Genomic DNA, 72,089 nt, shown 5'->3' on the forward strand with positions numbered 1-72,089 from the left:
CGTAAGACGAGTCGATACGACGCCAACTCATTCAACCTCGAACGTAGCCCTTCGAGCATGAGGTGCATCTTTGACCCTTCAAAGTGCTACGCGAGAATGAACCAAGTGAGCTCGAGCAGGAGAGAGAGGTGAGCTCGAGTGGGAGAGAGAGGTGAGCTCGAGCGTGAACTAAGATAGCTCGATGTGCGCCCGCTGTATAAATGATCAGGTGGAGCAATATCGAGGCTTTTGCATGATGTATGTTGCGGCATCGAGCATGGAGGTTTTTCTTTTCTTCTCTCTCCTTTGCAAAGAACAGAGTTGAAGGACATGTGCCATCGCATGCGAAAATCATTCGCTCGAGCAAGATCCATGTCAAGGAGTTCGATGGACTTAGTAGATAGGCACACTGCTCGAGCAGGTTACTCGTAGAATGCCAAGCTTCCAAATAATAAGTTGTATAAGTGGGTGGGTCGAAGAATGACCATGTCTATAGTTAAAATTAATAAAACAACCTGAACATGTTGTTTAAGTGCAACATATTTATGTGTATATATGATTGCTCGAGTGAAGGAGAAAAACATAATAAGTTAATGAGAGTTTCTAGCTTCATAGTTTTAGTCACTCCGCTACCAACCAAGTACATAACAAGCAAAGGTTGACTTTTGCACCCATTATTTTATGTGACTCAGTAGTAGTACTTCAACATGCATCTTATCAAGCAATTTGCATTTAGGCGCCACTTTCAAAAATTTCTAACTCTTCGAACCCATAAAATCCATTCCTGTGCTATGACCACTTCGAGCAGAACCATGCAGGTCATACTCATGCTCCTCTTCAAGAGGATGGGAAGTCACATTGAGAGGAGGAAGAGTTATCATCTTGAGAGCTTTGAAAAATCAGTATACGAGAGGGTGAACGAAGTGAGCTCGAGCAAGAGTCGAGTGATGTTGTCAACATGAAACTAGTTAGCTCGAGCGGGAGGGGGTAGTGAGTAACTCGACCATGAGAGAGGGGTGAGTTGAGTAGCTCCACCAAGGGAGTTGAGTAGCTCGACCAAGGAAGGAACGCTAGTAGCTCGACCAAGGGAGTGAAGTGAGTAGCTCGACCAAGGGAGTGACGTGAGTGGCTCGACCAAGGGAGGAAGTGAATTGCTCGACCAAGGGAGCGAGTGAGTGCCTTGAAAATACCAGTTAGTACGAGGGAGTGCCCAAGAATATGTTTGTTCAAATGAAAAACATGAGAATTATTTGTCGTGCCGCTCGAGAACATCACCAATTGACCAAAGATATCTTCGTCTAATGGAGACCGAGCGATTCGCCTATGTGACTCCCCTTTCGTCCAATTCGCCCCACGCTTAACTCTTAATGTGGGACTTTCCTTCACATTGAGTGTTATGCGGAGTTGCTCCTTCAAGAATTGGTGAGCTCCAAGAGTTCGGGGGACATACATGAAATCTCCTCGAGATGACTTCGTTGAAGAGGGGGGGTATGGGACCTCCTTGAGGTGAGTAGGAGGCGGGCGAGACCAAGGAACTCGAGGGATGGTACTTTCTCGAGATGAATTGGGGGCTGGTGAGCCCCATGTACCTCAAGGGGCATCTTGGACCTCGCTCGAGATGTCTCAGGGGATAATGAGCTCCATGTATCTCGAGGGGCATTTCGGACCTCGCTCGAGATGTCTCAGGGGCCAATGAACCCCATGAATCTCGAGGGACATCTTGGACCACGCTCGAGGTGTTCAGGGTCTTGTGAGTCCTATGTACCTCGAGGGGCATCTTCGACCTCGCTCGAGATGTCTCAAGGGATAATGAGCTCCATGTATCTCGAGGGGCATTTCGGACTTCGCTCGAGATGTCTCAGGGGCCAATGAGCCCCATGTATCTCGAGGGGAGTCTTGGACCTCGCTCGAGATGTCTCAGGGGATAAAGAGGCACATGCTTCTCGAGAGGTGTCGGGACGCCGTAGCACTTGACGGGGGTCGACTCCAGTAGTAGCACTTCGAGGAAGTTGGAAGACCTCGCTCGAGGTTACCCAGGGGCCAATGAGCCCCAGGTAACTCGAGGAAGTTAAGTTACCTCGCTCGAGGTTGCCCAGGGGCTAATGAGCCCCAGGTAACTCGAGGAAGTTCAGAGACCTCGCTTCGAGGTTACCCAGGGGCTGATGAGCCCCAGGTAACTCGAGGAAGTTCTGAGACCTCGCCCGAGATTACCCAGGGGCCAATGAGCCCTAGGTAACTCGAGGAAGTTCAGAGGCCTTGCTCGAGGTTACCCAGGGGCTGATGAGCCCCAGGTAACTCGAGGAAGTTATGAGATCTCGCCCGAGGTTACCCAGGGGCCAATGACCCCTAGGTAACTCGAGGAAGTTCAGAGACCTCGCTCGAGGTTACCCAGGGGCTGATGAGTCACAGGTAACTCGAGGGAGTTCTGAGACCTCGCCCGAGGTTACCCAGGGGCCAATGAGCCCTAGGTAACTCGAGAAAGTTCAGAGACCTCGCACGAGGTTACCCAGGGGCTGATGAGCCCCAGGTAACTCGAGGAAGTTCTCAGACCTCGCCCGAGGTTACCCAGGGGCCAATGAGCTCTAAGTAACTCGGGGAAGGGACCTCGCTCGACGTTACCCAGGGGCCCCTGGTTCACTCGAGGGGTATGACACCGTAGGTCTTGACGGGTGTCGATCTCAGCGGCGTTGGTGGCCAATATCCCCCACTCGATCTAGGTGAGGTGCTTAAAGGTAGGTCTTTGGCCTCCATCTTGGCGTGAATTGCCTAGGGAGTTAGAGCTCCGGCGAGGAGAGGGTCTCATGGTGGCGCAACTGTACTCCAACACTGGGTTTAACTGGACTTCAAATAATCCCTAGGGGAGCGAGTCAGTATCTCAACCAAGGGAGCGAGTGAGTAGCTCAACCAAGGAAGTGAGGGAGTAGCTCAACCAAGGGAGCGAGTGAGTAGCTCAACAAAGGGAGCGAGGGAGTAGCTCAACCAAGGGAGCGAGTGAGTAGCTCAACCAAGGGAGCGAGGGAGTAGCTCAACCAAGGGAGCGAGGGAGTAGCTCAACCAAGGGAGCGAGAGAGGAGCTCAACCGAGGGAGCGAGGTGAGCAGCTCAACCGAGGGAGCGAGGTGAGCAGCTCAACCAAGGGAGCGAGGTGAGCAGCTCAACCAAGGGAGCGAGGAAGTAGCTTAACCAAGGGAGCGAGGGAGCAGCTCGACCAAGGGACCGAGTGAGTAGCTCGACCAAGGGAGCGAGGGAGTAGCTCAACCAAGGGAGCGAGGGAGTAGCTCAACCATGGGAGCAAGGGAGTAGCTCAACCAAGGGAGCGAGTGAGTAGCTCAACCAATGGAGCGAGTGGGTAGCTCAACCAAGGGAGCGAGGGAGTAGCCCAACCAAGGGAGCGAGTGAGTAGCTCAACTAAGGAAGCGAGGGTGTAGCTCAACCAAGGGAGCGAGGGAGTAGCTCAACCAAGGGAGCGAGGGAGTAGCTCAACCAAGGGAGCGAGAGAGGAGCTCAACCAAGGGAGCGAGGTGAGCAGCTCAACCAAGGGAGCGAGGAAGTAGCTCAACCAAGGGAGCGAGGGAGCAGCTCAACCAAGGGAGCGAGGGAGCAGCTCGACCAAGGGATCGAGTGAGTAGCTCAACCAAGGGAGCGAGGGAGTAGCCCAACCAAGGGAGCGAGGGAGTAGCCCAACCAAGGGAGCGAGGGAGTAGGTCAACCATGGGAGCAAGGGAGTAGCTCAACCAAGGGAGCGAGTGAGTAGCTCAACCAATGGAGCGAGTGGGTAGCTCAACCAAGGGAGCGAGGGAGTAGCCCAACCAAGGGAGTGAGTGAGTAGCTCAACTAAGGGAGCGAGGGTGTAGCTCAACCAAGGGAGCGAGGGAGTAGCTCAACCAAGGGAGCGAGGGAGTAGCTCAACCAAGGGAGCGAGAGAGGAGCTCAACCAAGGGAGCGAGGTGAGCAGCTCAACCAAGGGAGCGAGGAAGTAGCTCAACCAAGGGAGCGAGGGAGCAGCTCCACCAAGGGAGCGAGGGAGCAGCTCGACCAAGGGACCGAGTGAGTAGCTCGACCAAGGGAGCGAGGGAGCAGCTCGACCAAGGGACCGAGTGAGTAGCTCGACCAAGGGAGCGAGGGAGTAGCTCAACCAAGGGAGCGAGTGAGTAGCTCAACCAAGGGAGCGAGTGAGTAGCTCAACCAAGGGAGCAAGTGAGTAACTCAACCAAGGGAGCGAGGGAGCAGCTCAACTAAAGGAGCGAGGGAGTAGCTCAAATAAGGGAGCGAGGGAGTAGCTCAACCAAGGGAGCGAGTGAGTTGCTCAACCAAGGGAGCGAGGGAGTAGCTCAACCAAGGGAGCGAGGGAGTAGCTCAACCAGGGGAGCGAGAGAGTAGCTCAACCAAGGGAGCGAGTGAGTAGCTCAACCAAGGGAGCGAGGGAGTATCCCAACCAAGGGAGCGAGTGAGTAGCTCAACCAAGGGAGTGAGGGAGCGAGGGACCTCACTCGAGATATCTTAGGGGATAATGGACCTCATGTATCTCGAGAGGCATCTCGGAGCGGCTGCTATGTTTAGGTGAACTTTCTCGATCTCGACATGAAGCTAATAAGCCCTATGACTTTTTGAGGAGAGTCTTATTGCCTTGTTGGAAGAGCTTTTTTACTTATAATATATTTCTTCAAGTAAGATGAATACATGGTTCTTGACCTTAACGAGGAGTTGATGGCCTAGGGGTCGAGGAGCTGTCATATTGGAGGTCCTTACTCGACTCGAGCGGGGCTATCTCGAACTTTCATGAATGTTCGAAGGCTGTATGAGGACCTCAACAAACTCCATGAGTGTTCGAAGGCCTTCATGAGAGGACCTTTTCGAACTACATTTTTCCATGTTGGCTGACTTGATGAAGCGGTCGACTTCGGTCTTACATGAACGACGTGAGCACACTCAGGTAGTTTTGACCTTTTGTTTGACGATCCCCACAGATGGCACCAACCTGTTTCGGGTAAAAACTTGTAATATGATATTTTGGGAGCCGTCTCGAGTTGTGCCCCCCGTCCATTTCGAGCAGCCAGCAGGCCTCGTTTGGTCGGCCATAATCCTGTAAAATAAGGAAACCTACCCCCGGGGGTGCCCCAGGAACGCCCCTCCGACGCTCAAGTCAGTAAATAACTTTGTGGAGGGAGAAAGTAGTGAGAGAAGTTCTCAAGTGGTAGAGATTAGATACTTGAGTTATGGGGATACTTTCCCTATTTATAAGTTGTTCTAGATGAAAACTGCAATTTGTATTGCCAACAGGGGTATTTTCGTCCATTCAGTGATTTTGAGCCTAGTAAGGCTATAGGCTATTATATATGTCAGGTTTAATTCCCGGTGAGGTTTTTTTTTACCTTGTCACATGTTATTGGGTTCGCCATATTTTTGGGCCCAAACATATAACATTCTACTATGATTTTCCAATCTTTAAAACCTGAAAATGCATGCTTTGACAAAAAAAAAACCTATTCAAACATAATATGTAAACCTGAATTTTTATTTCTTTAGTACAAAAATTATACTCCTTCCGTTTCTTTGTAATCTACACACTTTCCTTTTTAGTTCGTTTCTTTTCAATCTACACACTGTTGCTTTTTCTATATTTGGTAACATATCACATCTACTTTCTCCATTTTTTTCACCCATGTCATTCACTTTTTAATATTTAACCTACTCTTTTGTTTCTCTCTCCACCTTTTCAGTTTCTCTCTCATACTTTGGTACTTCCTTCTTGGTTCTCCCCCAAAGTAAAGTGAGTAAATTAATATGAAACGGAGGGAGTATAAACTTAGATTCAGAATGAAATCATCAAACTAAAACTTTTAGGATTTTTTAACAAGAATAATACAAACTTTTTCCTGTTGTCTCGCAATAATACAAACTTTTGATTATTTTTAATGATACAAACTTTTGATCGAAATTCCCCCAGCAGGGAAATATCGTTTGTTAGCTTGTTCTAGGAGCTAACAAAATGAGGTTATTGAGGTGGGTTGGGGGTTGAGGGAGGAGGGAGAAAGAAGAAGATCATTTTGTAATTTTTTTTGACCTATTATACAAGTTACAAGTCAACTTGACCTACTGGAGGAATTTTGATGTAAAGTTTGTATTATCAAAAAGTAACCAAAAGTTTGTATTATTGCGAGAGAACGAGCAAAAGTTTGTATTATTATAGTTAAAAAATCCTATCTTTTAAACATAAACTTTATTAAAACAAATCTCAAAAACATAAACTTTACATTGAAAATAACTTGAGGAGGAAGAAAATAAAAGAAGGGACGCTTACTAGGATACGGAGCAACGACAAGAAGCGATCGGTGATAGGTCCGACGGGATGGCAACAGCCGCCGAGGAAAGGGGGTGAAGGCCGAAGGAGAGGAAGAAAGAAAAATAAAAGAAAGAGAGAAGGAATAGGCCAGTCGATGTGGGAAAAAGGAGGAGGGAGAAAGTAAAGTTGTGTGGAAAAAAGTGGGGTTTATGGGATTTTTATAATTTCGCCTTGTGACACGATCGTTGCACGTGCCAAATTAAGTACCTAACTTAGCCTAGTATAGGGTAAGAAAGGGTCGAATCCATAAGGAAGCAAGGATTAATCAAGAGTTGAATGCGATTTAGCGAGCTAAGCCTATTTTTGGGGGTTTTTGAGATTAGTAAACAACTAAGAAATTAGGAACTAAGAAACTAACAAATAGACTAAATGATTCGAATTAAACTATATTAAGAGGACACTAGGGATAGGGGATTCACGAGCTAACAGATAATTAACAAAATTGTCAAGCCAAGGGGATCTATTAGGGTCGATTAGGGGACTAAGTCACTCAAATGTTTCCTAATTACTCTCTTGAGCTAATTAGGAGGACTTAATTGACCGATTTTTCCTATTCTCATGGTAAAATCGATTAATCAAGCATTTTCACAACTCATAGTGATCCAAATAAGGTCCCAGGGAGTCAATCACCTATTCTCATGGTGAAGCCAACCTAAAATCTAGCTAAATGTCTATCTAAGGTTTCATTTCTCAATCCTTCACCTTAGATTTCCGCAACAAGCTCAAATGGGGATAAATCAAACAAACAAGGTAATCAAATTAGCTAGACAACACAATCTCACCCAAATCACACCCCCAAGCTTGACTTTCAAGGTCAACACATGATTAGCAAGATCATTCCCTTCCCCTAGCTACTAATCTACTCACTAGCCATGGAAAGGAAATAAAAAGCTTGAAGCAACAATGGTGAAGCAACAATGGTGAAAATCATATCTAATAAACTAATCATCAACTAATTACTACTAATCAATACTAAACTAGCCATGGAAAGGAATAAATAAAAAGCTTGAAGCAACAATGGTGGAGCAACAATGGTGAAAATCATATCTAATAAGATAATTATCAAATAATTACTACTAATCAATACTAAAGCAAGGTAAAACAAGTACAAAAGTAAATAAAGAGAAGAGATAGAAGAAATACTCAAAGATGTATGAAAATCAAATGCAAAACTCCATTGAAATAGCTTCAATAATCCACATTCAAAAGCTTAGATCTAGTTTCTCTCTCTAAAAACTCTCTCTAATTAGAACTAATTAGTTCAGAAATTAAAAGCTTAGTATTAGGATTATTAAAAAATTGGTTTTATACCCCGTAGAAATAAGGGCAAAATTGTAAAAGACGAAACAAAAAAATTAGGAAAATTGGACGACGGAGCGCCCGCTCCTTGCAACATGAAGCGCCCGCTCCCGGGCCGCTCCAAGCTACTGCCTTTGTTTCTTCACATATGGAGCGCCCACTCCTCTTCCTCAGGAGCGCCCGCTCCCCTGTTTGGAGCCTCTTCCTTGCTTATCTTAGCTTCAAAACACTCCAAGAAAATATTAGACGGGGGAGGGGGGATGCACATGCAAATGAAATGACCTATATGCAACCTAACAATATGCAAACGAACTAAAACTAAATGTTAAGTATGAGAATATGAGAAATGATGAAAAAGGGGAAGAAAAGGAAACTATATGGTCTAAAATGAATTTAAATGACCTAAACTAAATGAAAATAAGTGAACCTAAAGTCCACTTATCATCTTGTGGGTTTAGAAAAACGTTATTGGACTCAACTAGCTAGAGTTTAATGATAGATGAAATTAGTGTTTAGGAGTCTTTTTCCTAATCCAAAAGTTTTTGGGTTCCTCACACCCACTTAGAAATCTTTTTCCATATCCAAAAAGTGTTTTGATCTTTTCAAATATTTTTTGAAGCATGCCTCGACAAAATATTTTAACTTCTTTAAATCAGTAAAATAATTCATTTGACTTTAAAATAGCCAACCTATGAAGAAATAAATCATTTTAACACTAAAATATATTTGAATAAAAATAACTATTCATTAAAATATATTTATAAATTTCATAAATTTACGGGGGATTACATAACCATAATCATTGCTAAGCGTCTCATAATGCATCGTTAGGCCAACCTAAAATCTAGCTAAATGTCTATCTAAGGTTTCATTTCTCAATCCTTCACCTTAGATTTCCGCAACAAGCTCAAATGGGGATAAATCAAACAAACAATGTAATCAAATTAGCTAGACAACACAATCTCACCCAAATCACACTCCCAAGCTTGACTTTCAAGGTCAACACATGATTAGCAAGATCATTCCCTTCCCCTAGCTACTAATCTACTCACTAGCCATGGAAAGAAAATAAAAAGCTTGAAGCAACAATGGTGAAGCAACAATGGTGAAAATCATATCTAATAAACTATTTATCAACTAATTACTACTAATCAATACTAAACTAGCCATGGAAAGGAATAAATAAAAAGCTTGAAGCAACAATGGTGAAAATCATATCTAATAAGATAATCATCAAATAATTACTACTAATCAATACTAAAGCAAGGTAAAACAAGTACAAAAGTAAATAAAGAGAAAGAGATAGAAGAAATACTCAAAGATGGATGAAAATCAATTGCAAAACTCCATTGAAATAGCTTCAATAATCCACATTCAAAAGCTTAGATCTAGTTTCTCTCTCTAAGTTCTACTTCTCTCTCTAAAAACTCTCTCTAATTAGAACTAATTAGTTCAGAAATTAAAATCTTAGTATTAGGGTTATTAAAAAATTGGTTTTATACCCCGTAGAAATAAGGGCAAAATTGTAAAAGACGAAACAAAAAAAAATTAGGAAAATTGGACGACGGAGCGCCCGCTCCTTGCAACATGAAGCGCGCGCTCCCGACTTGGAGCACCCGCTCCTGGAACGCTCCCGGGCCGCTCCAAGCTACTGCCATTTTGCCTTTGTTTCTTCACATATGGAGCGCCCACTCCTCTTCCTCAGGAGCACCCGCTCCCCTGTTTGGAGCCTCTTCCTTGCTTATCTTAGTTTCAAAACACTCCAAGAAAATATTAGATGGGGGAGGGGGGATGCACATGCAAATGAAATGACCTATATGCAACCTAACAATATGCAAACGAACTAAAACTAAATGTTAAGTATGAGAATATGAGAAATGGTGAAAAAGGGGAAGAAAAGGAAACTATATGGTCTAAAATGAATTTGAATGACCTAAACTAAATGCAAATAAGTGAACCTAAAGTCCACTTATCATCTTGTGGGCTTAGAAAAAGGTTATTGGACTCAACTAGAGTTTAATGATAGATGAAATTAGTGTTTAGGAGTCTTTTTCCTAATCCAAAAGTTTTTGGGTTCCTCACACCCACTTAGAAATCTTTTTCCATATCCAAAAAGTGTTTTGATCTTTTCAAATATTTTTCAAAGCATGCCTTGACAAAATATTTTAACTTCTTTAAATCATTAAAATAATTCATTTGACTTTAAAATAGCCAACCTATGAAGAAATAAATCATTTTAACACTAAAATATATTTGAATAAAAATAACTATTCATTAAAATATATTTATAAATTTCATAAATTTACGGGGGATTACATAACCATAATCATTGATAAGCGTCTCATGCATCGTTAGAGCGTCTACGTTTGCATCTTCGCATCATTATTTTTGAATATTCTAATATTTAATAATCTTGATAATTAAATTTTAAACGACATTTCAACGATCAAATTTTTAATCCTAAAAATCTTTGATTTCAGATTTCAAAGGATAGATTTTATCAATGGATAAAAAAAACTTAAATTCAGGGTTTTCTCTCTCCATGATGAAAAGATGATTGCATAGGGATTAAGCTAGTCATTATATGCCACCGATGGATCGCTGGAAAAAACCTCAGCTGTCTTCGCAACATGCACAAGTTCAAAATAGCTAAACACATATCCACTAAAGTTTCGAATTCGAAAAATTTGCAAACCAATGTAATAGTAACCCAGGAGATGCCTGGTCGTACTTCCCCTCCGATTCAAGTTCCTATATATGCTATCAATGAGGCATTTAGAGCTCATAAATCTAGTTCATCGCCTGTGATAACTCCCACTGTGAGTACTACGTCGACACCTGAAGTCATCCCCAAATCTCTTGAGAAGCATTATGAGCATCCTGCTGGATATACTGCTCATGGGAAGAGTGGGAAGGTAAACTCGAAACCACAAACTGAGGAGCTCGATGTGATTGAGACAATACATGCACAAGTTGGGTGCGACAATGCTAGCACTCAAAAGGTGGGAGGAAATGGAGCAGTTAGGAGATTGGAGTGGTCACCTCCTCTGAAATGGGCTAATGTTGCGGTGGGTAAAAACTTACTACAAAGGGTGTTGCTTTGAAATTTGTTCCTCCATTGCTGATAGAAGGTAAGAGAATTGCTATACTTGATCAAGATGAGGTAGATAAGTTCTCCTATGCTTGGTCTACTGCAATTATCCTGTATGTTATTAGCCAAACTCCTTCCATAAGAGCTTTAACTCGTTATATAGAGTAACAATGGAATGAATCACGTGTCTAAGCCAAAAAAAATTCTACATGATAAGTGTTATTTCATTGTTAAATTTGCTTTTGTAGATGACATAAATGAAATTTTGTATGTTGATCCCCATATGATTAATAGTAGGCCTTGGTTCTTAAGGCTTGAACCTTAGACTTTGACTTCCAAAATGAAGTTTTAAGAGTGATTCCCCTCTGGATTAGGTTGTATAATCTTCCACTTAATTACTGAGGGCCTGAGTCTCTGAGTAGAATACAGAGTATGGTTGGAATCCTTCTTTTTGCGGATGAATGTACTACACAACAACAATGAGTTACTTTTGCTCGAATGTTGGTGGAGGTTTATGGCACTAAGGAACTCCCTAAGAGCATATGTATTGAGGATGCTTCAAGAAGAACCCTTGAAGACAAAGTGCATTATGAATGGGCTCCTACTTAATGTATCAAATGTGCTACTATAGGTCATGATTGTGCAAAGAAGAAGGGTACTTAAGTAAGCCAGGAGAAGGAGGGGGCTAAAGTTACTCATAAATGGGTGTCTAAGGTCACTCAACCCCAACCTAGTGATGTTAGAGTGACATTAGGAGTAGTTCACATTCAGTACCATGATAGGGTTATAAATCCAAGTTCTGATGAAGGGAATGTAGAGCCTATGGATGTAATTGATGTGCAGTTAGTTCATGATGCAAGGGATAAAAGGACTGATGCTCCTCCAATTCCAATGTGGAACATTGTTACTAGAGGGCAAAAGGGGAAGGATGCATGCAATGTTAATGAAAGGGGCTGAAGTTGTTACACATCTAGTGGATGACGTAGGGATAACACATTCACAGTTTTCCCAGGTTAATGATAGTGTGCACTTGGAATGTAAGAAGGTTGAACAACCCTACTAAACTAGGTGAATTAAAGAAGTTTATGAGTAAGCATAAAATTTCTCTTATGGCTTTATTAGAAACTAGAGCTAAAGCTCACAATAATGATAAATTTTGAAGAAGTTTGGAAATAGGTGGAATTAGGTGCATAATTATGAAGCTTCTGATACAAGGAGAATATGGATTTCTTGGAATCCTGCTGCTGTTACTCTTCAAATTATTCATAAATCTGCTCAAATTATCCAATGCTTTGCGGGGGATAAACAAGCTGGTAATCAATGGATGTTCTCTGTGGTATGGTTTGCACACTATGGAGGATACAAAGAATATATGGCTGCAACTGAGTACTTTTGACAAGAATATTACTAAACCTTGGTGTATAATGGGTGACTTTAATGCTGTCCTAGCTACTGATGATAGGATTAATGGGGTCCCTATCTCTCCTTATGAAACTCAAGACTTTCTGCACTTGCTTAACACCACTAATCTTAGTGAGTACAAGTCCAGTGGTCATTTTTTCTCTTGGTCTAACAAAGGCACTAGTGTTGCTAGAATTAGTAGCAAAAAAAAAAATAGATGTTTAGTTAATTCATATTGGTTAACTAAGATCCATAACCTGGTGATGGAGTACATGAATCTTGGGCTCTCAAATCACTCTCCTTTGCTACTTCAGTGCAATCGGAGGGTTGGAGGAAGAGGTAGACCTTTTAAGTTTTTCACTCACATGGTTGCCCATGCTCAATTTTCTTCTATAGTGATAGATCACTGGCACGCTAATATTGGCAGGTAATGTATAAGACTAAACTAAAGCTTTTACATAAAGCTGAATTTGCAAATATGAAGCTAGGATTGTATCTAGCTAGAACTGATCTTCAAAGAGCTCAGAGTCAACTTTAGAGAGTCTCTGACTCTCCTGTTCTAACCCAGGAATAAAGAGATTATTATCAGATTTTACATAAATTCATAAATATGGAGGAATCTGCTCTAAGACAGAAATCCAAGATTCTATGGTTAAAGCATGGGGATTCTAACTCCCAATTTTTCTTTCATGCTATGAAAGAAAGATTTCTTTAGAATAGCATTGATCTGCTATATACTGCTGTTGGTGCCTGGCTTACTACAACTGTCGATATTGAAGCTGAAGCGATAGGATTCTATCACAAGTTACTAGGGTCAGCTTCCCCTTCTCTCCCTGTTGTGGATTTTGGCATTATTAGAAATGGTGCTCAAGTGAAAGCTGATGATGCTGATATGGTTGTGAGACAAGTGACTTGGCATGAAATTGATGAAGCTCTGTGGGCTATTAAAGAAGATAAATCCCCAGCTATTGATGGTTTTAACAGTCATTTTTTGAAAAGGCCTGACAATTTATCAAAAATGATATTTGTAATGTAGTCACTAGTGGAAAAAACCTTATCTGTTACTTAGTAACAAATGTCGTTTTTGTAAAACCGCATCTGAAATCAACATTAAAAATGAGAGGGAAAGTTGGGACGACAATCTGATGCGGTCCACTTGTGGACCGCATTAGATTTTTGTTACTTTTCTCTCAATACCCTTGGCCCAGCATGCAATCTCTCAATACCCTTGGCCCAACACGCTGAATCGGCCTACACAGCTGAGCTCCTAACTCCCCTCGGCCCACGCACGCTGAGCTTCTAACTCCCCTCCTCATTTCTCTCTCTTTCTCTCTTTCTCTCTCTCTCTCCAGACGCTCCTCTCTCTCCACTCTCAACCCAGCACCCTCACGCTACGCCATCATCCTCACGCTCATGCCACGCCACCGCTCTAACCCCTTAATAATCGAAACAATCGAACCCTAAATAGTCGAATCCACAAGCGCCATCAAAGAAACTCGAAGAACGAAGCGCCATTAAAGAAGATCCAAGGAGGAAGCTCCAATAAAGAAAATCGAAGGAAACGTGAAGTGAATTTAGATCTGAAACTAGTGATTTTTCGTTTAGTCTCTCTAATTTTTTGTTTAGTTTCTCTATTTTTTTCATTTAATTTCTCTAATTTTTTCGTTTCATTTTTTTTTCATATATATTCTCGTTTTTTTAGTATTTTTGTTCAGTTTATTTTCATTTCATTTTTTTTCATTTATATTCTTGTTTTTTAATATCTTCGTTCAATTTATTTTTGTTTAATTTCATTTATATTATGTTTTTCTTATGTTAAGTTTGTTTAAGTTCGTTTATATTCTCGTTTTTAGTATTAGTTTTTATTCTAATATATTGTCGTTTTTATTACGTTATTTATTTTATTTGTAATTTTTTCTTTCGTTTTTATTATATTACTAATTTTATTTGTAATATATTTTTGGTTTTATTTTATTATTAGCTGTATTCGTAATTTACTTTCGTTTTATTTGTATTTTTGTAATTTATTATGTTATTGTTTTTGTAAAATTGTTGTTGTTTATTGTTGTGAAATTGTTGTTGTGTTATTGTTGTAAAATTGTTGTTGTTGGAGTATGGGGTGAGAATGAGGTGACAACTGAAAATGAAACTTGGTAGTGCAGACCTGCAAAATGCAGGTCTACACTTTTTTTTGACATTACTCGACACTATCTGATGCGGTTTTGATGTAAAACTGCATCAGTATATTATTTACGGATGCGGTTTTACCTTAAAACCACATCAGTTAATATGGTTTACGGATTTAGTTTTACCTTAAAACTACATCAGTATATAATTTATTGATGCGATTTTTGACCGCATAAGTTAATATTTTGGATCTTCTGCGAGTGTACCTGATGCGGATCAAAACCGCAACGATATGTTTGATTTTGACCGCATCAAATGAGTATTTTTCCTCTAGTGAGTGATGCAATTCTTTGATTCTGGTATTATGATGATTGATATTAATTGTACCCTTGTCACTCTTGTGCCTAAAATCCATAATCCTTCTCTTGTGAAAGAGTTTAGGCATATGCCCCTGAACAATATCTTGAATAAAATCGTTGCTAAGATCTTGACTACAAGGATGCACTCCATGATTGGTAGAATTATTGACCTTGCTCAAGCAGGGTTCATTCCCAAGAGAACTATTTCAGATAACATACTGCTTGCCACTGAACTCATCAAGGGTTACACAACTAAGAATATCTCGCTTAGATGCATGTTGAAGATTGATTTGAAGAAGGCATATGACTCTATTGGATGGTCCTTCCTAGAGACTGTTATAAGTGAGTTAGGCTTCCCTACTCAGTTTGTCAAATGGGTTATGGCATGTGTCACTTCTGTCACCTTTTCTATTCTAAGTAATGGTGCTCCCTGTAAACCTTTTGTTGCTCAAAAAGGTTTGAGACAAGGAGACCCTATGTCTCCCTTTCTTTTTGCTATCGGAATGGAATATCTTTCTCGTTGATTGGGACAGTTGAAGGCTCATGGAGAGTTTAACTTTCACCCTAGGTGTAAAAAGCTATGTCCTACCCACTTGATGCTTGCTGATGACTTGTTGATTTTTACTAGAGATGACACTAGATCCTTACATCTTATATTTGATGCTTTTAACAAATTCTCCCAAGTATTACGAAGCTCGACCTGCTTTCGCATTAACTCACTATTTGGTGATTTGGTTCATAGCAGCCTAAGGAGTTCTTTTTACACGCTACGCTATCCTCGATGACGATATCGTCATCGGAGATGAGCGGATGGCTGAGCGTTATCGCGAGCTAATGCTTGGGGACTACTATTTGATGTATATCCTATGAGTTGTTTTAACCTAACTATGAAATTTTTAATCAGTTTATTTAATTATTGGTTATGGTTGATATTAAGGTTATAAAGTTCATTAATAGGAGAACTTATGGTTATTTTCTATCCTTCTACACTTGTATGATTCGAGTGCTACTCCAATCTACAACATTTGGTATCAAAGCTACAACATCCTACCTTCAACCCACCATCTACACCACCATAAACACAAAAAAACCTAAAAAAAAATATTCCAGTCGAATCAACCACTTTCTAGTGCATTTTGTTTCTATTCGTTCTTACAGTTGTGGGCGAGTTTTCAAGTAATTCTTGATCCTAGACTGGACTACTCCAAGTTTAGTTTATTTTCCTACAATTTCACAAAATTTGAAGATGGTTTGCTATTGATTCGAAGCAGATGTTTCGAGTTGGTTCCAAACCGCTTGAATCTGGCGCAGCTTGAGCAAATATTAAACTGCCACTTACTGGGTTCGAATTTTTTCTTGAAATTTTTACTGTATTCTGATAACATACAGAGCTAGTCCCTGTAAAAATTTCATAATTTTTAGAGCTGTTTTGACTTGGCTAGTGACGTCCTAACTTACGTCTACATCTCGTTGTTTTTAGAACTCCCAATGTTGATTAACCTTTGTTATTGTCACACGATTCATGGAGACTTGGAGGCTTATCATTTTGACTATTTTGATGGTTTATTCTGCCCTAGTGAATATAAAGAATGGATAAATGGTATTGATAGTTTCTACAGTCTGTTTGAATTTGTGGAGCGAGAGTTTGTACAAACGGTTGTATGTTCTTTCTATGGTGATGCTTTATCATGGTGGGAACATTTACAGCATGAAAAGACGGTTAACAATTGGTCTCAGTTGAGCTTGTGAAAGAATTTTCACAAAAATCCTATTATGAAGATTGTCCTTGTCCAGAGTGTTGTTTAGAATATGCTTTACGCCACGTAAAGGTTATGTTCTCAAATGACGATCAAATGTCGCACCTTTGTGAGTTTCAACGGAGCACCATCATCTCTTCTTATGGGGACAACTTTGATGCTGTTACAAGTTTGTCTCTTGGTCCTTCCATGCTACGAAACCAGATTCGAGGACGAATCTTTTTCAAAGGAGGAGAGTATGATCCTATGAGTTGTTTTAACCTAACTATGAAATTTTTAATCAGTTTATTTAATTATTGGTTATGGTTGATATTAAGGTTAAAAAGCTCATTAATAGGAGAACTTATGGTTATTTTCTATCGTTCTACACTTGTATGATTCGAGTGCTACTCCAATCTACAACACTATTGCTAGGAGACAATATGATGCTGAAGTAGAGTTGTGACTATCAAAAGTAGAAGACAGACTGCTTTACCATATGATGTTTGTTAAATTTGTCTACTAGGTTTGGGTCCAAAGGAATGCTAAAGTTTATGGAGGTCATGTCTGCTGCGAATTTCAAGCAGATTTGTTATAGAGTTGCTAGTAGATGTAATGATCAATCGAGAACTCTACTTATTAAGTAGGAGGGTTTATTTTTCTTGTTGCTTTGCTCCTGTGTAGGGCCTTGTTTAGGGTCTACTTCTTGTTTGCTTACCCCCAAACCCTTCCTAGAAGGTGGGGGGTTGCTCTGCTCTTCTTTCCGTTGTAGTTGATTGGTTGTATCACTTTCCCTTTTTTTGGTTATCAATAATAACCTTTAATTGCCAAAAAAAAGCTTCAAACAATAAAAAACCCCGATAAGGAAGCAAGTGCGCATGAGCAAAGTTGTGCGTGTGGCACAAATCTGAGCGTCAAGCGAACTGGCTATGCGTCAAGTGGAAAGTTGTGCGCCAGGTGCATAATTTTAAAATTATCTTTCGAACCGTTGTTGGTTTCTGCTTTGCCTATAAATACCTAGTTTCTTTGAATGAATTTTCACAATGCTCTCCTATGCCTTAAGACCTTGACATCCCTAATATCAGACACTCAAACTCATATTCAAACACTCAAAACACATGTTTAAACACAACCAACGTCCCTTTGAATTTCTTATTTCAAGCTTCAAGATTGCTCAACCTATAGATTGTTGCATAAGTCCCGGGCAACAAATGTATAATTTATAAGGGTTAATTCCAATTTAAATCATTTTTTGTTATAAATTTACTTGTCACAATGTAGATCGTGAAAGAATCAACACACTCTTGTACATTCTTTCCTAAATCTTCTCTTTTTATTTATTTTCTTTAATATTCATATGTATGATTGTATGTTATAATGCTTTCAACACCTTACATGCTTATTATTACTAATCAAAGACCTAAACAACTATTCTAACATTAAATTCTGATAAGTTGGACAACCACTTAGATTCTTTGTAAGTTGATTGCATAATAACAAATACCAAGAATTAGTCTTTTGTTTGTGTAATGAACCGACATAGATTAATTATTAGATTGCATTAAAATATGGTGTTGTTGTTTATTTGCATAAATATAGATATGAATTGATATTTAGTAGACGTCATCAATGGGCGAATTTGATTCTTGATCTTATTCGTACCCTCACCCCCGAATTCAATTAATGGTTCATTGATCATTAATAGAGTTATGTCGGAGAAATCTATATTGGATAAGTCCCTAAGTGGTCCCTACGGTTTCCCAATATCCAAGTAGGTTTTTTAGTTTTCTTCAAAAAGATTTATTGGGATTTAAAAAAACGTTTTCAGTAAAACCTTTACAATGAGTTAGTCTAATACGCGCTCATCCAACATAGGCGAATAAAAACATGCCTAAAACTATGTTGTATTTATTTCCTAATAGTTACATTACTTAACTATGCAAATATTATTTTTTTTTGTTTTCAAAATGTATAAAATATGGAATCTGGATATTGTTATTGTCCCCTCATTGACACATGTTAAAAAGTCCCGAAAACTATCACAAAAGCACTCTTTTTTCGATTATCAGATTTGTTGAAAGGTGATAGGGATGCAATATTAGACATGGAACACACATTTTTAGTTTATTTGTTCCATATTGATCGGAAGAAATGTCGTTATTGATTTGAAATTTTGCATAAGCCAACTCGGTCAAGTTACATTGGCAAGGCCCCGTTACAGTATAAGGAACTACAAGGCGACTCTGACTCCTAGAGTATCTCTAGTGGAATCTGGTCCTAATGCTTATGATTATGAATACAAAGTATTACTTCTAGAGAAAGATATGGTTGATACTTGTTTATATAATGTCATATAATTATTCCTCTATTTCCCCCAAATGAAAATTTAGTTTCATTAATTTTAGTATTTATTATGAGATACACAAAATCACAATCTTTAATATTTCCAGTTTGCTATAAGTAGAAAACTGTTGTTAGGAGTTAAGACACCTTTGGTGAGGGATCCCCTTTTTAATAGCGAAAATATTATTGGTCTTTACTAAATTTATAGAGGCTTACTAAATTTTCATAAAAAACAAATTCATCTACCAAATATTCGCCTTATTTTGTGCAAAAGCCTTGATCCTTGAATTCATGAGGCAACTTTCATTACAGAAAGAGAAACGTGTAAAGAAAAACTTAGGACATAATGACTTTTCATAGAAAGAAAGAAGTAGTTGTAATTTCATCTCTATTATCTGTGTTCAGTTTTCCTTTTTATTCCCCATTCAAAAAAAAAAGAAAAAAAGAAATCAGCTTTCTATAACAATCCTATTTTGCTATTTTCCCTTTGAATGATTCCTTTGCAAACCTAAATTATGGATAGAGTTGCCTAAATTTCGACTCAAATAAGGGGGCATAACAAAATCTAATTACTATGTTGCATGAAACAATGCCCAAAAATTATGTTTTCCTATTCATTGTAATATTATTATTCTACAATACCAACATCCCAACATTAGCAAATTCATCATTGAACGGAGAGAGGACGAGGCGGCTTAAAAATATAATAAAATATGATATTGGTCGGTACAAAGGGATAGCCGAGAAGGCTAAGTTAAATTTAGGAACCACACGATTAAGGCGGTTGACGGACGAGGAAGATATCCCCGTCGAACAGCGAGAAGCCCCACTGAAGAGTACCATAGAAGGCTCGGTCAAGCTACCGATGTACGCGGCTGCAGAATTTGAGATGGGGGAGTATGTTGTAAATCTCGACGTTGGAACTCCTCCAACGACGCTTCGTTTGGTTGTTGATACCGCTAGTGACCTTACATGGGTGAAGTGTAAGAGAGGCAACCGTGGGTGTGTCTCGGAGAAAGGAGTCTTTGATGCTGATAAGTCTTCAACATTTAAGCCCATCACATGTGATACCCCTTTATGCAAAGAAGAATTTGTTCCACTTTCGGCTCTTGAGATCTGCCCCAATGCTAATGCTCCTTGTCTCTATAATTACAGGTATGTTTCTAATTTCCCTTAATGTGCCTTGTGGAGTGGTTTTAGTAAGCAATTATTTTTGAGGGTGTTGATGCAAAATCAATTCGTTGACTAGTTGACCTTAGCTTGTAAACAAGCTAATGGACATGAAATAGTTTAGCATTGAATGCGTTGGGAGATTTAATTCATGGGGATTAACGGTTCTAATTCGATAAACCTTGCTAACGTACTCTATTGAAATAATTAATTATCAAACTACAACAAATTAATTTTGAGGCGAAAATCAATAAATAGAGCAAACAATAATTGATCTCTTAATTAAAATAGGAGACACAAAGGTTATTACGTGCATAGTTTCTTACTTCGATCGAAGAATTTGAGACCTTGTCTAATGGCGCCAGAACATGCTCGGATGCCAAAGCTAAATCCAGAGAACTAAACTATAACCCCGGAAGGGGTTAACTATGCTAAAGCTAGGCTATGCTAAGGAATTAAGAAATGCAGTTTGATGAATTGTTCGATGTCTTTTGCTTGATAATGATTTTTATATTTATAAAGAATCATAATATGTAACATCAATGTATGTTAGGGAGGGAAAATATTTGAATCATATTTGATTCAAACCTTAACCGCTTTCTTGCGCTCAATAATTGTTGCCTTCTAATGCACGTTTGTTTTCATGTTGAATCAATCTTTGATTGTCTTCTTTTGACTGTTATTCTTCGTTGCCTCTAACTTTCATCTCCTAATAATTTTGATGGTTGATAATGATTTCTCTATTTGTAAAGAATCATAATATGTAATTTTGTTGACTTTGACCTCTATTAACTTCACTTAATGGGCTTTATACTTACATTGGGCCCTTTTGTTGTCACAAGTTAAACCTTTTGAGGTTTGATTCGATGTACCACATTAGATGCTACTTGACATCCAAAAATGGTAGTAACAAATAACCCCCTGTTTTGTGGTGTGATGTATGCAACACCACACAAATTATGAACATGGAGAGACTTCTAATGGTTATAGCCAATATCATCCAGTAGTATTCAGAATATAATGTAACTTCTTCCATTGTTCTAAGTTGGTCAATAAACGCTCTTTTAGGAGGACGAAAAATAGTTGAGAAGTATAACCTTTCATGTATTCCTTTACCTTTCATTGTAGCTGTTGTCAGATCTATTAAGAAAGGTTCGTCAAGATTCACATTGGCCAGGTCATTTGATGCTAGCCAACAAGGATTTACATCATAGGTCATGAGATCACACCAAATCTGACATGCACATTTGTACTGTACTAAGACTATTAATGATGATCCGTCCATCATTCCGTAGACTTTAACCTTCTTCTTAGTTACATGAGAAAAGGCCTTTTCAAATATCTCCAAGGAATATTAGGTTTCCATATCTCTTCTGTGATGACTTTGCCTCTTGATTTACAAACTAGAAAGGACATAACCTAGTCAAACATTTCGAGTTTAGGAAATATCATTTCTTTTATGAGGTCTAAATTGGACCCTATTTGGAAGACCTTAGATTCTCTTTTCTTCTCCGAAATCTGTTGCATATAGGATTAACTGCAACGTATTTTGAATAGCAGAAATTTATTTAGTAGATTCATTCCTAATACATTCATCCTTATCTCTAGATTTGACATTCAATGCCTTGTGATGATTTGGATATTTTGAAGGATATGGCATGTTCTGTGGAGCAGGTTGGTGAACCATGAGAAGATATGTGTAACCCATTTTGATTTAAGTTTAGAATCTTTTGGAGATCACACACACACACACACATATATAAACGTACACTTAAGATTACCGTTTGAGGTAACTTTGTTACATTTGTATTATGACTTATCTTTTATGAAGATAGAGTCATGAATGACATTTTAATTAAAAGGACTTTCATTTAGAGACAACATTTTGAAGTGTTCCCTACACAATGTCTTTACCATAGCCCCGTATTAAGGGCTTCTAATTCATACCCTGCATTGCTCTTGGTAATTTTGAAGTAGTCCTCATCTTCAAGGGAATACTTGAACTTTGCTTCGAAGAGATTCCTTTGGTAACTATTATCGCCAGCATATTTACTGTCGAGCAGCGCAACATACATCCAAGAAAGGACTAAAAATTTCCATAGTTCACACAGACACTTAAATTGAACTATTCTCAGTTGATGTTCATCGTCACCTTTCTTCCATCGTCACCACTTTGAGGGAGGACTTGGTACAAGAAAGAACTAGACTCTTTGCATATGTCTAGTTCATTTTCGGAGGTCTTAGGAAGTTGAAGATAGTGGATTCTTCCTTTCCCCACTTTTTGCAAACTCTTAGCAGTTTGTCTTGTGATTCTTCTTCCAATATAGGCCAAATGTAGATGGGTAATAGGTCTATGTTAGAACCAACCTTTATAGCGCTTGTTTCAGCTAGTTTCGGATCTCTTGGCTCCACCACAGGTTCATCTCCAAGAACTCGTGCCATTTTCTCTACCCATCTGGCTCTTTCATTTGTAATGAAAGATCCCTTGTCTTCTAGTATTCTGTTGAAAGCGAAACGATGATTAAAACAATCATCATCAAACTCAGCTACCATATTTGCATATGCCTCGATATTCATTGTGGTTTTTTTAAAGTGAGAATGTCATGCTAGTATGCTATGGCTATGCTTTTTTAAACCCCTTTTGTAATAGCTAACTCAGCCGATTTGTTCAATAATTATTTTTTTGTAATAGCTTCTGGGTCAGTAATACTTAAGAAGTTTTAACCCCTTTTGAGGATGTTTTTGGACTTATCTTTAATTATCATTTGTTTTAAAATTATTAATTTGTTGATAAATCTAAAACTTATATACCCTTTTTTAGGCGTTTGTGCCTAAAATTAATTCCTTGGGTTTATTGTTCATTTCACGAACAATAATATTAAAGCTCACAAAATTTTAATGTGCTCTTGAGACATATTAAAAAAAAAAGAAATAACAAGATAAAAAATACTTCATTATAAAATAATATCGCTTAATCATGAAATATCTTTAAGAAGATATTTATTAACTAATTTCAAAATAGATACATAGTCTCCTGTGGAGGATCCAAACTACGCACTATTACAGGATTACTAAGACATTTAAAACGTCCTTGATCTATGAAGCACAGAGATGGGCGAAACTGATGATTATTTGTGGTTCCTCATCTTGATCAACATTAGGATCATCATCATTTGAGTAATCTTCACTTGAGAATATTAACTAATTTCTTGAAACTCATATTTTCTCCCAATTGGATTACCCTATACTTTATATTGAACGCCCAAGCTTCTTTGTAGATTATAGACTTGTTGTATTTCAACGTAAGTTCAGGGGAAAAGTAATGTTTTGCAATGCATTCTCCCTATGCTTTGCAGACGCTCATTAGCTTTAATAACTCACTTTTTTCCATTTTTTGGCCAAAGGTGTGATGCTAGGAAATCCACGTCGCTTCCAATGATAATAGCATTAGAACATTTTTCCTTGGCATCTCCAGATTGGACCGTTGGATCCCTTCCAAAGAGTCTTGTGATCTTAGACTATCACTTCTTCATCTCCTCATCTTTGAATTCCTCCCAGTCCTCTTTTGTTATGTTTAAACTAAATTGTATGCCTCCAACATTCCCCATGGAAGGGTAAGGGAGATATTTGTTGATTATCCATATTCAAGGACTTTTGAATTTTGATAAGGAAACAAAATATTAGGAGTAAAAACCTCAAAGCTGAAATGATGTATTTATAATACAACCACCATAACTGTCATCCCTATTTTTTAGGGTACACGAGGCCTTGGAAGTTTATCTATTAAGATAACATGTTACATATTTTTATAACTAACCTTAACCATTTCAAGTTAAGGCCTAGCTTAAGTGGGTAAAATGAGTCTTCCCATTAACCCCTTAATATATCATATCACTTCTCGATTTTGCCATTAGTGGCGTGTGAAGTTGGAAGGTAAATTTAGTCTCCCAGGAGACACTTGAACTTTCTTCATTTTAATTTTGGTCGTTGGGTTTGCATTATTTGATATATTAGTTTGTCTTGGAATAACATATTAATTCGAACAATTTGAATGAAAAAAATAATTAATGCAAATATGGGCTAATAATTTAAAAATTACGAATAAAGATGAAAACTAAATTTCATTAGATAAGAAATTTTAGAACCTAGGATTGAAATTTTTATTTTGATTGAAAATTTCATATTAAAATAAAAATCTACAATTATTGTTTAGAATTTTTGAATTGTAAACTCTAGACCTAAATTTCTATGATGTCTTTTGGAGATAGCATTTGTTGCCATCTGAGTCTTGATCGGGGGTGCTCTCTTGAGGAATACCATCCTCCACAACATCACTAAAGTCATCTCTATAGGAAAGAGAGCCACTCTCCCTACTAGAGGTGTCATCGGGGAATTCTCCAACCCTCCTTCTTTTGGCGGTGGGTTCATTGTCATCTTCATGCTCATCATTGTCATCAGACTTAGGGTCTGATAATGGAGGAGCTTCCTCCTCATCTTCTTCCTCTATCTCCTCCGGTATCTCTAGATAAAGGAAGAAGGGTTGGTCAACCTCTTGTGGGTTGACCTCTTAGGGTCCACTGACACATGATTCTGCTGATGGCTGGTGAGAATCCATACCTAGAGAGGAAGGTTTTTTTGAGAAGGTTGAGGGAAATGAAAGGTTTGGGGTATTGATCAAGAGTTGAGTAGTATGTAAATGTTATGACACTTACCCTTTTTGTAAAGATATTTTTTTTACTGTATCTTGGAAAATTAAAAGTTACACATCTTTCTAAGTAACATAACCTTTGGAATCGGCTTCTAAGTCACGCCCCTTTGGAATGAGCTTCGTTAATATGACTTCTGGACCTTGGATTTTAATTTGTTAAAACTTGGTATTACCCCTTTTGTAAAGATATTTTTTTTACTGTATCTTGGAAAATAAAAAGTTACACAACTTTCTAAGTAACATAACCTTTGGAATCGGCTTCTAAGTCACGCCCCTTTGGAATGAGCTTTGTTAATATGACTTCGGGACCTTGGATTTTAATTTGTTAAAACTTGGTATTAACATTGTCTAATGAAATATGACCAAAATGAAATATATCATGCGTTATGCACATGTTTTCTTCTTTTATTGTTTCATTTTAGTTGTCTTCCTCAATCATAGCTTTTTCAAGGCTTTTAGGAAAATTCAAGATTCTTCAAGCAATTATATTTCCTTTCTTTATAAATTCACAATCATCACAAAACTTCAATTCACCATGTTTGATGAAAGAGTTCGTGAAAATGAGATTCGTGAAGCACTTGCTAAAAAACGTGGTGCCATGCAATCTGAAGTAGTTCGTCAATTATGCAACACCATTAGAGTGAACCTTGGGACTTACATGTCTCAATGATGCATCAATAAAACTCATACATTATTTCATGGCCTTCACATTAGAAGTAGTATCTCCAACAGATGTTATAATATATGTATATGATATCTCAATCTTTCATAAAAGGAAGGTTAAACAAATGGAGTTTACATTTACTGAAATTTGACCTAATATATGTGCCACAAAAGACAGTAAAAGGTCAGGTTCTAGCTGATTTCTTGGCAACCATCCTCGCTGTGACTCAAGAATCATTTATGAAGACATCCTTCCATGGATCTTATTCTTCAATGGATCCAACACTTAAGAAACAACAAGAGATGGGATATTATATTTTATCTCCTGATAGGATCTCAATAGGCTAGCAGTAACCCTCAAGGGTCCATGCACTAACAATAGAGCTGAATATGAAGCTTTATTAAATGGATTGGAGATGCTGCTAGAACTGGGAGCCAAAAGAGCAAAGCTATATGGGGATTCCCATTTGGTCATTTACTAAATGAATGAAGAATTGAAGAGCATATTATCAGTATCACATGAGTGTAGCAAGAAAGTACAGAACTTGGCTAAAAAATTTAAGGAAATGACTTTCATACACATCCGAGAGAAGAAAACAAAGTAGCAGATCAACTATCCCAAGTAGTTTCTGCTGGAGAGGAGATACCTTCACAAAATGAAGATATCATTCTCCAAGAGAGGGTCCTATAGTCTTGCAGTAAAATCGATAAGGTGGGATCATAAAATATATTGGAAGTCTATAGAATTTCAATATTAAGAGAGGAAATCATCTAGTGAAAATTGGTATCTGTAGAACCCAACTGGGACAAAGATGTCGAATATAGTCAAAATGGGAGCGACTAAGTTCTATATATAATTTGGTGAACTACACAGAAAGGATCCAGAAAGATTACTTTTAAGATGTGTGGATGCTTGAGAAGATCTAACTCTCATGGCAGAGATTCACCAAGGGTTATGTTGAACTCACCAAAATAGCCTAGAGATGAGGTGGTTGTTACACGAGCACGAATTCCGTTCGCCCACCATGAGAAAGGATTGCATAGATTATGCTACAGGTTGAAAAAGATGTCAGAAGTTTGTACCTATCAGTTTGACACCAACTTCAAAACTTAAGTACATTCTTAAACCTTGGCCATTCAAACGATGGGCAGTAGATGTCATAGGGGTAATCAACGCTATGTCTTCTAAGAAGCATTCATACATTCTAGTAGTGACTGATTACTTCACCATATGTGTGGAGGCCCAACCTTTCAACAAGAATACCCAGGTTGTAATAAATTTCTTGGAAGAAAATATCTTTATAAGATTTGAAATCCCATATACTATCACCTTTTGATCAGGACACAATCTTTAGGAATCCTGACCTGTTGGATTACCTTAATCAGTTTTGTATCACTAAGTTGCATTCAACAACTTACTATGCTCAAGCTGAACCTAGCAATAAGATTATAGTAAAAGAAATCTCAAAGCTAACAGATAACAATCCAAGAAAATGGGATGAGTTGTTGTGATATGCGTTGTTATATGCCCTATGGGTCTACGTGACCTCTAAAAGTGAAGCAATAGGTGTTACTCCTTTTTAACTTAATTTATGGACACACTCTAGTAATCGCAGCTGAAGTGAATGTAAGATCATCATGGGTAGCCCAACAAATGGGATTGTTAGGAGATGACTATTCACAAGCGATGAACATTGATGTTATGGATACTCTAGAGGCTAAGAAGAAGCTTTAGCAAATATGAGAATCTGAAAAGAAAAGGTAGCTTGGGGCTAAAATAAAAAAGTAGTGCCTAAAGAATTCCAGGAGAATGATAAGGCTTGGAAGTTGTTTTTGTCAGAAGTAGCTTACAAAGATCCACAATTAGGGAAATGGTCACCTAAGTGGCAAGATCCCTTTATTATTCAGAAGGAAATGTCTGGAACTGCATACATATTAAAGGATATAGATGGTAACATAAAAAGTAGAGCCCTTAATGGCAAATTTCAAAAGAAATACCATCCATCTATATGGGAACAACATGATCGTGTGTTTCAACAAAAGCATGCAGAATTGTACCACACAGCTAAGGATTATTAAATTACAACATTAATAAAAATGTTATATTCTAAACATTCCAACATTGTCTAACAGCTAAACTATGTTTTTTAATGGTTGACCAAGAATTACAAACTTTTTCCTTCTAAAGGATCAAGCTCTGCTGTACAGTCATATCTTTGAACATCTCTTACCTCAAATTGGCAAGCTTGGTTTGTCATTGGTGCAACTTCTTCTCTTCGGTATCAATAGAGTTCTGAAGTGAAGAATTCTCATTGATAATGTTGATCTCCTCTTTATTGATCACACCTAGGCGATTATGTAGAGATTGCCTTTCCTCACAAAGAAGTTTCAGCTTCTGATAGAAAGAGCTCAAAGAATCTTGAATCTGTTAACTAGAATTTTTGAAGGATTTGGCTTGAGTTTCCAAAGAGACTTCATCTTCTTGAAGTTTAATTTTGAGTTGAGAACTTTGAAGATTGAACTCTTGTTTCAGCATTATATTGTTGAAGAAGAAAGGTGTCTTTGACATAATCAAGGCAGGGTCTCCAGTACTCAAAACCTTGAGAAATTAGGGACTCTAAGATTTACTTAAGTATATGTGTAGAAGCCTCATCATAAGGGTTGTCTGTTAAGGTCAAGCAGAGGTCCCAGATTATGTCTACTTATTTTATATGTTCCGGAGACTAGATACTGGAAGAGTAATTATTGCTAGCATAGGCAGGTTGATTCCTTATAATGATGCTTGTTTGCAAAGTAACCTCTTTCCCTCCATCACACTCTTTCATCACACTTGCTTCTTGAGTGCTTCCCTCTGCAGCATAAAGTAGAGAAGCCAAGTTAGCAAGATAGTGAAGTCTGGTACCATGAGGACATGGATTCATATAGAGGAATTCTAAAATGAATTCACGATGCAATAAAGGTAAATCAGTTCCAGAAGTAGATGGTGAGGTTGATGTAGAACTGTTGCGTACAGAGGTAATCAAAAGCTCAATATTGCTCTTTCAAAGTGTGACCTCTAGAGCAATAACATCTTTTCGAGTTTCATTCCCAACAATAGATGATATTTCTTCAACATTTGTTGAATTAGTATTTGGACTCGAAACTTCAACATTTAAATGACTTGGCTCTAAAGGATCCTCATTAATTAAACTGATGAAAGGAATCCTCATCGGGAGAATCCACATGAAGATGATCAACTTTTTCCAACTGGGGGGTAGTAGTACTTCCTTTTAAGGGGAAGGTATCCACATTCTCCAAGTGGGAGGCGGCGTTGCTTGAAGAGAAAATAGGATGAGTGATAACAGATTCATCAACCACGCCTCCCGTTGAATTTATTTTGGATCAATCACCTTGGAAGTACCCACTATAACTTCTCATAAGAAGGATTACTAGTAGATTTGGGCTCAATGTCATCAACATCAGAAAGACCTGGGAGTAAATAATCAATATTCCAAACAAAAGAGTGAAACTTCTTATAAAAGAGTAAAGATGGTCTTACTACTTGCTTTGACTACTAGGAGTTTACTTTTAAGTAAAATTTGAGATATGGGTTTGGCGTCGTCTAAATGAGAAGAGATTACATACTAAGGTATCTCAGAAAAAACTTCCTAAGTTAAGACATTTCTTGCTGGTGAAGGCCATGAAATAATGTATGAGTTTTATTGATGCATCATATAAACACAAACACCATCTGCCATGGTATACCTTTTGTCTGTATCATGTAGGATTCTAGTTAGGTAGAATAGACGTGCTCATGTCCCTCTTTATTTTCTTGAGTAAGACTACTAATGGAATCTTCACAAGCAGACCGATACAGTCTTAGTGGTTTTGTATTCTGCCTTGGAGGAATCAACACAGGAGGGCTTGCCAAATCATGCTTGATCTGGTCAAAGGCTTTAGCTGTTCTTCCTCCCATTTGAACGCTGATTCATGTTTTAATCCTAGCAAATGTGAAAACTTTTATGTTTTTCCGGCTAGATTAGCCATGAATCTCCTAACATAATGGATCCGCCCAAGAAATGTTTGTAATTCCTTTTTATAAGAAGGTGGCTTGGCTGCCAATAATGTTTGTCTTATTTTGGTCAATTTCCATCCCATTCTTGTGAATGAGGAATCCTGAAAAGTTACTAGCTTTAACTCCAAATGCACATTTGAGTGGATTCATTTTTATGTGATATTCTCTCATTCTGGTGAATGACTTAACCAAATGTTCTTTATGTCCTGAAAGTCAGTTGACTTTACCAGTATGTCATCCACATAAATTTCCATGATTTTACCAATCATGTCCTGAAAAATTGCGTCCATTGCTCGCTGGTATGTGGCTCCGGCATTTTTCAACCCAAATGGCATGACTACATATTCAAACAGCCCAATAACTTTGGACATTTGAAGACTGTTTTATTACAGTCTTCATATGCAATCCTTGATTGCTGATACCATGCATACCCATCCGTAGAAGATATGTATTCATACTTTATGCTGCATCTATTAGGAGATCAGCTACTAGCGTGGGGTACTGATCTTTAGGTATAGCTTTATTCAGATCCCTAAAGTCAATGCAGATTCGTATTTTACCCTTTTTCTTAACCACTGGAACTATATTGGAGATCCAATCAACATATTAGCAAGGCCTTACAAACTTTGCCTTGAGGAGTTTGTGTATCTGCTCTTGTGTATAAGCTTTGTCAGTTCAGGCGCCAGTCTTCTAGGACTTTGTGTCACATGCTTAAATATATCGATAGGTAGTATATGCTCTACTATTTGCCTATCAACGCTAGGCATTTCATGATGTTCCCATGCAAAATAGTCTTCAAATTCTTTTAGAATCTCTATGATTTGTTGTTTTCTTGGTTAGTGAGGAGCTTACTTATGTAAGTAACACACTGGTTTTCATTGTCCCATAAATGTATTTGCTCTAGTGGGTCATGAACCTCCTGCTTAATATCCTCACTTTTCACCCATACTTTCTCATCCTCCTCTTCGAAAGATTCAGTTTCATATAAAGTTGAGCCACATACATTAGAATTTATAAGAAAACCATCTTGGTATTCTCTAAAAACTTAAATCTTTCATTATTTGATCAATAATAGGGATTAACCCCCTTACAACATTCTTCTTGGTTTATAAACATAATAAACTTTTATAATAAAAATACATCCTAACTCTATAAACTAATAAGAGCTAAGGGTTGATCATAGTCTGGCTCATGCTGAACATATTCATGTTTTGATACTTCAACTTTTAGGAAATCATGGACTTGTTCAATGAGAATTGCACCCGATTCCTCCATCTCTTGGTGAGTTTGTGACTCAAGTTGTAGAGCAACCTCAATTTTGATGGTGGTGACTGACTTTAGAGAGTCCCTAATAAAAACAGAATTAGGAGATATAATTAGACAAACAACATCATCTTCTTGAACCATTTCGTAAGTGTCACCATTCCACAAAATTAAGACTTGCTGAAGTGATGATGGAATAGCAAAATTATGGTGTAACCAGTCTCTTCATAAAATTGCATTCTAATTAGTTTCACTTTCGGCTCTGAAGAAACCAATATAAGTAGTTTTAGTTCTTACTTTAATTTTCAGAATAGCCAGTCCTTCCACTTTTTCTAACAAAGCAGAGAAATCGGTTATGTTGATTTATATGTTATGCAAATCCCTTCCAGTTTTTCCTAGCTTTCTAAGCACAAAGCGCGGCATACTATTAACAGTAGCTCTCGTGTCCATCAATACTTAGCCTAAACGAACTCCCTCAAAATCGACATTTCGAAATAAGGTTTTAGTGTGCTTTTTGTCAACATCAACTGACTTAAAGATTTTATTTATGATTCATTTCTCTAGGTTAGCTTTTAGAGATGTCTTATTCGGCACTTTTTTGTGAGGTGCCTTTAAATAAGATGACAAACTTCGAGAGGAAGAATTTTAAATTTACTTGCCCTCTGTTGTTTGAATCATATTTGATTCAAACCTTAACCGCTTTATGGTGCTGAATAACTGTTGCCCACTAATGCATGTTTGTTTTCATGTTGAATGACCCTTTGATTATTTCTATTGCCTCTGACTTTCATCTCCTGATAATTTGGTGGCGCTTCTTTTGGGCCTTGTTGACTTAAGCCTCTATTGACTTTATTTAATGGACTTTATACTTACATCGGATCCTTATGTTAAAGCATAAACTAAATTTTTTGAGGTTTGATTCGATGTACTACATTAAATGTTACTTGACATCCAAAAACGGTAGTAACAGAGGAGGTAAAGGTAAGATGGGCAAAGATATGCTCTGCATTAGATTGTTATAACGTGCAATTTGGGTAAACTAGGTCTTCTTATGTTTGGCTTGTTTTAATGACTTAATTCTGGTTTATTTAAAAGATATTATGGTCATCGCAAATAGTTTATCTTTTCCAACCCATATCTTCTATTCTTAATGTCTATAAATTTACACATTAAAAGAATTCTGAAAAGTGATATAGCGAAGAGAGAAAGTCAAGAAACTAACCATGCACCTATTTTATCAAATTTAGTGAGATATTATGATAGAGTTGTGAATTCGACTTTATACAAGGAAATGGATCTAGTAATATGAAACAAGGAGATTATATACAAAACAACAAAGAAATTCTAGGATTATCCCATAATATAACAAATTGATGAATTACTTAAGGCTATGATTGACACTATGTTCAGGTCATGTCAGGTTATATATATATATATATATATATATATATATATATATATATATATATATATATATATATGTTGAGATCCGGTGAGAATATGTCCTTATGTGAAAGCATATACATATGTAAAATAGATGCAGGTCAGAACATGATGTACATTATTTTAGAACATGAAGTACATCATTTTGGAACATGTTGCTCAATATTATAGAACATGATATACATCAATTTAGAACATGATATACATTTTTGCATACATTGATCATGTATGGGGATAATGTAATTATAATCGAAATGATAATAATGTGGAATATCAACATTTCAATCAATACCACAGGAATTCCATACCAAACGATAATCAATTCTTATATATATCAATCAATACCAAAATAAAAACACATCGACATTGAGAAGTTCAAGAAGTGTTGAACCACAAAAATTGAAAAAAAAAATCACCGACTTTCAATAAAATTGTAGCAAAATAAGTCACCGACACTAGCAAGCCACTGCAGCACAAATCGCCGGCAGAATATAGAAGGCGAAATCATGAGTTTTTAGTGATAATTGTGGCAAAATCTAAAGTGATGAGAGAGGAGGAAGTGAAGAGAGAGAAAGGAAATATGGAGAAATGGAAAATGTCGTGATGATTAATGAGAGGGTAATGATGATGATTTAAATTTTGATTTTTTATTTCGAAAAGAATCCCCACCCTTAGATCTAAAGTATGTAAAGGCCTAGTTTTTTCTCGCATATTCACTACAAAAATAAGTGAATTGAGCAACTAGCCATTTTCGTTGGTAAATGACCAAAAATGGTTGCTAATGTTGTTAGCAACAAAATTGGCAACCAAAATGGTTAGTTGCTAAAGGGTCAGTTGCCAATTGTATTTATTAACGAAAAAAAAAGTAAATTTCGTTGCCCTTTTAGCAACCAATTTTTTCATTTTCGTTGCTAAATAGCAACCAAATTTAATAATTTTGGTAGCCATCCCAGCTTCCCATGAGGTCACCCAGCCCAAGATTACTCCCAGTCGAGCACGCTTGATTGTAAAGTATCTTAACATATGAGCTCCCTAATAGAAAGATGCACGTTATTCAAATAACTAGTATAACAATTGTTCTCAAAGTATTCATAGATGTTACATATGGCAACAAAATTATAGTTTTGGTTGTTAAAATAGCAATGAATATAAATTTTTAGTAGCCAAAATAAATATTAGCAACCATTTTATTTTGGTTGCCAACTAGCAACCATTTAAAACGCTAGCAACATTAGCTTGAAAAATAGGAATTTTGTTGCCCATTAGCAACGATTTTGTTAGGTTGTTATATTGACTACTAAAAATTCAAATCAGTTCCTATAATAGCAAGGGAACGTAAATCAGTTGCTATATTGGCAATGAAAAATTATACATTCGTTGCTCATCTATAATAGCAACCAACAACACAAGCTTAGCAACCACTTTTTGGTTGCCAAAATTGGTTACTAGATTAAGTTTTTTTTTGTAGTGAATATATTGTTCTTATATATAGGAGGTGTTCTCACAAAAGTCTTCCTGTATATATATATATATATATATATATATATATATAAGTGAGTTCATATGCAAATGCATACGTACATGAGAAATGAGAATGAATTTTACGCGATATAACTCTTATGAATAAGTGATGTAACTCTAATGAAAAAGTGATTGAACTCCAAGAAAAGAATATTAGAAAAAATTTATTTCTTTTTGGGCTCAAAATTTTTAGGGGGGTATAACTCTATTAAACAAGTGTTAGAATGCTAATCTAATCATATGGTTGAGATTCATTCTCAACTCATGTAAGGAACATTCTCATGTGGTCTTGCCCCTATATATATATATGGGTTATGCTATATGCAGCCCTTAGGGTTGCATATAAGACATAAATACACTACTTGAAATGGAAATAAGTTGGGAATTTATGGAAATTTTTTGCATCAATCGATGTAATAAATGATCGATTAATGCAACTTATTTCCATATTTAACTTCTTATATACATCCCTTAGGGCTGCATATAGCTTTTCCATATATATATATATATATATATATATATATATATTATATATATATATATATATATTTAATATATATATATAGGGTTGGGTTCTAATGAGAACCCTCGATTTGTGAGAACCAGTAAAAGTGAGCAAAAACGTAAAATGAGCAAAACGTAAAATCAATAAAAGGCTTGCAAAATGAGTATAAAGTGTTAAATTGGCAAAAATATAAAATAAGTTAGATAATGAACAAAAATATTTTGAAATGAGCAAAATCTTTGTAAAATAAGTAAAAATGACTCTCACCAGGGGTAGTTCTCATATGAACTTAGACCTATATGTATATATAACCTAAAACATATATCTATGAAGAGAATCTATATATATGTAAGAGTAACTAACATTCTTATTTTGTTGTGATGTAGTTATGGCGATGGTGGTTTATCAACATTTGGCATCTTTGGGAAGGAAATTACAACACTTCCCACCACCACAGACATACCAGTAATACTAAAAGACTTTTTACTCGGATGCTCAGAAACGTATACTGACAAAACGCGGATGAAACACGCAGATGGTGTACTAGGACTTGGAATCAACCCATATTCGTTCTCGCTCAAAGCCGTGACCCAGTTTGGAGGGTCCTTCTCATACTGCTTGGTAGACCACCTTAGTCCTATCAACGTGACCAATTACCTTATCTTCGGAGACTACAAGGAAAAAGCCCCAACACAAGAGTTCATGCGCTTCACAGCGCTACTTGTGAGCGATTCAGCCCCTTATTATTGGCTTAACGTTAAGGGCTTATCTATGAACCATAAGATGCTTGACATTGATCCTATAGTTTGGAACCGCAATGCAGATGGTGGCACCATCCTCGACTCCGGTACTGCCGCTACTTACTGGACTATACCTGCCTACCGAGCCATTATGGACATCCTGATCCCAGCTCTGGAGAAAGACCACCCAAAGCTTCCTGACAGCAAGGGAGACGGGAGGCTTGATTTCGAGTATTGCTTCAACTCGACAGCCACACCGTTTAACCCCAGACGAGTGCCAAGATTGGAGATCCACTTCAAGGATGGGGCAAGGTTCAAACCTCTTGTTAAGAGTTACATTGTTGACGATGGACCCGATGTTAGTTGTATTGGGTTTCTTGAGGCACCTGCTGGTATGAACATTATTGGTAATATTATGCAACAAAACTACTTGTGGGAGTTTGACCTACACCAAAACACGGTGGGTTTTGTAGCTTCAACGTGCGACTAGACTAATATTATTAGGAACGATTTAACTCCATGCTATTCACCAATTTCGTTTGTTGTTAAATTTTACATGGTGATATCCCCTTTGCTTTGAAGAAGAATATAATGGGTATATGTTAGAAGGGCGAGGTTTGTAGGCAATTATGGTAATGTGGCCTTTTTTTTTGGGTGTAAGATGGATTTAAAAAGTTCTCCAGTCATCCCAAAATACTTCATACACTTTTATTTAGGAGTGGTGCAACTAATGTATTAATACTTCTCTTCTACTCCCTTACGCTCAATATACTTTTTTCAGGGGGTTGTAAATATTATTAGGCCTGGGGCAAAACAAAAAAAGGACCTCTAACGCACCAGAGATTTAATAGAATATGCACTTTTATAAATAACAACTAATTCAGAACTGACCAACTCATGTTTACTAGTATTTCATCAAAAGATAAACTTTTTCTTATTTCATATGATCAATATTTAATACTCCCTCCGTTAGGAAGATCTACACACTTTTTGAGACACGCAGTTTAAGGTGATAAGTTGTAGTATAATTATCAAATGTGATTTTTATTTTAAAAAAGATTTAGTAAGACCTCATGGTGTATCTTTTTATGGAAAAAGACAAAAAAAATTGAACATATTTTTGTTAAAGATAGAGTATAGGCAAAAGGACTTTTAAAGAGCTAACATAGTAACTAGTAAGATCATGTCAAAAATCAGGGTGTCAAACCAAATTTGGACAAAGAAAAAAAGAAAACTGTAATAAGATAAACTAGTAACTTACCAATAAAGTGTTATGCATGCCTTACTAGCCAATGTGCTGGTGTTTCCTACAGGCTAGTAGCCTTGTAGGGGTTAGCCCTTGGGCTGACTTAATTTCCTAATCAAAAAAAAAAAAAAAGTAACTTACCAATAAAATTGGAGTATTAAGGTATGAAGTTAAATTAAAATGTTAATACACTAGTGGTATAAAAGAAAATCAAAAGACAAGTTGAGCTTTTTGAAAAAAGAATAGGAATCAAATAAAACATTTAAAAAATATATGAATTGCCCAATAAAAAACGTAAATGAAAAAATTGATTGCCATGGGAGTCGTCGAGACCACCAACTATAACGCCTCACATTCCTACAGGAAAGCTACCATCTTCGCCAAAGACAACTTCAAATCTACTGCGGTGAGCGAGCTATTTGCAAGACTTCAAGATTCATGGACCCTGGGCGGGGGCCGCATCTGCCCTGGCTCTGGGTCGACCCTAACTCTCCTTATTCTCTCTCTCCCTCTCTTTCTCTCTCTCTAAGTTACCCCATAAAGTAACAGTTCATAACAATCACCTATCTTTTAAAAGATTATGCTATGGTAAGTGTTATCTTAACTCATGGCATTAAGCGTTACTACTTGCGCTTCACGAATGTCAATCAAATAGGTAGAGGAGAAAATTTTCCTAGGTACAAACATACAATGCTATCATCATCAAGTTTTCCATCCTTTTTTGACAAAGCCAACTGGTTTTTTGTCTTCTAGCGTACTGGATTTTCATTCCTTGGAAGGACTAGAACAACTCCATATGATGGTCTAGCACCTAAATCTGGGTTACTCTTTTGCGATATTTGCACACCTTTAGCAATTCCAAAGTTAGGCATGAAACATCCATGGAATAACTTAGAGTTTTAAGAAGTCCTAACCTACTCTAGTGCTTAGCCTTGGAAGCCATCACTTATCTAATAGCTTCAGGTATCATCATAGAGTGCATTTTCGGTGTAACATATTACACTATAATTGATTGTGTAACGGTTAACCCATGTGTATAAACCCGTGTATATTTATTTTTGGCTTGTATCTATTACGTATAAGTTGTTGTCCTTGGTATTAGGCAAAGCCCGTCTTTGTTGTATATTATGTAAACTCCTATATATATGATATGGATGCAAAGGCACTTGTTATCCATGAACCTATTGACTTGATCATGGGCACTTTAGGGTTTGAAATCAAGAGTAAGAATCAAGTCTTGGCTTGTACGGTAACATGGAGCATGGAAGGAGTCCTAGTTCTATTAGGATTACTTCTTGCTTGCTATACTACATAGAATCCTAGTTCTGTTAGGATTGCTATGTTATTATATATCTAGTAGATAGATTTTATGTTTATATAAGATAAACATGTGCTTGTACATGTTATCTTTAGGTGTGTGGTTTTACAAATTAGATTAGGATAAGTTTATGGTTTCCTATTTGAATTAGCATAGATCTTTTATGTTTTCCTAGTTGGTTTAGCATAAGTTGTACCCTATATATAGGGGCCGTAATTTTGAATAATACATAGTTTTAATTTTGTGTTTTATACATCTTCTTGATTGTTTGCTTGAGAGCTTAACAAATCAAACCATTAATAATTGTTCAGAAGTGTTGAATTCTTAGTGTTAAACATCTTAAATTCATGAGTTATTTTAAGAGTGTTTAGATTCTTTTATTCAAGTTTCAGGAGTGATCTTGAATAGAGATTATCCCTAGTGTCGACTTTATTACTTGTTGTTCGAAGTTCTTGAAGTCTTTTCTTCAAGATTCATATTCATAACTTGATTATTAAGCCTATTGGTTTGTTAATTATATATCAAGTGGTATTAGTTTTCCAGAGAGGAGACGATATAAAGGGTTCTATTTTATCATACAAGATCAAAGGGCATCAACAAGGTTCGACACTTGCCATAAGTTCGAGTGATACAACAACCTCAAGGCTCGATCTTTTGCTACAAATAATCAATCTAGACGCCTCAAGATTGTTAGAACAAAGGTTAAGAAGCGTTTCTACATCCAAGATTGCATTCTTCACATCCAGGATTGCATCCAGATCCATTCTTTAAGTTCAAGAAAGGAGTAGAAAGCATCGAACACCACTTAAACATGACATCCGACATTGTTAAGCTTGCCATGGCTATGAGTGCCTTGGCGCAATCACAAACTGAGTCACAAAATAGACTCAATGACAATACTAATACAATCAATGGTATCAGTAACCACATAGGTAGGTTGGAGGCACGCATAGATGCTCTTACAACCATCCTCACCAAGAAACTTGATCCGAATAGTGCTAGTTACATAGGCGCCAATTCGGAGGAAGAGGGAGATGAACGTGAGGAAAGATCATCCAAGAATACACACCATGATGATCATGGCTTGAAACTAGATGAATATACTAGAGATGTCAACCCAGAAGACTTGTTGGAGTGGATTCGCCAACTAAAAAAGGTGAGTGACTATAGAGGCTTTGATGACAAGAGGAGATTCAAGGTTGCTTCCATTAGGCTCACGAAGTATGCTGGAATATGGCATGAAGGATTACATGCACAAAGGGTCAAGAAAGGTAAGACAAAGCTGTGTAGTTGGGTAAAGTTAAAGGGGAAGCTCAAAGACAAGTTCTTGCCTGATGATTATGAACAAAAACAATTCATAAGGCTCGCATCAATAAGTCAGAACACACTTAGTGTACACGAATACACCATTGAGTTCGACAAATCAGGGTTTATATGTGACATAGAAGAGAAACATCAATACAAGATCGCAAGATACATTAAAAGGTTGAATCAACACATAGCAAAGAAGGTAGAAGTATCAACTTATCACTCCTTAGAGGATGTGACTAAATTGGCTAAGAAATTCGAAGAACATGACACAGAAGAAAGGCCTAAGAGTTCTTACACACCTAAGTATGACTCTAATGCTAAAGGCAAGGCTACATTTCCCTATTCAAAGTGGTCTGAAGGACCTAAGACCCCCACTCCACCTAAGGAGGACACTAGAGTGGAGAAAACAAAGGTGGACATACCTAAGGAGAAATTTGAGGAGATGAGGAAGTGTTTTAAGTGTCAAGGAAGGGGACACATAGCAAGTAACTGTCCTACTAAAAGAGCTCTCACCATGAGGCAATACTTAGCCTTACAAGAAGAAGAGAGTATCTATGAATTCATCCCTGAAGAAGAGCAATACATAGGGGAGGAAGATGAAGAGGAGGATGCTTTTGCTGAGGATGACACAAGGTTAATAGGGTTGGTTAGACGCACCTTACATGTGGATCATACACCTAATATGGCGCAAAGGGAGAATCCCTTCTTCACTAGATGCAAGGTAGGTGACTACACATGTAATGTAATAATAGATAGTGGCTCTTGCACTAATGTTGTTGCATCTGAAGTGGTGTCAAAACTAAACTTAACCACAAGGGCACACCCTAAACCTTATAAGTTGAGTTGCCTAGATAATAGCACTGGCATGAGGGTGAACAAACAAGCTCTCATTTCATTCTCTATAGGGGGTTATAAAGATGAACTATTGGGTGATATGTTGCCTATGAGTGCATGCCATCTTCTGCTTGGAAGACCATGGCAATTTGATAGAAAAGTCATCCATGAGGGGGATTCTAATGTGTATTTTGTGTTGGTTGGCTCTAAGAGGGTTCGACTACATCCCCTTGCTCCTAATGCAGTGGCGCCAAAGCAACTACCTAAGACACCAAGCTACTTCGTAAATTCAAGAGAATTCGAACAAGAAGTGGAGGGAGAAGGTTGTGCTTATGCCTTAGTTGTGAGACAAGTGGCCACAAGTGTCAAAGCTCCAAACAACGAGCAACTTGAGGCTTTACTAAAGGAGTTTGAAGATGTCTTCCCTGAGGAGTAATTACAAGGACTCCCACCTTTGAGAGGTATAGAACATGTTATTGATCTTGTACCTGACACCCCTTTACCTAACAAGCCTCCTTATAGATGTGATCCAGTGGCTTCTAGGGAGTTGCAACGCCAGATTGAAGACCTTAATGAGAAGGGTTATGTGAGGGAGAGTATGAGTCCATGTGTTGTGCCAGCATTACTAGTTCCTAAGAAGGATGGTACATGGAGGATGTCTACAGATAGTAGAGCAGTCAACAACATTACAGTCAAGTATAGGTTTCCTATGCCTAGATTGGAGGATATATTGGATGAGTTACATGGTGCATCAATCTTTTCTAAGATTGATCTTCGAAGTGGCTATCACCAAATGATAATTAGGGAAGGTGATGAGTGGAAGACAACATTCAAGTCCAAGCAAGGGTTGTATCAGTTGATGGTAATGCCATTTGTCTTGTGCAATGCGCCTAGTTCCTTCATGAGATTGATGAATGAGGTACTTCATTCTTTCCTTAACAAGTTTGTGGTTGTCTACTTGGATGACATACTAATCTATAGCAAGAGTGTGGAGGAACACTTATTCCATTTGCGTAGCCTCTTTATGAAATTAAGAGAATAACAACTCTATGGTAAGTTGGAGAAGTGTGAGTATCTAGTACCTAAAGTGGCGTTTTTGGGATACATTGTATCACAAGAAGGAGTTCATGTTGATCCCGAGAAAGTAAAAGCAATCTCATCTTGGTTACCACCTAAGAATGTGTCTGAATGTCGAAGCTTTCATGGATTGGCATCACTTTATAGGGGATTCATTCGAAACTTCACTTTTATCATGACACCTTCATAGAGCTATTGAAGAAAGGAGAGTTTACTTGTACTTCCTTAGCACAACAAGCATTTGAAGATATCAAGGGTAAGATATGTTGTGCTCCTGTTTTAGCACTTCCAGATATTCACAAGTTGTTTGAGGTGGAGTGTGATGCAAGTGGAGTAGGGATTGGAGCTGTTCTTTTGCAAGAAAGGCGTCCAATTTCATATTTTAGTGAGAAATTGTGTTGCTAAGCTCAATTACTCTAACTCTGATCGAGAATTCTATGCTATTGTACGTGCTTGGATCATTGGTCACACTACCTAAGACCAAAATCATTTATACTTCATTCTGATCATGAAGCTTTGAAGTACATCCATGGCCAACAAAAGCTCAATCATAGACATGCTAAGTGGGTGGAATTTCTCCAATCATTCACATTTTCTTCAAAGTTCAAAGAAGGTAAGGCAAATGTGGTGGCACATGCTTTATCTAGACATTCCTACTTATTTAAAATTGTGGATGCACAAGTGTTAGGGTTCGAACACTTGAAGGAACTACACAAAGAAGATGCTGATTTTAGGGAAAAGATGGCTCATCCATAGGGTCCATATGTGGTTCATGAAGGTTTCCTCTTCAAAGGAAACAAGTTATGTGTGCCTAAGTGTGGCGTAAGAGGTAACCTGGTAAGGGAGGTCCATAGTGGAGGTGTGGATGGTCATTTGGGAGTCCAAAAGACTCTTGATACACTGCAAGAGAATTTCTATTGGCCACACATGATAAAAGATGTTCACTTGGTGGTTACACATTGTGCTACTTGTCAAAAGGCTAAGAGTACCTTTCATAAGGGTCTCTATACACCTTTGCCACTCCCTCATCAACCATGGGATAGTGTGAGCATGGATTTCATGGTAGGGTTGCCTCGAACGCAAAGAGGTAAAGATGCCATAATGGTGGTTGTGGATCGTTTCTCTAAGATAGCTCACTTTGTTCCTATGCACAAGACTGATGATGCAACAACGCATGTAGTTGACTTATACTTTAGGGAGATCATTAAGCTGCATGGGACGATACCAAGGAGAATTGTATCTAATAGGGATTCTAAATTCCTAAGTCACTTTTGGATGTGTTTGTGGCACATGGTTGGTACTAAGCTACTCTTTAGTACTAGTCATCATCCTCAAACAGATGGCCAAACTGAGTTTATCAATCGCACTTTGGGGGCTTTACTAAGGGGTTTGGTGAGTAAGAAACAAAAGGATTGGGATATCAAGCTTGCTCATGCAGAATTTGCTTATAATAGAGCACATTCATCTACTACACCTCATTCACCATTCAAGGTAGTATATGGTATTAATCCTTTACTTCCTATTGATTTTGTTGCAATTCCTAAACATGGCATACATATGGATGCAAAGAAGAGGTTGGAAGCATTCAACAAGACTTGTGAACAAGTGAAGGCAGGGATTGAGAAGATGAACATCCAATACAAGACAAGGGCTAATAAAGGGAGCAAACAACATAGGTTCAAGGTTGGTGATCTTGTATGGATACATTTGAGGAAGAAAAGGTTCCCCATCAAGAGGAAGAATAAGCTCATGCCTCGAGCAAATGGTCCATTTGAGGTAATTGGAGTCATTGGAGATAGTGCTTACAAGATAGACTTGCTAGATGAGTTTGGGAATGAGAGTGCTACTTTCAATGTGGGTGATCTATCTCCTTACTATGATGATGAGAATTTGAGGGCAAATTATTTTGTGGAGGGGGAATGATATGGATGCAAAGGCACTTGTTATCCATGAACCTATTGACTTGATCATGGGTACTCTAGGGTTTGAAATCAAGAGTAAGAATCAAGTCTTGGCTTGTATGGTAACATGGAGCATGGAAGGAGGCGTGGGATGGAGTGAAAGAGGAGTCCTAGTTTTGTTAGGATTTTTTCTTGATTGCTACATAGAATCCTAGTTCTGTTAGGATTGGTATGTTATTATATATCTTGTAGATAGTTTATATGTTTATATAAGATAAACATGTGCTTGTACATGTTATCTTTAGGTGTATGGTTTTACTAATTAGATTAGGATAAGTTTATGGTTTTCTAGTTGAATTAGCATATATCTTTTATGTTTTCCTAGTTGGTTTAGCATAAGTTGTACCCTATATATAGGGGCCGTGATTTTCAATAATACATAGTTTTAATTTTGTGTTTTATACATCTTCTTGATTGTTTGCTTGAGTAACAAATCAAACCATTAATAATTATTCAGGAGTGTTGAGTTCTTAGTGTTAAGCATCTTAAATTTAGGAGGGATTTTAAGAGTGTTTAGATTCTTTTATTCAAGTTTCAAGAGTGATCTTGAATAGAGAAATATCCATAGTGTCGACTTTATTACTTGTTGTTCGAAGTTCTTGAAGTCTTTTCTTCAAGATTCATATTCATAACTTGATTATTAAGCCTATTGGTTTGGTAATCATATCAATATATGAATGAAGGCACATAAGGCAAGAAAATCCGTTTTGTCATCGTACCAAAGGAAACATCTTGTTTCAAACCCTAAAGCACGTTCTCAACGCTTCACAACAATAAAACGAGAATCATTGAATGAACCATTGATTGTTGATGCTTCACAACAAAATTGTATCCATTGCATAATTCTGGGTGATGATAAGAAGATTATGTCCTCTCCTTCGATCGACACTTCTTCACCGTATTATTTGGGATCGAGTGATCAACCAAAAAATATGATCATCCACGTAATTCTGACAGTACAGACAATTACGTCTCGTGGGCTAGGGCCGACTGATGGTAGACATACTAAGCCAAGTGATGAGAAGAAATTTGTGTTTATTGATGGTACACAGACTAAGCCGACTGTTGAGAAGAAGATGTTGGATGGGGTGATAGTGAATTTGATGTTGGTGTCGTGGATAATCCGCAGCATTGATTCAAAATTACCCGGTTCATTTATGTATCATGAGGAAGCGAAGAAACTCTGGGAGTATTTCAAGAAGCGTTATAGTGGTGTGAATGGGTCGTACCTCCAATACCTTTGGGTGGCCATTGCAGACTGCAAACAAGTAAATTACCAATATGTGGAGGATTATTATACCAAGCTTATGATTAAATATGACGAGTTAGCACGACTGAAAACCCTACATGGGTGCGAGTGCGGAAAATCCTATTGTGATGTGGACATTAAATATGCCAGAGATGGAGGAAAAGAAATATTTCATCAATTTCTTATTGGGGTGGATGATGACAAGTATGGAGTGTGCGCTCCAGCCTATTGTCGCAACATCCTCTCCCTGATCTGGAGCGTGCTTACCAAGCACTCATATAGGAGGAAAGTGTGCATGCTATGGTGAAGAATAAATGTGACAATAGAAGTGAGGCAGGAATATTTGCCACTCATGTAAAATAAGCAAAGCTGCAACATGCCTGATTTCCGTCTCTAAACTGCAATCTACATTGTGCTCATCGTAAGGAGACAGGGCATGACGATACTACTTGTTTCAAAATTCATGGTCGACCAGAGGGTAGTACGAGAAGTATAATGGAGGAAATAATGCAGGATGTGCAACGGGATCGTCGGGGTGTTTGGTTAGTGGTAGCACGTCTGGTGACCGCAGTAAAACCGTTTGTGCCAATGTCGTGGCTGGTTCTACCTTGAACGAAGGCAGAGGAGGGAGTGAACCTAAGACATAATAAGTTATTGTTTGTGGACTAGGATGAGGAACTCCTCTTGTAAGCTTGTCTTCCAAACAGATGTTGTACATCATGAATCATATAAATGAGAAGAGGAGTGATCGTATGATGGGTAAGGCTTCATTTGTACCTTGTATTATCAATATCGGAGCATCTAAACATGTGAGAGGAATCCTTGAATGTATGAATTCTGTCTCTAATGTGGTTTGCCCATGACCCTTCCACATGAGGGGGAAGTTGTAGCCACAAAGCAGAAGCACGTGCGACTTGATGGTGGGCTTTTATTGAGCAATGTGTTGTTTATGCGAAAGCTACAGTGTAATCTGATTTACGTTTCTCATTTGATTCATGATACACAATGTCTTATACAATTCACTAATTCTTGTTATGCTATGCAGGACCGACATTTGGGGATTCTGATTGGAGTCGTTTAGCGCAAAGGGGGACTCTACTTCTATCGTCGTGAATTTCAGACTTTGGAGATATATGATTTTGAGTTATGACATCGTAGGCTTGGACATCCGTGGGAGAAAGTCACTAGGATGTTACTGGCTCTTCAAAACAAAAGATGTCAACATGCATGGAGTAAAGTTTGTGAGGTGTGTCCTCAAGCAAGACAACATCATATAATTTTTTCTGTTAGTAGTAGTCGTACTAGTCGAATGTTTGGGTTGATTCATTGTGATTTGTGGGGCCATTGTCGGACCTCTTCATCTTGTGATGTTCAGTGTATTTTTTCTTTTGTGGATGATTATACCATAAGTGTTCCTGTTTATTTTTCGAAAAATGAATCTGAAGTTTGTTCTGGTTTTCGTTCTTTTCTGTCTATGATCAAAAGACAATTTGATGTTGATGTGAAATTCGGTACGAAGTGATAATGGTACTGATTTCGGATGTCTGGTACCTTATTTTCATGAGCGTGGGATTCTTTTTCAAACTTTGTGTGTTAACACTGCCCAACGAAATGGACGAATTAAATGGAAACACCAACACTTATTGAATATTAGTCGTGCTTTTATGTTTTAAGGGAATCTTCCCGTGTCTTTTTAGGGTGAATCTGTTCTCAGTGCAGATGAGTTTACCGGCTGGTTCCAATTTAATTCATCCAAGTACTGGATCTCAATTTAATTAATGTGGTGTAGATCAATAGTTCGGAGTTACTATTACAACAACGATTAATACATAAGAAGGTTGTAGGATTTTTTTGAATAATTTGATGGTGTTGATGCTTTGATTTTTAAATGCATTATAAATATAGTTACAATTTGTTCAATATTTTTGGAATTACTATCATATACCAAATTGTATTATTTCAAATACATTAGAACTATTCAATATATTGTTACAATTCACAACCATACAATGTTTTTTTTACAGGATTTTGCAATATATTGTATAAGAACATATGCTCTTATGCTAGAACATTATTTCTTTATTTGTTATTTATTGAACATATTTATTTCAGAAAAGGAACATTTAACAGCTTAGCTTCAGAACATTTTACTATTATAAATGGAACAAGTAACTTTCTAAAACGAACATATGCTTATATAAAAAAGAGCATTATATGTAGAACATAGTATATTTGATGTAGAACATTTTCCTTTTCTATTTAGAACAATTGTGTATTCTTATAGAACATTTAGTTTAAAAAATAGAACATTTAGTTTACAAAATAGAATATACGAAATTGAACATTCAGTTTACAAAATAGAACACTTACTTTAGAAAATAGAACATCCGAAAATAGAACATTGAGTTTACAAAATAGAACATACGAAAATAGAACATTGAGTTTACAAAATAGAACATACGAAATAGAACACTCACCGTTTGAAAATAGAACATTTAATAGAACATATAGAATATTCAATAGAATATGTAGAACATTCAATTTTAAAGTGGAACATTTGTAATGGACCAATTGTGCATTCTTATAGAATATTTAATTTAGAAAATAGAATATTTAGTTTACAAAATAGAACGATACGAAATAGAACATCAATTTATAAAATAGAACATTCAGTTTACAAAATAGAACATTGAGTTACAAAATGAAACATACGAAATAGAACATTCAGTTTACAAAATAGAACACTCGGTTTACAAAAATAGAACATATGAAATAGATTACGTACTTCTAAAGTAGAACATTTAAAAATCAGTTTGGATAAAATATGAATTATGACTTACCAGATCAAATTGATCAATATTTTGTATGTTGTTTTCCTTCACTTCATTATCCAATGTTTCAATAAATTATCCGATTCTTACTTGGATATCAACCTTCTCATCATCATAGTTATTTGTGCACAACAATATCTACAAAATGACATTTTGTTTGTTATTGTACTTTATTTATTGGCTTTGAAAGAATTGAAACACTTACAAATGCATTAGTCTTGAAGAAAATTATGTTTGGTGCATCTGTTGCACGTTGCTTCTTTCTGTTGTTGAGTATAGTTGTCCATGCATCAATTACATTGTTCATCACTTCATTTCGAACGATAAACTTTGCATATCACACCTAGTACAAAATCTCCTTACGCAAGATTGAAGAAAAAAGTCATTAGGCATGTATTTATATATACTAATTCAGAATAATTATAATTGACCACTTACTCTTTGTCTTCATTTTCTTCTTGAAATGCATAGTATGATAATGTTGTGTACAATCCTTTCATGTTCTACAAAAGGTTTCCGTATTTGGCAAGGAATAGAGAACGAAAGCATGGTGACAGATTTTCTACTATTCGCTTAGGACGTTTGCTTTCTTTTATCAAATCCCTGCATGATAATTAAGACATTTATGCATTGAATATAGAATATTTACTGCTTAGATATTGAACATAAAGATATTCTCATTAAAAAGTTTAAAAGGGATAGAGGATAGTAAAATAAGACATTTCTTCTTTTCAAATGGAACATGTAATTGTATGATAGAACATATAGAAATAGAACATTCTTGAGTTGAAATAGAACAAGCAGAAATTAAGAAAAAACATTTTCCAATAGAAGACTAGCTTTAAACTGATTAATATTTATACCATACAAGAGGACATTTTTGTTGGTAATTCATCTTCACGTTTGACACTTCATATTAGTACAAAATCACTATGAGTTATAACAAAAAGTTAACAATTCTTGAGATTAAGTTACCTGTCATTGTGTTCTCTTCCAAGATCTTGCATTTCTTTTTCAATGAGGTGTTCAATTGAAGTGTGTTATGGCGTAGAAATCATATTATCCAAGTCGTCAAAACCCAACTTCAAGTCTAAGCTTAATTGTTGAACATTTAGCTCTCTTGGTTGTGGTGTTTGGTTGGAATCGATTTCTAGAGAAAAGGATGGAGGAGTCATTTGAAAATCTGATATATTCTTTCCTTGGTATGTGTTGGTAGCTTGTGTTTCAAAAAAATTCAGAAGCTCTCCAATTTGGTCACTAGCAAACAGTTCCTCATCTTGGCTAAGAATTTTTCGGGTCTTCTCTTGGCTACTTTGTGAAAGCTTCACTTTGTGTGCACACTTTTCCCACATCTCATTCAAAACATTTGCCATTACATCTTCAATTTGGTTGATTTTGAATATTTGTAGGAAAAGATATAATAAGTAGGCAAATCTTGAAAAGTTTCCTTCAATATTCTTTATCAAATTACTGAACTCCTATATGAAATCCTGAAAAGAATATACAATATTCTGAACAATTGTACATCTCATTTAGAATATTTAACCATTAAAGATAGAACATTTTAGAAGTAAATTTAAAATATTATAAAGCTTGAATTAGAATATTTAGTCAAAAGGAATATTTTTTATTTTCATTTAGAACAATTTTCATTTCATTTAGAAGAAAATACGATCTTAGGATAGAACATTTTAGACCTTAAATTTAGAACAATTTGCAGTTTCACATTGCACATGTATGGAAAAAGAACATTTTCATTTTCATTAGAACAATTATGCATTTTATTTAGAACATAATTTTTTTATCGTTTGAACATTCATACCTTCAAATTTAATGGAGGCTGATATTGTTGTTCAACATTCTCTTGATGGGTGCTTGTTGTTGCTAGTTGTCGTGGTGGTGGTGGGAGTTATTGTGGTTGTTGGACAGGTTGATGTACATCATGTTGAATATGTTGTTGTTGCACAATTGGTTGTTGTGGTGGTGGCGGCGGCTGTGGTAGTACATGAACTACTTGATGTTGTTGTTCAATTCTTGCTAGAATAAGACCTTTTCCAAATCCCTGTTGCTCCTCTATTATCATTCTTTGTCTGATCATATTCTTCTTCTATCATGATATTATTGGAAATTCTCTTGGAAATGACTTATTTTGAACCCTCATATAGTCAAAATAGCAAAGATTTTGGTAATCAAAGAAGGAATTTAGAGGTTATTGTCTAAGTAGAACAAACATGGCATAAAAAGGAACATTTTCTCAGCATTCATAGAATTAGAACAATTAGTTCATACAATTAGAACATTTACTCTATAGAATTAGAGCGTAGAATACTCAATTGAACATATAGGTTATAAAAGTAGAACATGCTATATAGAAGTTGTAGTATATATGCTTAGAACGCAAGAACATTGATTTGATAAAAATAGAACATTCAGTGCATATAATTAGAACATATTAAAAAGAAAATGTAACTAATAAAAATAGAAGAAATGATGTAGAACATTGGTTCAACAAAAATAGAACATAGCAAAAAGAACATTGACTTTACAAAATTTGAACAGACGAAATAGAACATGGAGCTATTGAGAGTTGAACATACAAAATAGAACATGAAACATATGAAATAGCATAACCAGCTTATAAAATAGAACATAAGCATAGAACTTGTCTAGTTGTCCTTTCAGTTCTTGAAAATATAACATATGTAATAGAATATTATCCAAGCCATAAAAATAGAACATTCATCTTATAAAATAGAATTGTCTCAACATTCATAGAACTAGAACAATTAGTTCATAGAATTAGAGCATCTACTCAATATAATTAGAACATAGAATATTCAATTGAACATACTCTATTGAACATATAGGTTATAAAAGTAAAACATGATATATAAAACAATTAGTATATATACTTAGAACATGCCTATCAAAACAGAACATTATGATACATAATATAAAAATTATTTAGAAAAAAAAGAATCTACCATCATGAAGGGTACTGGTCCAGTGAAATAACTCTTTCCATCATTTCTAAGTTCTTTAACTGACATTATCAAGCTGTCAACAACATATGTGGACCAATCCAAATATCTTATTTCATCTGCATTTATAACAGATTTCAAAAATTTTGTCTTAACTCTTGGATTTGTCGTTGACTTGGTAAGACAGTTTACAATAAAGACAAGCAAGTGTATCTGGAAGTGCTCAGTCATAGGTACATTTGCCTTTAAATGTGCATCCAATTGGTGAATGGTTGGACTACCACTTCTAATACCTAGATGTTGTCTCCAAAGTGTCCTAAATTCCATGTGATTTAACATATTTTCTGATCTGACCTCCTCTACCTCTTGACCACCAATTGGTAGTCCATACACGCAATTATTATCTTTTTCATTTATTGTGAGTTCTTCTTGGTTTTCCAGCATAATTGAACATCTACCAATATTGAAGTGGTCCACAAGGTATTGTGTGAATCTTGTGTTCTATTGTGGGAAGTCAAGGTCTAATAGTGGTGCAAAACTCATTTCATGCACCTTTTGCTTTTGCTCATCTTTGATGAACCTTGAAGCCGTGTGTCTTGCGTTGTAGGATAGCTTTTTTGTGGTTGTGATTGTGGTGGTGCTTCACATTTTGGGTGTCCGTCATTTTTTGTTGTGCTCTTGACCTCCTTATTTCTTGGTTCTTCAATCTGTTCTTTTTGTTTCATTCTTTTGTGTTTTTCAGTTGGCTTTTCTATAGGTATTGATGTTGATTTGGTGGGTTGTGTTGGTTCAATTAATGGTTGAGTTTGTGGCAATGCTTGTGTTTGAGTTTGGGTTATTGATTGTGTTTGAGACTGATCAGTTAGGATTGGTTGTGTTTGACCAGTTTGTGTAGGTTGAGTTAGTGGCAGAGTTGAAGTCTGTGATGCTAATGATCCAAACTATGTTGTTAACATGCCTTGATTTGAAGCATTGCTGACATAAATAACACCAGAAGAATAGAACATTTAGTTCATGAAATAGAACATAAAACATAGGACATATCTAATTGTGCACTCAGTCAGTTCTTGAAAATAGAAAATATCTAATAGAACATTATTCAAGGCTTAAAAATAGAATATCAAAAGAACATTTAGCTCATAAAAAAAAACATAAGAAATTAAACACATACAGGTCGGTTTCTTATTCTGATGATTCAGCATGTGTCCTTTGAATTTCCTTTAGTATATTTGAATTGACTAGAATATCTGGTTGTTGTGTTTTCTTGTCACTGAAATAGTGAATAGGTCGATATGAGTTTAGAACATTTAGTCCATAAAATTAGAACAACAAGCATATACAATGAGAAGATTTAGTTCATACAGTTAAAACATACTTTATTAAACATTTAGGTCATTAAAAAACATGTTATATAGAAATTCTAATTTGAATATTTTTAAAAGAACAATTAGGTCATTAAAAAAGAACATGTTATAGAACATCTACTTTTAATAACAAAGCATATGTAATAAAACATTTGTTCAATAAAAATAGAACATAGCAAAAAGAACATTGACTTTACATAGTATGAACACATGTAATAGAACATTTAGTTTAGAAAATAGAACATACATAATCGAACATTTAGTTTAGAAAATAGAACATACGAAATAGAACATACGAAATAGAATATTAAGTTTACAAATTAGAACATACGAAATAGAACATTAAGTTTACAAAATAGAACACTTACTTTAGAAAATAGAACATACAAAATAGAACATTCAGTTTACAAAATAGAATATATGAAATAGAACATTTAGTTTAGAAAATAGAACATATAAAATAGAAGATTCAATTTACAAAATAGAACATACGAAATAGAACATTCAGTTTACAAAATACAACATATGAAATAGAACACTTACTTTAGAAAATAGAACATACGAAAATAGAACAATGAGTTTACAAAATAGAACATTTACCTTGGAAAATAGAACATACGAAAATAGAATATTGAGTTTAGAAAATAGAATATACAAAATAGAACATTCGGTTTACAAAATAGAACATTTAGTTTAGAAAATAGAACGTATGAAGTATAACACTTACTGTAGAAAATAGAACATCCAGTTTACAAAATAGAACATACGTAATAGAACATCAGTTTACAATATAGAACATATGAAATAGAACATTTAGTTTAGAAAATAGAACATACGAAAATAGAACATACGAAAATAGAACTTTCAGTTTGCAATATAGCACATACGAAATAGAACATTCAGTTTACAAAATAGAACATATGAAATAGAACATTTAGTTTAGAAAATAGAACATACGAAATAGAACATTCAGTTTACAAAATAGATAATATGAAATAGAACATTCTTCGTATAAATAACATCAAAAGAAATTTCATATCACAAAAATATGAACATATTAAATAGAACATATAGGTAGTGAAAATAGAACTTTGGATATAGTAGAACTTACACTTCAGTTTCTTGTAAAGAACTTGCAGATTTTTCAGTTTGTTTTAGGTTCAGTTGCAACGAAATTCTCATGAACATTTTTACTAAATTAGAATATTAATTCGAAAGTAAGATCGAAAGTAAAATTGAAGATGATAAACAATGTTTATACCTTTTTGTTTTGACATATTGTTGTGCAATTTGCTTTTTCAACTTATCTTCCATTTTGTATAATTCTTCGAAATTTGATTTTAAGAGAGAAGGTGAGAGAAAATGGTGAGTTTTTTGAGAGAAAACGTGAGAGAAAATGGAGGTTTTTGGAAGTTGATTGGTTTGTGGAAGTGAGAGAAATGTAAGTTTCAAATGAGTTTGGGGTTTTATAGGTTGATTTTTAATCTTTGTTTTTCCACGTAAAATATGTTCTATATTATTTCACTAAATATTCTATCGGATAATTACAGTTTTTAGAGTCCGTATTTTGCTTGTTAGAAGTTACGTTTTAGGCTGGGAGCACGAAGCAAGCATATGATGCTTCGGGAGCATTGTCGACGGGATTCGTAAAAGAAAGCATTAATGAAATTAACCTTACCAACCTTTGTTTAGAAAATAGAAAAAAAAAATCTTAAACAAGGGGACCCACACCCACATTCCCCATAACTTTCCCTTTCTTGTTTCTTGGTCCCTGGAAGGAGGCCCAATTAGTGGTGTCAGAAACAGATCTGACCGCTGGGTCAACCTGATTCTGACCTGACTTGAACCTGGTTCGACCTGGGAGGGTCAGTCTCCAGACCTGACCGAAACCTGACCTGGGATTACCCAGACCTGACCGGCACCCGGCAAGATTATATCCTGACCTGTTCAGACAGACCTGCTCTCAAACCCGAACCCGACCGTAATCAACAAGATATTATAAAAATTCAATTATTTTTTTATATCTACAAAATTATTTAAATATGTTAATTTATAAATTTGCTTACATTTAATAATTAACTAAATAAAAAATTAAATTACATTCAACCTAACCATTTGAGGGTTACACTTTAAATATCATGTATTGGTTTATATTTTTATTTCATTTATTTTTGAATTATTTGTAACATTACTCTCTTAATTCATGTTAACTAAATAAAATAAGATCGGCCTTATTTGATTCAATTTTTCAAACCAACCAATTTGGACGACTAAACACCATAAAATTATTAAAATTCAACTATTGTAAATTATTTTTATTAAAACTAAATAAAAAAAAATTGAGTTAAACTTGACAAATTTCAATTAAAAACCGAACTTAACTCAACCAAAATTGTTTTGTAATCAAGTTAATTTATTATTATTTAGATTAAATCATACTCAAATTCACAAGTCAATTATTTTTACAAGTCAACCAAAATCACTAAGTTAATTTTTATTATATTTGGATTTCTAAGTTATGTGAAAAAGGTATTAAATATTTTATTAAATAAATTATTGATAATGAAGTTTATAAATCAAAATACTAAAATTTCGTAGTCAAATTTGTAGTAATTTGGATATAATAACAAATTCTGATGGCACCTTTGTCCAAGTCCATGAGCCCAAACTCATAAGCTGAATTAGCCCAACACCAAGATCTCCAAATCAGAAAAACAAAAACAAAAATAAAAAGAAAATAACTCCATCTTCCTCCTTGATGGATGTTGCTCAACAACAACCACCTATTCCAACTCAGTATACTTAATCTTCTAGAAATCCATTGAAATTTTACTCTCTCAATCACACTTAACAGAAAAACAATAGAAAAGCTTCTTGTTTTCTTGAAATTCATGAATGCTAATGGTTTGGAGAATTTTTAAATCTGAAAATAATCTATTCAACTATAAATAAGAGAGTTTAGAGTTCGAAATTTAATCACAAATCAACAAACAAAACTCAGAAAATAAAATCAATTAGGAGAATTGGAAGCAAAAATTCAATCTTTTATTTTCTCTGTTTTCTTCGGCCACCGGCAACCACCACCACAACTAGTTAACGTGAATTAACTAGATTTTGCAGAGCCATTAAAATACCCAGATTTTGCAGACCCAAATAACCCACTACACTTATTAGATTGATTTGAAAACAAAGATGAGGAATTTGGATGAACTCTTGGAATACCAAATGTTCTGGAACTGGAGCTGTTTTTTAAAGCATTGTAGAAAACCATTGAATTGCTGTACCACGCCATCATTTTTGAAGAACAAAAGGTGCAAACTTTTCTCAAAATTCTTGAATTTCAGGGTAAATTATGAACTGGGTTCAAGTAGCATACTAAAAACATTTTGTGATTTTTGAATTCTGAAATGTAAAACTTACGAGATTAAGGGTTTTAGACGAGATGGGTCACAACTAGTTAGCCCAAAATAGTATGATATTCCTGCAGTGGAGAAGTTTTCTCTATGCAGCAAACAATGCAACAAACACAGCAGCACCACCTACCGCCGTCTAACAACCGCCTCACCCCTTATCCTTCAGCACTCCTAACTTCCTCCCCTTCGGCCTTTCGAGCCTCCCTCTCTCTCTAATGGGAAGTCCAAAAAAGAGGCGGAAGAAAAATATAAGAGGAGTTAGTTTAGGGTTTAGATAAGGGAACAACGTTTATATATGGAGAAAGGGGATTGAAATTGATCGTTGATTTGAGTTTGTAATTTTGTACCCAGTGGCTGAGAATAGTCATCCGTGTGTGGTGTGTTAGTGAGGTTTAGCCATAGATTTTGATCTGGTCAATGGTTAGGATAGAGTGGTTTTTTTTGTTGGATTTCACATGTCTATCAATTTGATCAATATATGAGATGAGATATTAGACTCAAAATCTATCAATTTTACTTTTTATTTTGTTATCAAAATTTGATGGAGATTTCGATTTTTATATTCAATAACAAAAAATTTAGCAATGATAATTGATAATTAATATCGTTACTATATATTATAATCTTTGTTGTTATTATTATCAATATTATTGCTACTATTTCATAACAACTTATTTTGATTCAAGTAGATATTTTGTGTTTCAAAATGAATATATAGTTTAATGACGATTAACTTAAACAAAGTATTGTTTTATTGAATAATAAGCTTATCGACTTACATTGACACATTAATCTCATTCAATAAAAACATCGTTCCATCAAATTAGATGAAGTTTCATAATGACTTTAACTTAAAGACGATTAACTTCAAGTCATTTAAGTAAAATTTTTAGTTTCAAAATGCATTACACGTAAAGGTGATTAACTTAAATAATAATAAATCCTTTATATGAAATTTGGAACTGATCTTGTACTCGTTATTATTGTCGTTGGTTATGAATTATGATATATAATATTAAAACATATGAAGAGTCGCCTCTACTCCTTTACTCATTAGGGTGGTTTTACGCAGTTGATTAGTCGAAATAAGAGTTGACTAAGAGAATACACTAACATCACGATAATCAATATAGTGTTTTTATTGGTTTTTCGTTATTATCCACATATTAATCGCACACACACATATGTATGTATATGTTGATCTTAATACTTTTATTAATACGATTCATTTACATATATATACAAAGTTAAGAGAAGACCACAAATATTATACTAGTATTAAACTATAGTATAACATAAAAACAATTAACTTAAATAATATTATAGCTTATAAAGACAAGGGAGTGTTATTGTTGTTAATCTTATACTAGTATTAAACTATATTTTACTTGTTTAATAAGTTATGATTAACTATTTTACTTAACTTATGGTTGTTACCTTGTTACATGTTCTTATGATTAACTATTATCATTTTCATTTGATGTTTATTTGTAGTATTGTTCTCATTACCATCAGCTATTTACAAACTTATATATCAATCATAATGCTTATAATAATAAATCATTTATATAAAGTTTGGAATTGGTCGTATACTCGTTATTATTGTCGTTGTTATAATATAATATTAAAACATATGAATAGTCGTTCTACTCCTTTACTCATTAGAGTCGTTTTACGCAGTTGATAAATAAGAGTTGACTAAAAGACTACATTAAACATCACGTAATCAATATAGTGTTTTTATTGATTTTTCGTTGTCATCCTTATATTTATCGCACACACACATATGTATATATATATATATATATCGATCTTAATACTTTTATTAATATGATTCATTAACAAAATACATAACAAAATCAAGGTGACCCGATCAGGAGTTACCCGAAGTTGAACTGGCGTTCAACAGCGAATGGACCCGATGTTTCACAATGATCGAACTAAGAATCTAAGATGAGTAAGATCATTACTAATTCAACCCGAGTATATTTCACTTAACTCAACCGCACATGGAACCTAAATACGATCTTCGCAAACCCGGCTAAAAAAATGTCAAAGGGCAATTATAACCGAGAATGGATCGACCTGTAAACGGAACGTTCAGACCTGTTCGGCACCCGGGAATCCAATGATTCAAATGTGTTCGACCAGTTGAACAAAACCTGACCAGTCATGACCCGGGGCACTGACAATCAGAATCCTGACCTGTCCGGGTATGACCTGGTTCGCCGTGGGTATACCCAGAACCTGTTTACTAACCTGTTTTGACACCACTAGGCCCAATGCCATCTATATAAACTCAGCAGCCCGACCATGCTATACTCTTCCCATTTGTATTACTACTTCCTCTTAACAATTAACATCACCCTTTTATTCTCAATCCTTTTCTCCTATACATATAATTTTCCTTGTACTCTACAACACACTCAACAAACCAAAAGCAAAACCAAAACCCAAGAAGGCAAAACAAAATGTGCCCTCTACCCACCAAGATCATCTCTTCTAGCTCTAATCCTCATATGTCCACCTCCGTAGATGGTCGCCCCGTCCTCCAACCCACCTGTAACCGTGTCCCAACACCACTCGAACGTCGAAACTCTCTAAAAAAAATAACTCCACCTCCTCCTCCACCACCAGTACCACGAACGGCCGCTAAAGGAGCAAAGCCTTTAGCAGCCACCTCGCCCACATCCCCTAAGCTAAGGTCCCCTAGACCCCCTGCTATTAAACGCGGGAATGAAAACAATGGCCTCAATTCTAGCTCTGACAAGATCAACCTCCCCAACCCCAAAATTATGCTCACACGTTCAGTTAGTAGTTTAGAGAGAAAAAAGTCTAAGAACAATTTGGCTGTTATTGATCATTTAGCCATTGATCCCTCATTATTGCTTGGTTATTCGTATTCGTCATCGCTCATAACAGAGTCTCCCGGAAGTATAGCTGCTGGGAGGAGGGAACAAATGGCGCTTCAGAATGCTCAAAGGAAGTTGAAAATTGCCCATTATGGCAGGTCTAAGTCTGCTAAATTTGTGTCTAAAGTTTCTCCTTTGGTTGAATCTTTGGGAAATGTTAAAACCTCCGAAACTTCTGTTTTACAAAGAAGATGTACTTCTGTTACTCCTAATTCTGGTAATTTTTCTTCTCCTTCTTCCCCATTCTCTTGCTTCGTGGGTTTTGTGATTGTCTTCTTTTTTTTTTCTTTTTTTTCTTTTATAACTCCGTTTTTGCAGGGTTTTGAGTTTTTTTAATTTTTGGATGGAATTCAGAGTGAAATTGAAGATATTCCGAACTGTTATAAGTTACTTCATAACACAAGATTTTGGGAATAAACTTGGGGGAAAATGGGGTTCTGAAAAGAGGGTAAGAAATATCAGTGTTTGTGTGTTATAAACTCCAATATATAAGAGTTATAAATTATAAGTTTCTCGTTTTCTAATATGTGTTTTCAAAGCGGAAAATTGAATGAAGAAATATTGCCTTTCCATAGACAAAATTAATAAAAGTTGTAGTAACTCACAAGGAAGTTTGTATTAGCATTTGACCAATTAGCATTATATCATATATAATTTATTCGTTGAAATTTAATACTTGCTCCCATTTATACTGGAAAATGTTTGAGTAATCTTTAGGGTTGACAACTTTTTTAGACACATTAGAATAAAATATTAACTAGTTATTAGGCTTCGGCTATGCCCGTCTAAGAAAAAATTTCATTTATTAATATAATACTTTATGATAATAACACAAAATACAACTTAATTTAGTGGTTAAGACTTTAGTATATGTACTTGAGCTCTCGGTATCAAACCATATACTATGCAATTTCTAAATTTTTTTATTATACATGGATTACATGAACTAAATCTCTTTAGAGAGAGCGTCACGTGACACAGTTTTCTATTTATGCACGCCTTTTAATATATTTATATAGATATGTATGTAATAATTGAGAAGAGATATAAAAATAATATTTTAACGTATTCCTAACCCATGAAAATTCAATAATAAAAGGATTGACAACCCTTAAGGTCACTCAATCAATCTCCAAGTAAATCATGTAGGTTGATCATGTAAATTAAGAAAAGGATTAAAGATAGTAAAAAATAACTTAATTAAAATTTGGATTATGCTATATGTAACCCTTAGGACTGCAAGCCTGCATATAAGATATAAACACATTGCTTAAAAGGAAATTTAGTTGTCAATTTATGAAAAAGAAAAGTTTGCATTAATCTATGTAATAAATGATCAATTAATACTTGTTTTTTTTTCCATTTTTAGTTTCTTATGTACAACCCATATGAGATTGTATTTAGCTTTTCCCTTAAAATTTAAATGTTAACAACTCAAGTTCAACCTTTTACTGGTTTTTGCGATTTGAGTTGCTTTGCATGTTTACTTCTCTAATCCCTTCCTAATACTACGTACTTGTCCCGTTCACAGTCGTTCACATGATGTAATTATTAAAGAACAGAGGCCACGTAATACGTAGTAGTCGCAACTTTTTGTTTTCTCGATTATGTTTTTTTAACATTAAGCAAAGATGATGTTTAATGTACCCATCATGATTGATGATCATATTGTGGAAAACGCAGATCCTCTATTTGTTGCTTATCATGATGAGGAATGGGGAGTACCAGTTCATGATGACAAGTAAGGACCTTCTTCTCTCCTTCATCTACATTACTAGCTAGCTACTTCCTTTAATTTAATTTATTGATGATTATGATTGTAACTAAAGAAAGTATTACGTATATAGGATGTTGTTTGAATTGTTAGTACTCAGCGGTGCGCAAGTTGGCTCGGATTGGACATCCATATTAAGGAGACGTCAACACTACAGGTTGGCATTTCATTATTTTCTTGTAATGATTCAATTCTAGCATTTTGTTACTTGCTCAATATGGCAGTTTCTATATTACTTCCCTCTCTTTTAAGACTTAAAAGAGTTATTTTTAGATAATGGGTTACTTTTGTATTTTAAAGAAGTCATTTCTAGTATAAATTAAATGATCTTTATGGGACAACAAATTACGTTCATTTAGTGGTCTTACCATAAATCATGGTAAGACGGTCTTACATGAGAGTTTGTATGTTTTCAGATTTCGAAAATGTTTGAAAAATAAAAGGTTATTTGTTTTTAATAATTCACAAGAAAAACTTAATTTACTACATAAACAATTACTTAATTCTTTGTCTAATTGTTTGCCTCATTTGTTTTAAATTTTCCCTGTCTTCATAAATTTGATGATTAATGTATTATAAAAAAACACATTACGAAAAATAGACAAGCTAGGAGCAACGTGTGGTTACTTTCTTTTGATCATTGGTACAGTATTGCTTAAGGAATTGGTTTATTTGTTGTTCAGGGATGCGTTTTCAGGATTTGATGCAGAAAATGTGGCCAACTTGACAGAAAAACAGATTACAACAATTTCTATGCAATACGCCTTTGATATAAGCACAGTACGAGGTGTTGTTGACAATGCCAAACGAATTATAGAGGTAAGAGGAGGATATGACAATATTTTTTGTCTTCTTTATTTAATGTCTGGTTGACTTTTATCTCCCTTTTTTTATTTATAATTCTAACACTTAACTGTTATATTATTCACCAAAAAAATTAACAATATTTATTTTCCCTAATATATGAAAACACATATTATTATATGAAACATTATTAATGGTTAGAGTTTAGCGTTGATAATAAATATAAAAAAGGTACAAATACTTAACAACCGTTGAGAATAATTTAACCATCTATAGGAACTCACATTCACCACATATATGGATAAAATGTTATACAAATCATATCTTGTGTTAGACCGCAAACATTATTAGGACCACGTGATTAGGATGCATTCATGTACTGAAAAGCGACTTCAAAGCAACATGATTAGGTAAGATTATAAATACGTACACATCTTGATCATTATGCAGATAACGATTAAGTGAACATGTTCTTGTTATAAAACTAGTATTTAGACTCGGGTGATGCTCCGGAGTTTCTATGTGCTACAATTTAGTAGTAATTAATTAAGTCATTTCATACTCATTTAAAAAAGCTATCTCATTAATTATATAGATTTTAAAAGTTTTTCATTCATATATCATCATTAATTTTGATTAAATAAGCAATAATAGTATGGTGGATCGGAGTGATAGTATGATCTCTTTCTTTAATACTTGAGGTTGTGGGTTTGAGTTTTCAAGCTAACAATGCTTCTTTTTATTTTATTATGTGAAGAAGACGTGGATAAAATGTTATGGAACGAGGGATGGTAACACGTTATTAGTATAGATATGATATAAATTTATAAAAGTGTGACTTTTTCTTTTCTTCCAAGAAAATATATTTTTTTGGGTTGAACTTCCAAGAAAAATGGCTGCTAGAGGCAAACATGTTAGGCTAATCATAAAAAAAGTTAATAGTACCATATTTGATGTGCAGCAAATAGAAAGGAATCACGAGAATGGAATAATATGGCCCACAACTTGAGGATAAGAAACTGATAGGAGTATAAAGAAATGGCATAACACTCAAATATAGGTCCCCTGTGGCTGTCTACATTGCAGCAGTTAGAATGACATTCAATTCCGTTACATGTTGAAATAATTTAATTATTTTGTCATCTTATAGTATGTATTTTTGCAGATCAAAAGGGAATTTGGATCATTGGACAAGTACATTTGGGGATTTGTAAACAACAAGCCTATCTCTCCTCAATACAAGTTTGCCCATAGAATCCCAGTGAAGACATCAAAATCGGAAAGCATTAGCAAAGACATGGTGAAGCGAGGGTTTCGAACGGTTGGTCCGTCTGCCGTCCATTCCTTCATGCAGGCAGCCGGACTTACTAACGACCACCTCATTACCTGCTACAGACACCTAGAGTCCACTGCATTGGCCGTCGCCCGCCGTCCTAAGTCTTAACCACTAATAGGTGAATATTGTTACATTATTATAAAGTATACCACTGTCCACTTAATAGTAATTAACATCCTATGTAACACGAAAATGGTTAGGGTTTTAAAAAATACATACATTTCCGACGTGGGGTAACCTCATATCCTAGCCATTTTCAGTCTTTAATTGCACCCTATTGCCTATTGGACGGGGTTTCAAATGTGGGGAAACATCATGTCCCAGAAGTTTCCCTGCTTCTTATAGAATATGACGTTTGACGATAACTCAACAAGCTTGTGTAATATTACATTCGACAAGGCAAATTAAAAAAGGATTTGATTTAAGAGTGTTGTAAGTTGTAAGATGCCTAGATGCTTTGAACTTTTCTTTTGGGGGGTTGTGGATTGGTTGTTATTGACAGCAATTATGTGTATTGTGTGATTATGTTAGAGAATCTTTAGATAATTTGAGAAGAGGGACTTGAGAAGCAGGCCATGTGATGAAGCGAGGCAGAGCATGTGTGAAGGTGTCAGATCGCTTTTCATATTTGAAGAAGGCCATGTGACTATCAAATTTTGCATTATTTGAGAGAACTTTAACAGGCTGTGATTGTGAATTGCAAGAGTAGTCAGTAGTGGAGAGGAGCCTTTGATATGTAGGAGTAGGACCCTATCCCACTCTTTTATGATCTTCCTCTTTATTACTACTACTAAGCTTATTTCTTTTTTCTTTCAAGGTCATGACATGGCTTTGATACTATTGACTTTTTTTTTTACCCTTCATTGGAAGATATGCATTTCTGTAGGACCAAGAGAATTTCTAACTTCAAGTGAGCATGGTATATTTTGTGTGATATTGTACTAGTGGGTTTTCTTCTTTCCTTACTAATAGTTTTTTTCGGCAATTTCTATTATCTTAGAATACTATAAGCATATGGTATATCTAATGTCTTTTTTTTTTTTCCTCATTTCTTACTGTAGAGAATGTATAATGCTAAACAGTACCTCCAAATGCACAAAAAAGCAAATGAAATGTATGATACACCCGGATAATGGAAGCTTATGTAATTTTGTTATGCATTTATTGTAGTTTAAGTTGGTTAGCAAAAATATAACCCAAAAAAATGACAACAATCTTACTCCCTCCGTTTCAAAATACCCCCTTTGTATTTTTTTTTTACGGTTTTTTCACCAAGTACCCCGAGTTTTCAAAAAATTCACCTGGTACCCTCCAAGTTTTCAAAAATTCACAGGGTACCCCTAAGTTTCAAACTAATACACGGGGTACCCTTAAATGCCCTTAATGACTAACGCCGTTAACCGCCGTTAGTCATTAACCCTAATTAATCCCTTAATCTTAACCCTAATCCTAACCCCTACCCCTAACCCTAACACTAACCCATAACACTAACACTAACCCTAACCCACCACCCCACCACCCCACCACCCACCCCCATCCTCCAACCACCCCTGACCCCTCCCCCACCCTCGCGCCGCCCTCCTCCCCCACCCTTGCGCCCTCGCGCCGCCCTCCTCCCCCACCCCCCGCAGCCCTCCCCCACCCTCGCGCCGCTCTCCTCCCCTCTCAGTTCATTTCAGCAGTCCCCCACCCCTCCCTCTCCATCGCGCCCCCCGACCTTCCCCCACCCCCGCGCCAACCACAGCACCACTCCCTTCCATTTTCGCACCCCATCGCCTGCGCCCCCCGCGCCGCCTGCAACCCCTTTTTCTTCCCTCTGTTTTTTCGCTGTGGGGGGACTTTTTGTTTCGCGGAAATTGGAGGCGGGTGGTGCAACGACGGTGAGGGCGGGGTCAAAAATGGAAGCGCGGTGGTGTTGTGGTGGTGCGGTAGTGGGGGGTTAGCTGTGGGGGTGCGGGTGTGGGGGAGGGGTGAGATTTCAGGGGCTGCGAAAATTGCGTGGAGTGGGGGAGGGAGGGTGGGGAGGTTGCGGTGGGGATGGGGGTTGCGAGGGTGGGGGAGGGGGGGCTGCTAGGGTGAGGGAGGGGGCTGGGGCGATAGGGTCGGGGTGGGACAGGGGGTAGGGGTGGGGGAAGTGTGTTTAGGTTTGGGTTTAGGGTTTTGGATTAGGTTTAGGGTTAGGTTTAGAGGTTAATTAGAGTTGAAAACAGAAAATTAGGGTTAATGACTAATGGCGGTTAACGCCGTTAGTCATTAAGGGCATTTAAGGGTGCCCCGTGTATTAGTTTGAAACTTAGGGGTACCCTATGAATTTTGAAAACTTGGAGGGTACCAGGTGAATTTTTTGAACTGGGGGGTATTTGGTGAAAAAACCGTTTTTTTTATCTTTCTCACTTAGAATCTTAACACTATTCACAATTAGAGAGAATCTTTTAGATTTTTCTCAATATATAAGAAAAAAAATATAGTCATGTGATTGTTTGATTCGTCTCAATGAGTACTTTATTAATATTCAATTATTATAATTTTTACTAATATGTAATTAAAGATATTGAATGTAGAATAACTGCATTGACAAACGTGCAAAGTCAAAGAAGCAAATATAAAAAAAATACAGAGGGAGTATAAGGCACGCACGATTTTGGAGGTCAAACTTTGACCGTTAATTACTCAAAATTTACGTGGATAATTTTTTTTAAGAACTATAGTATTTTTCATGACGAATCCAACCGTATAATTTTTATTTATTATATTATGAAAAATATTTGTGGTCAAAGTAAATTTTTGTAAAACGTGAATGCCTTGTATTTTGAAACAGAGGGAGTATGATTTACAAGTGTGATCCTCAATTACTAAACATAACCTTGTTCTTGCTTTATTTTTCGTTATATATTTATCATTATTCTATCGGGATCTCATATGTTTGTTTAACATTGAAGAGAGATATTAAACTTGAAATTTTTAGCATCAGTTTAGTATATTAACATATTTTGGTTTTAAAAGATTTAAAGCCATATACTAAAAGATCAATATACAATAAATTTTGATTGATAAGCTATACAATTGTGATGCTTCATTAATATACAATAGATTTCAAGTGTGATTCTCCGTTACTACTAAATATGAGATGAAGGAAGTAAAAGAGTTAAAAGTGTTATGATACATACCCAAAATACAAAAAAAAAACTTTAATGGACTCGGTGCATACTAACTTATGTACACCGGATTGTTAATTGATAGTAACTTCATATCATGAGTTTTATAGAGATATAGTGAACTTCTATATAATATAGTGGATTTAATAACGAGAAAACATATAGTGAAATTATATGCAATATAGTAGAGGATTTAGTTTTAATAATGTTTTAACATGAAGGAAGATGTAGGTTATGTAGTATATATCATGACACGTGTTTTGACATATACAAAGATGTAGTTTCTGCATGATATAGTGAATGTCTGGATGATATAGTGAGTTTGTACATGATATATAATGAATATGTAATCCCCCATAATTTTAAAGGATTTTATAAATATATTTTAGTATTTATATATTTATATTTAAATATAATTTAGTTTTAAAATGATATGACTATTTAAAAAGGTTGACTATTTTAAAAGTCAAATGAAGTTATTTTAAGGATTTAAAAAAGTTAAAAATATTTTAATTAAGCATGCTTTGATAAAAGTTTTAAATACTAATTTATATTGGAAAAGAAGTCTAGTGGACTTGAGGAACCCAAAATCCTAAATAAATAAGGAAAAGGAGCCATGTTGATGGTAGAAGTTCTAAATTATTTATCCTATTCATCATCAATTTTAATTGAGCCCAGACTCTTTTTTCTAAGCCCAAAAGGAAGCCTTCTCATAAATATCCATATACCCAATTATTTTATCCCACACAAGAATTATTTTCTCTCTCCTCTCATCGCAATTTCACGGCATACTCTCTCTCCTCTTTCTCGTTTTTCTATCTCCTTTTCTCACGTTTTTCTCAATTTCTTCTTCTTCCAAGTTTCTTCTTCTTCAATTAACGTTTCTTCTTCAACAAGAAACGTCACAAGCCTTCCAAAACCACCGTGATTGCGTCGTTGTGCTACTATCGTGGTCCTTCACTTCCGGCGTGTTATTGTTTCTTCCTCTTGTTGGTTGTTTTCTTTTCTTCTTCCTCAAGATTCCATTAAAGACTATGTTTTTATGCTTTCTTTTAATGTTAATCATGATTATTAGTTTTAATTTACTGTTTTAATAAATAATCTTGATTCATATACATATTATATTACGAGAATAAAAATTCAGATTTGTTATTATGGTTAGATTGAAGTTTTAATCATTAAAGCATGGATTTTTAGGGTTTTAATTACTAGAAAACCATAGTATCATGTTAGATACTATGAGATTGATTTAGATTATGATTTTAAACATGTTTATATATGTTTAAAGAAGGTTTTATGATTTTTAAAGTTGCTGGAATTTTAGAAAGGATTATATTTATGGAGTTTTAAGAATTCTAATTACTAGTATGGTAGTACTATGCTAGGAATTAAAAGTAATTGAAGTTTTGATATTAAAATCAGCTTTTGAATATATTTAAAGGGGATTTTAATTAAATATTTTAGAGTTGCTGTATTTTTATTTAAGAGTATTAATTTTAGTTTATATTAATTTCTAGGCAGAGAATACTCTGTAAGAGACTTTTAAGAGGTTAAAAGTGGTCTTCCGACTAGTTTACACAAGGTACATACATAATTGCATGCTATGTGATTAGTATCATGAGTTAAGGAGAAAGAAATTTTAGTATCAGGTATAAGAACTTATTATGTTCATATATGATTTCTAGTATTTGATTGTTACATGTTTTATGCCTGTGTGCAAGCATGTGATTTGAGATTCCTTATGAATACTAGATTGTATGTTCGTATGGAATATTTGATGCAAGCATGAAAAAAAAGGTCTTATTTATTAATTCGCATGAGAAATTAATATATGTTATAGAAATTGAATCATGTTATTCATGTATTCCCTGTCAAGTCTTATTTTCATTATCTTATGAGGACTGAGGGCCTTATTTGGTAAGTTTATTAAGTTATGCCTTTTTGAAGGTAAGATTATTGTTTAGCAAAAGTTCCTCGATATCGCAGGTCAATCTGAAATGCCTAGTGCCTAGTAGTACCATATTTCGTCTTCGTAGGTGAAGACATTAGTAGATAAGACAACTCAGTTCCAATAACTATTCCATTAAAGTAATAAAAAGATGTTTAGGTCTAGTTTAGTTCAGTCTAGTTATCTGCAGAATGTTATATGATTATATTATTATATATCCCTGCATATTATTAATTAGTATCATGTTAAGAACGCTTATGTTTTAGTATGTAGTATTCAGCTTTGCTGATTACGTGCTTTGTTTGTGTGTGTGATCAAGGGTTTGCCTTATTGATCATGTGATGATCCATTTTGGTGAGCAGATTCAGTATAACATTGACATTACAGGTTCGCAGATGTGCATCATTGGGAATCTGCAATGGAGAGAATATGTAACTAGTATATTCTACTTTCTGCATTAATAAGAAAATATTTTGTTAAGTTGGTTTGACTAGACTCATTAAGATTGTTTCAGTTCTAAATACTTCTTTATTTATTTATAATAAAGTTTAAAGTTTAGTTATTTGTTTTCCGCTGCAAAATTCTGAATAAGTCGATACGTTATCACACGGGCGATAATACTTGGGTAATTCTCTACTTTTATATTATAAAGGTATTTCGAAAAAGGGAAAATTATCGAGGTGTTACAAAGTGGTATCTGGGAGCTTTAGGTTATTTTCAAAACTTATAGGAGCCTAATTAACTAACTAGCTTACTAATTATTTGAAGAAAACTTTAGAATTGCTCCAACTTATTCGTTTTGAAAACTTATAGGAATATATTATTTTATATGTTAGAGGATCAAAAAAAATTCTTTTAGGTAGGTCCGAATTTTTTTATTTTGTCCAAAAATTTTATTTTCTTTATTGTTCGAAAAAAAAAATTTCGAATATTATAATGGTCTGAAAATTTTTGACAGTCCGATTTTTTTTTTTTACATTGTCTGAATTTTTTTTAGAGAGTATAAATTTTTTTTTCTTCTTTTCGAATTACACGTGGTTCGAATTTTTGAGTAAGTCTCAAATATTTTATTTATAGTTAGTCAATTTTTTTTTAGACATGCAATTATTACTATTTCATAAAGAGTGTCTGCATTATATTTTCATGCCTTTAAGGTTCAAATTGTTGCATTGTGAGAATGGGTAGTATAAAAAAGGCATATAGGATAGATACATTATATGCCTGCATTGAATAGTTAGTTCAACATCATTATATATTTTTTTACCTGCTAATGATGCATTATTATTTTTCTTTCCTACTAAGGATGCATTATTATTTTTCTTCCCTTCTAAGGATGCATTATTATTTTTTTCCTTGCAAATGATGCATTATTATTTTTCTTCCCTACAAATGATGCATGTTTATATTTTCTTGCCTGCTAAGTGTTATGTTCTCATGTCTATGATGTTAGTGTTTCTCCTTATTGTTTATTGTTGGGAATGCATTTAGAGAGAGTATTAAAATACTATGGTATATTTTTGTTGTAGATCCCTAACCATGTCTGTTAGACAAGTTAATAGAGTAGGAAGCCATCATAACCCAATTATATTGAGTGATGATGAGAATGTTCGATGTCATGAGCCTGGAAGTTATAGTTACATTAGCCTGGAGATCATTATGCATTATGTGTTAAAAGTAGACATCCTTGTTAGCGATATATGAAGTAATGCAAGAGTTTGATCGTACTAGAGCGTAAACCTGAAAGTACATCTACAATATTACTTGGAGACCTTATCAGAGCAATGTGAGTGATTTAGAGGTGGATGGAAATGGACAACAACCCAAAGGGATTTGAAAATATACTAGATCTAGGAATTCAAGTTATTATTATTGCTATTATTATTATAGTGAAGACTCTGGAGACTTTGAAGATGAAATGTTTACTCCATAAAGGTATAAAAGAAATAAGGATAGGAAAGACAATGTAACTCCATAAGAGTATTTATTTGTGCTTTAAGATTAGTTGTTGGAAAGTAGTCAAGCAAAAATGGTTTAAATTTCCTTCTTTAGCATGTTTATATTATTGAGGAATTAATAAGTTGGTTATTTTTGGGATTGGAAAAATATTCTTATTATCGATTGAGGAATAAAAGCCATTATTTATTTATATGAGGGAGTAAGAATTTATTCTGGGCACGTGATGGGAGTATTTTTATTATTTAAATTTTCATTATGTGATTATATTCCTGCTTGCTTGTTTCTACTTGCATGTTGATGTGAATATATTTTACATTGATGATTATGTGATTATTAGAGAACATTTTATGTTGAACTTGAAACTAGTTGAGAAATTGTTTGTTGATGCGATCTTTAATGATCAAATCAAATATTGACTTCTTAAATGAGCATGTAAGTTATGCTGGAACCTAAAGTAGAGTTACGATAAATTTCAATCGCGAAGTAGAGTGTCAAATAATCATGATGCCTTAGATTCTGCTATTCGCCTATTGGTAGAGAATTGGACTCGAAAGAGTTGAGCGCCTCGATTCTGCTGGGATATGTTTGAGAGACTAGCTAAGATTAAACCGCCATACCTTAATGGGTAAGCTGACCCTATCCTATTAGAGAGTCGGATTAGGGCAAAGATTTTTGGGGCTGTGAACTGCCCTGAGAGTATGAAAGTAGGTCAAGTTATACTGTATGTGAAAGATGATGAGACTGACTTATGGTGGAAAGAGAATGAGATTATACTTAGTATTATGAAAGGGTTTGGGAATCCTTTATTGCTGCTTTAAGAGAAACATTTTTACCCTGGTTTTATGAGGAAACTAAAGGTCCAAGAGTTTATCAACCTTAAGATGTGGAATATGACCATCTCTGAGTATTATAGCAAGTTCATAGCATTGTCTAGATTTGCACTTGAGGTAATATCCACTAAGGAGTTAAAGGCTTAATGATTTGAGCAAGGTTTGATTGAGGAAATTCAATTGGGTTGGTAGATTATGAATAAATTGACTTGTCTATAGTATTCCTACTGGAGAAATCATAAGGTGTACCAAGTTGTTTAGAAATCTGCCTTTGAAGATAAGAGGATGACTTTTCGTCTGACTTAATAGAATTCAATTTGGGAGACCTAGATGTAATTCTGGGAATGAACTGGTTAAGTGTTTACAAGGTTAATATCGACTGTGAGATTCAGAAGGTAGTGTTGAGAAACCCTTTGAAAATTGACCTCCTATAAACGTTTTGGGAAACCTAAGAAGGTTGGAGTTATATATCTCTGCTATGCAAGTGAGGAAATTGATGAGAAAAGGGTGCGAGTTATTCTTTTGTAGTGTGTAGGATGTGAGTAAGGAAGTTGAAGTAAAACTTGAGGATGTCCCAACAGTGAACGAGTTTATGCATGTGTTCCCAAGTGAGATTTCAGGTATGCCACCTGCTAGAGTTGTTGAGTTCACCATAGACTTAGTTCCTAGAACTACACCTACATCTAAGGCACCCTATAGAATGGCACCTCCTGAGATGAGTGAGCTGAAAATGCAGCTGCAAGAACTATTAGATAAAGGTTATATTAGGCCCAGCGCATTACCTTGGGGAGCTCCTATGTTATTTGTGAAGAAAAAGGATGGTAGTATGAGGCTATGTATCGATTATAGGGAGTTGAATAATGTAACCATCAAAAAAAAATATCCTTTGCCTAGAATAGATGACCTATTCGACCAATTAATGGGCGAGTGTGTTCTCAAAGATTGACTTACGTTCAGGATATGATCAATTGAGGGTAGCTGATAAGAATGTACCTAAGACTACATTTAGAACGCGTTATGATCACTATGAGTTCACTGTAATGCCATTTGGGTTAACCAATGCTCCTGCTATATTTATAGATTTAATGAATAGGATCTTTCATGAGTTCTAGATAAGTTTGTGGTGGTTTTCATTGATGACATTCTGATATATTCGAGGAATGAAGCTGAGCATGATGAGCACTTGAGGATCATTTTGGAGACATTGAGGAAAAACCAATTATATGCCAAGTTCTCTAAGTGTGAGTTTCGTTTGGAGAAAGTAGCGTTTTTGGGTACTATGTGTCTAAGGAAGAAGTCTCTGTAGATCCTGCTAAGATTCAAGCTGTGAGTGAGTGGCCAACTCCAAAGAGTGTGTCAGATATTAGAAGTTTCTTATGTCTAGCTGGCTATTATAGGAGATTTGTGAGAGATTTCTCAAAGATAGCGAGACCTACGACCAACTTGATGAAAAAGGAGTCCAAATTTGAGTGGAGCGAAAAGTGTGAAGAAGCCTTTCAGATTTTGAAGGATCGTTTAACCTCTGCACGTTTTTTCACCATGCTTGATGGGAATGAGGGATTTGAGGTATATAGTGACGCTTCGAAAAATGGTCTAGGATGTCTGTTAGAATGGGAAGGTAATTGCGTATGCGTCGCGTCAATTGAAACCTTATGAGGCTAATTACCCTACCCATGACCTAGAATTAGGTGTCATAGTGTTTGCATTGAAAATTTGGAGACATTACCTTTATGGAGCAACTTGTAAGATATTCACAGACCATAAGAGCTTGAAGTACATCCTAATCACCCAAAAAAATCTAAATATGAGGCAAAGATGGTTAGAGTTGATTAAGGATTATGATCTAGATATCAAGTATCATGAGGGGAAAACAAATGTGGTTGCTGATGCCTTGAATAGAAAGTCGAGTCATAGCTTGAGTGCCTTGATAGTCCCTGAGGAGTTGTGTCGAGATATGAAAAGGTTGAGCTTAGAAATTTTAAATCCTGGGGAAAGTGAGGCAAGACTTAGTACTTTTTCTTTGGGCTCGTCAGTTTTCGATGAGATCATGGAGGGTCAAGTTGGTGATGAGCACCTAGATAAGATCAAGGAGAAAATGAAGCAAGGTAAGGAAGCTGATTTTAAGATTCATGATGATGGGAGTCTAAGGTTTAAAGGGAGGTGGTGTGTACCACAGAAGTGTAAGGACCTTAAGAGACGTCTTATGGATGAGGGGCATAACACTCCATATTCTATACACTCTGGGGGTGATAAATTGTATAAAGACCTTAAGGTTATCTATTGGTAGCCAAATATGAAATGAGAGGTAGCGGAGTATGTGTCTAAGTGCCTAACCTGTCAGAAGGTGAAGATAGACCATAAGAGACCCATGGGGAAGGTTTAATCCTTAGCGGTTCCTGGATGGAAGTGCGTGGGATTCTATTTCTATGGACTTTGTAACTGCCTTACCTAAAATGAGGAGTCGAAATGACACCATTTGGGTTATTATGGATAGATTGACCAAATCCACCGTGTTTATACCTATTAAGGAGACATGGAAAAAGAAGCAGCTCGCTAAGACTTACACTAAGCATGTGATGAGACTACATGGAGTTCCAAAAGATATCATTTCTAACCGTGACTCTAGGTTTCTTTCGAAATTTCGAAAAAAGGTCCAATTAAATCTTGGGACAACATTGAAGATGAGTACTACCTTTCACCCTGCGACTGATAATCAAACTGAGAGGACTAATCAAACTATGGAGGACATGTTGAGAGCATGTGGGATTGACTTTCAAGGTAGTGGGGAAGACCAATTAGATTTGATTGAGTTTTCTTATAACAATAGTTATCATGCGAGCATAAAGATGGCACCTTTTGAGGCGTTATATGGACGGAAATGTAGAAGTCCCATTTGTTGGAATGACCTTAGTGAAAATATAGTCTTGGGGACATAATTTATTCAGGAAACCGTCAAGCACTACTACAAAAAAGACCTAGGAAACCGGTTGAAAATGGCCTAGGAAACCGGACTATAACACATCTCCATCTCACAGGTGTCCTAGG

The 72,089-nt window shown here is 35.8% G+C and overlaps 2 protein-coding genes across 4 annotated transcripts; both read left to right on the forward strand.

Annotated features, from left to right (window-relative positions):
* The first annotated feature begins 18,837 nt into the window (after nucleotides 1-18,837).
* On the forward strand, nucleotides 18,838-36,253 carry LOC104887123 (aspartic proteinase NANA, chloroplast). Its single transcript, XM_010671718.4, has 2 exons — nucleotides 18,838-19,832; nucleotides 34,391-36,253. Exons 1-2 carry the CDS (start codon nucleotides 19,252-19,254, stop codon nucleotides 35,232-35,234), a joined length of 1,425 nt encoding a protein of 474 aa, XP_010670020.1. The 5' UTR covers nucleotides 18,838-19,251; the 3' UTR covers nucleotides 35,235-36,253.
* A 20,412-nt stretch (nucleotides 36,254-56,665) lies between these two features.
* LOC104887122 (hypothetical protein) lies at nucleotides 56,666-62,315 on the forward strand. 3 transcript variants are annotated; one of them, XM_048638790.1, is made up of 6 exons: nucleotides 56,666-57,458; nucleotides 58,925-58,982; nucleotides 59,089-59,172; nucleotides 59,699-59,834; nucleotides 60,985-61,273; nucleotides 62,217-62,315. In XM_048638790.1, the coding sequence occupies exons 1-5, from the start codon at nucleotides 56,801-56,803 to the stop codon at nucleotides 61,261-61,263; spliced, it is 1,215 nt and encodes a 404-aa protein (XP_048494747.1). In that variant the 5' UTR covers nucleotides 56,666-56,800; the 3' UTR covers nucleotides 61,264-61,273; nucleotides 62,217-62,315. The 3 variants fall into 3 exon arrangements, with proteins under 3 accessions (XP_048494747.1, XP_048494746.1, XP_010670018.1); XM_048638789.1 differs by lacking the exon at nucleotides 62,217-62,315 and adding an exon at nucleotides 61,687-62,089; XM_010671716.3 differs by lacking the exon at nucleotides 62,217-62,315 and having other exon boundaries at nucleotides 60,985-62,089.
* The last annotated feature ends 9,774 nt before the right edge of the window (nucleotides 62,316-72,089 follow it).

Source organism: Beta vulgaris, chromosome 2 (genome assembly GCF_026745355.1).
Source record: "Beta vulgaris subsp. vulgaris cultivar EL10 chromosome 2, EL10.2, whole genome shotgun sequence".
NCBI lineage: Eukaryota > Viridiplantae > Streptophyta > Magnoliopsida > Caryophyllales > Amaranthaceae > Beta > Beta vulgaris.

Excerpts from the sequence above, each read along its gene's own strand:
- LOC104887123 (XM_010671718.4), top strand. The coding sequence starts at position 19,252 with ATGTTGCATGAAACAATGCCCAAAAATTATGTTTTCCTATTCATTGTA. Across the intron at positions 19,833-34,390 it reads CCTTGTCTCTATAATTACAG|TTATGGCGATGGTGGTTTAT; the intron begins GTATGTTTCTAA and ends GTTGTGATGTAG.
- LOC104887122 (XM_048638790.1), top strand. The coding sequence starts at position 56,801 with ATGTGCCCTCTACCCACCAAGATCATCTCTTCTAGCTCTAATCCTCAT. Across the intron at positions 57,459-58,924 it reads TTCTGTTACTCCTAATTCTG|ATCCTCTATTTGTTGCTTAT; the intron begins GTAATTTTTCTT and ends TGGAAAACGCAG. Across the intron at positions 59,173-59,698 it reads AGGAGACGTCAACACTACAG|GGATGCGTTTTCAGGATTTG; the intron begins GTTGGCATTTCA and ends TTTGTTGTTCAG.